Here is a 72,089-nt window from a genome sequence, read left to right as displayed (position 1 = left end):
AATACCACTGTGAAGTTAACCTTATGCCAATAAAATGATCTCCTAGTGGCATGTTCTTAAATAAGTAGCCCTTCCTATTTTGTTTTCTTTTAGAAAACATCTAAGCACCTTGTCCCTTGTCCAATCTGTATCCTCTCAGTACAGTCCCTGTGGAAGGCACTATATATTTACATGGTTTACATGGTGTGTTCAATAAAAACATGGAAACATTTAATTATTTCTGTGCTATTGTTGTGACTCTGATGAAGATCAGATCACAGTTGTGCAGAAATCCATATCATTCCAAAGGGTTCACTTACTTTTTCTTGCTACTGTGCTAATGTGGTTGCTTGCTATGTATACAGTATATATAGTATCATCATTGACATTTTTATTGAGAGTGAAGATTCATGGAAATTGATCATAGGTGCATTTATGAAGCGCAATTCTACACCTAGTGTAGATAAGAGATATCAGGAACTAATGTTCTTTTCCCAGGCTGTATTTGGTTGAAACCGTTAAATCTGACGTGACCAGTATTAATTGCTTCCGGATCTTTGCTATGTATAGCTATGTCCTTTTATACTTCGCTTATTAGAGATATGCATTGTTAACTTAACGCCTATGTTTGCAATCGCTGTGCTGCTCCCGTTTGTCTTCATCACAATCCCACCATTACATGATCAGTGAATGGAAGACAACTGTTCCCAAACCTGATTACAGGGCCTGTTATGAATAAAAGTCAGCGTCAACGAGACATCTGCTTTTATTCACAAAGTGAAAGTAGTAAGCAGTTACACTCACTAGTTCTCATCTACTGTTTATAGTGCTCAGAAAATTAGTGTAGCGCCAAAAAGTAAAATACACCCAAATACAATATTATACACTATAACAATAAAACAATAATTACATTTTTATTAATTTTTAACCCATTCCACCCCTACCCCATAGTTGCCAAAATAACACTTATAAAATTATATTCTTTAAAAAAAAAAAATAGCTATCGAAGGGACTTTTTTTTTTTTTTTAAATATATGCCAGGGTATTTTGTTATTTTTGTAAATAATGGCTTGTAATTATCTAAAACTGAAAAAATACACCTTTACTCCAAATAGAATATTATCTCCATACATTGTACTAGGGACACACTTTAAATGTTGTAATAACCAAGGAAGATCTACAATAGCACATTTTATTTTTAAACTATAATGGCAGAAAGCTGAGAAAAGACTTTTAAATTTGTTCTTCTTCTTTCCTGTAAAATGCATATACAATAAAATAATTCTTAACAAAAAGTACTGTACAATGAAAGCCTAGTTTGTCTCGCAAAAAAACTATATAGATAATTTCAGTGTGATAAATAGGGATAGAGTTATTGGCGAATGAATGGGAGGAGCATGATGTGAAAATTGCTCTGGTTTTGAAGGAGAAAAAACAAACAAACCTGTGGTTTCGAAGTGGTTAATAAACACAACTTAAACACACTAACCAAAAATGCTTATAATAGCACTTATGTCAACACTTGTCCTAAGTCAGAGTGTATCCAATAATTGTTTCCAGTTTGCTGGAAGGAAAGGAGCAGTATTAATTGTTTCAGTGTAACAGTAAACAGTTAAAATGGGAATTTCTTATATAACCTTCAGATTTTTTGATTTGTGCAGACGAGCCCTCATTAGGTTTATGGTTAAAAATTATAAGGAAGATCCTGCCAGTCTACAGCTTGTTATCAAGAATCGATCTTTGCAGAGAAAGGAGAAAGTGATCTATTTCAAGGTCACAAAACATCAAGCTTAATTAGCACAGCAAATTGGCAGTTTGCTGTACTGCTAAACCCTTACAATGAAATCTAAAAGTTCTTCATGGTATATAATTACACAAAAATTAAATTACTGTAAAGGCAAAAACAATTCCGTTTCTAAAGAATGGAATTCACATGGACACCAAATACTGACTTCTGTAAATTGTAAAGGTAGCCATATATCTAGCTATTCCGAATCAATAAAACGACTGACTTTTTTTAAGGATTGATCGAACGTCGATCAACTAGCGGCCTACACACTACAGGCGATATCCTATGCGATTCACCTTCACTAATTGATCTGACCGATGTTGTGTCTCCATGCCCTGAATGCAAAAATCGATTCAGAGTTCATTGAATGACATGTGAACAGTCACTTTTAATTTATTGGGCATACTAGAACATTCTCGATTCTGCAAAATGGTCAAATCAAATGGTCGACAGCACAGCCAAATTGCTAGATGTGTGGCTACCTTTAGAACCAACTTAAGCATCTCCGTAAAGAGTGAGTGTGCTTGTATGTCTTTTCCCCTTCTGATTATTTCTCATTGTTCTCTGTCTTCCTTGGAAATGTACGGTGTGTAGACAATTTCTAAGATTATATAAGAAAATGTTACTGCTGTCAGGCTTGCCTTAGGTGGAACATACTGGGAGAAATGTGTCATTAATGTAAATGATCATCACACAAACTTAACTTTGTGTGTAACTCAGATTTTACTCTCTGGACTTTTTAGTAACGTTGGAAAAATGTATCCAGTTAATTAATCTCTGCTAAGATAAATCCAGATGATCTGGTACTGCCTCATGGCTAGTAACATATAGATTGTCTGTCAAGAGTCTTCTGATTATGCCATTTATGCACTCTGATTGTAGTGTGAAGTCTTTCAGAATGTTAAATAATGCATCTCCTGTTTTAAGATAATACTGACCCTCTCGCAGTTGTAAGCCCTGTCCACTCTAATGTTCTCTGTCTTTCAAAGTAACAGTGCTCTTTGAATTAGTTGTGGATTTTCATAACTCAAATCAACCTAAATTTGCCCAAGTTTGTTTGTGCAACAAGAACATAAGTCTGACTTTTCCTATGCATCCGGGTATCATGCAGGCCTTCTATTAGTTAATGCATTGGGATTCATTCTTTGTGAATTTTAAAATCCTGGCCTAACAAAGGCATTTAATCAAGGTGCCAGTTGTTTTACTTCGCGCAGAGGCTTACTCTACACCAGGGGTCCCCAAACGTTTTGGGTCGAGGGCCGGGTCAACATACTTCAGACTGCTGGGGGGCCGGAGTATACATAAAATTTGTCTTTGCGGGCTAGACAGTGACGCATACCCAGGTGACAACCTGAATTCCAGTTGGACAGCAGTGTCACCTGATGTGGAATGTGATTGGAAACCAGCAAAATTACTGCTTTCTGGCTTCCATTTGGATGGGTGGTGCCAGCACTGCTATTCTATATGTGGACCGCCAATATTTAAAGATGTAGCTGACCGCATCTATAAGTAATACATTTTGTGTGTGGAGGCCGGTAAAAAAAGCCTCAGGGGGCCACATTCCGCCCGCAGGCCTTAGTTTGAGGACCACTGCTCTAGACACAGGTCCAACAGGTGCAAAACAAATGGCTACATAACATTACATGTTCCTTAACCACTTCAGGACTCAGCCTTTACTCCCCCTTAAGGACCAGCGCTGATTTCTAAGATCTGTGCTGGGTGGGCTCTACAGCCCCCAGCACCGATCAAATAACAGGCAGAGTGACCAGATCGCCCCCCCTTTTTCCCCACTAGGGGGATGATGTGCTGGGGGGTTTGATTGCTCCTGCATGCGTGTGGGTGGCGGGGGGGGAGGGGGCACCTCAAAGCCCCCTCCATGGCAGGATTCCCCTTCACCCTCTTCTCCCTCCCTGCCTCGGAGATCGGAGGCTGCACAGGAACGGAGCTGTCCTGTGCAGCCTCTAACAGGCTCCTGCCTGTCATGTGACAGCGATCCCTGGCCGCTGATTGGCCGGCTATCGCTGATCTAGTACAACGCTGCTACTGTTAGCAGCGTTGTAAAAATGTAAACAAAGCGGGGGGGCGTGTCCGCTGCACGACCATGCTGGACGCCTGATTCAGAGCTCCGTGCAGAATCTCCCATAAAGCGGCTTAAAAAGCAATAAAGCAGTGCTCTGTTTCCCATCACTGTCAGCAGGCATGTCGGAGGAGGGTATGGAGATCGAGGCAACAAAGAAGGGGACAAAAAGACAGCTCCGTCCTCAGAAACTGCCAGAGATGTTTGCCGGGATGCAAGCACGCAGCAGGGAAAAAGATGGCGCTGGACGGGGGAGGAAGACGAATGAGCTGACAGATACATTTAACCTCCCAGGTCAGCAGGCTCTCTCCCACAAGCCTACATCTGAAGAGGCATCCTTGGACAGCAGCTCTCCGGCATCAAGAAGCCCAGCTAAATCTAGGCAGAGACTCGGAGACACAGAAGATCAGGTAGGCCAAGAGGCCATTTTAACTCCTACAATGCTGGAGGAACAAATTTCCTTAGAGCAATTCCCTGCTACCGATCAAAGTATCACCCAATCCTATATGAAAGAACTTATGATGTCCCTAAAGACATCTTTTACCAATGATATCCTACAGATCACTAATCATTTACAACAATCTGTGAGCCTCCTAGGGGACAGAGTTGCCTCTGTAGAATCTAATGTGGCTGCTCTAACAACAGAATTTAATAAAACTGTGGACTGTGTGGAAGAAAATCATACTGACATTAACTGGCTCAAACAAAAGGCTGCAGATTTAGAAGACAGGAATCGCAGATCCAATTTAAAACTAAGGGGAGTTGCAGAAACTGTCACAACATCACAGTTAAAAGATTTCATAAAAAAGCTGGTGCATACAACCCTCCCCCACCTCTCTGAGATTGAGCTTAGCATAGAACGAGCCCACAGGCTCCCAAAGCCCTCTCATCTCTCTAATTCTATCCCAAGGGATGTTATTTGTAACTTTCAATTCTTCCATGTGAAAGAAGAATTAATGCATTATACAAAACAACATGGCTCTCTCCCTGATCTGTACAAAGAGGTGACACTATACTCAGATCTGTCGCAAGCCACCCTGGCCAAACGGAAATCTTTATGGCCTATAACTAAAACCCTGCGCGACCACAAGATCCCCTATAAATGGGGCTTTCCTACAAAATTGATTATTTCTAAAGAGGGAAAGACCTTCCTGATCTCAGCCACAGAGGATGGATTCAAGCTACTGACAACCTGGGGCCTACAAATCTCGCCATTACCAGCCAACCGCCCTCGTCCTCCGCAAGCCTCTAAAGTTAACCAGGACTGGCACTTAGCTTCTTAATAGGAGCAAGGGAGATCCTTGCACGAACTCTCTCACCATACATATGGTAGCTTATCTATGGTCCATGTTCTGGAGTCATGGTTTACCCCCCATGAAAGGTGAAAAGAATAACTACAACAGATCTCAGTTGTATTATTTGTTAGTTGTTGTGTCTTTGATAGTTACCTTTTTCACCCAAGCTTACAAATCAACCCCATTGAGGTTAAAAATACATCCATGTATCAGTATTTGGCACTTCGTCCTTCCCTTCCCCTTTTTTGAAGACAGGATCTTGAGACTTTTTCTATTAATGCAACTTCTAGATGTTCTTTTTCTAATCATTCCCTGGGATTACAATGCTTAAATTTACCTCTATTAATGTGAAGGGACTGAACATTCCAGTGAAAAGGCATGCTATGTGGAAAGAAGCACTTCGTCTGCAGACGGACATTTTATTTGCTCAAGAAACGCACTTTAAAGAAGGTTATGCACCCAAATGTGATCATCCGTGTTATCCCCATATCCTATTCAATAACTTTGAAAAAAAAAAGAGAGGCGTGTTAATTGCCTTACACAAGGATTTAGATGTTACAATTCATGCAGTAGAAAAAGATCCTCATGGTCATTACATTATAGTTCAGTGCACGATCAATAAATCAACCTATACCCTCCTCAATGTATATGCTCCAAACAGTGGCCAACTTAAGTTCCTGAAAAAACTCTTATCTAAAGTGAAAAACTTATCTCCCTCTAACTTAATAATTGGAGGTGATTTTAACATCATATATGATAGCCGTCTTGATTCTTCCAACCCCAGAGCAAAATCCTCCAAACAATTATCAAATCTATTAACTAAATTCGATTTGTACGATCCTTGGAGAGCGACTCATGGCGATGAAAAAGATTTTACATATTTTTCTTCTGTTCATGGTACCTACTCCCGAATAGATTTTTTTCTAGTAGACAGACACACACTACAAAAAACAAAGGATTCGCAAATACATTCAATCACATGGTCAGACCATGCACCCACTAGCCTTCTAATCCAGGACCATCCCCAATTTCGCAGTAGACCTATGTGGCGGCTAAATAATTCCCTATTACTCCCTGAAAAAAATAAACAATCCCTTAAAGAACAAATATTAGAATTTTTTGAACTTAACCCTGCTAAAGACACTACAGAAACTACGGTGTGGTTAACACATAAAGCAGTAATAAGAGGTCACCTCATAAAACTAGGAGCCCAAACCAAGAAAGCAAAATCAGCTGAAATTGACTCTATACTCTCTAAAATCCAGCTAGCAGAATCTACCCATAAATTATCACCATCCCTATCTAATCAGAGAACTCTATTTGATTTACGTCAAAAACTCAGAATCGCATTAACTTCGGAGCATGAATTTCGCATTTCCAAACTTAAATTATCGCATTACTATCAGAATAATAGAGCGAATCCTCTTTTAGCGAAAATTATACAAACTAGACAAGCTAAATCTAAAATATTAAAATTAACTCATCCCTTCAAAAAGACATTATTAACTAACCCTCAAAATATCGCTGATGCATTTAGCGATTTCTATAGTGCCCTATATAATTTGAGGGAGGACCCAAATACTTTTCAACCCACCCCGGCACTAATCTCCTCATTCTTAGCTAAACTTAAACTCCCATGTATCTCAGATGAACAGTTTAACCAGTTGAACACACCCATAGCTGTCTCGGAGGTTTTACATACCATCCAGAAATCTAAAACAAATAAAGCTCCTGGACCGGATGGCTTTAGTAATGAGTATTACAAGATATTTGCCCCAATTCTAGCCCCGAAATTGGTTAACATTTTTAACTCATTTATGACTACTGGAAACATTCCTCAAGAACTTACAAAAGCTGTAATTACAGTACTGCCCAAGCCTGGCAAAGACACCATGAGTCCCTCCAACTTTCGTCCAATATCGTTACTTAATTGTGACATTAAACTATATTCGAAAATTCTGGCAAACAGGTTATTTGATATCTTACCTAACCTGATCGCTTTAGACCAGGTAGGCTTTACTAAGGGTAGGCAGGCGGCAGATGGAACACGCAGAGTTCTTAACCTACTTCACATAATAGAGACCACTCGAAGGCCTTCTCTGCTCCTTGCCTTGGATGCAGAGAAGGCCTTCGATAGGGTACACTGGGGGTTCTTAGAGGCAGTATTACATAAATTTGGAATAAATGGCCACTTCTCTCAAGCAGTCTTAGCCTTGTACCAATTTCCATCCGCATGTGTTAATGTCTCAGGTTTTATTTCAAAAACGTTCAATATATCTAATGGAACGAGACAAGGGTGTCCCCTTTCACCACTCATTTTCGTTCTGATTATGGAAACGTTGGCAGAGTATATACGCAGCAATCCTCTTATTGAAGGGATTACCTACAAAAAACATACTTCAAAAATTAATCTTTTTGCGGACGATGTATTGCTTACAATCTCGAACCCAGCTAGATCTTTGTCGGCTGTTCACTCAGCGCTTTCTGATTTTTCAAAAGTTTCCCTGTACAAAATAAACGAACACAAATCCACACTAATGGGAATCTATATCACTGAATCATTGAAAACACAGATTTCTAAAGAATATCCATTTCCATGGGCTAAAACGGGTATTGACTATTTGGGGATAACTGTTCCGCCTTCAATCAGCAAAATATACTCTGCCAACTTTCCTAAACTATTACAATCAGTAAAATCGGATCTTGCAAAAATTAGTCCTTATGACTTTTCAATTTCTGGTAAAATTGCTGCATATAAGATGTCTGTTTTCCCTAAAATTTTATATTATTTTAGAACCATCCCAATAACACTACCTCAAAGATTTTTTACTGACCTTAACTCAATAATATCACAATATATATGGAAAAAGAAAAAACATAGAATTTCCCTCAAGACACTTTTCACCCCAAGCAAATTAGGAGGATTTGGGTTACCAAACCCGCAAAATTATCATAGAGCTTCTCTGTTAGATATGTCACAATATTGGATGGATAACTCTCCTTGTAAACTATGGGCCCAACTAGAAAGAGATCTTATTGGGTATCCACCTAGTAATATTTTGTATCTCAATTTTTTGAAGCTACCTATACACTCTCCTAATCATTCCATAGCTTCCGCCACTCACATGGCCTGGAACCATATCACCAAATCTAACCTCACAAACACAGATCTAACCGCATTGCATATTCCCATTGACGCCTTAAGACAAGCTATACCGCACTGGCATAGTGCTAACTGGTGTTCTTCCAATATTGTATGGTTAAATGAGGTATTTGAAGGAAATCGATTACATACTTTTGAATTTTTGAAATGGAAGTACAAACTCCTTGATACAGATAGTTATGGGTACCAACAACTAGCTCATCTAATTAAGAAAAACCCTATATGTATGCCACAAATACCCTCCTCTATATGGAACTTCCTATTCAAACCAAAACAAAGAAAAGGGGGCATCTCCTTTTGGTATAACCTTCTGTCAGAAATAGAAGGCCCTCTGTTAAGTAAATATATAAGGGTATGGGAATATGATTTAAATACCTCTTTCTCTGAAACAGAGATAGAAAAAGCTCTTCGAGACATCAAAAAATACTCCAAATGTGCCAACCATGTAGAACTAATCAAGAAAATATTATCTAAATGGTACTTTACCCCTCTCAAACTCTCCAGATTCTCTCCCAACACTTCAAAAGAATGTTGGAGAAAATGCTCACAAACTGGCACCCTACTTCATCTTTTATGGGAATGTGACACAATAAAACCCTTTTGGGTGGAGGTTAAACAGCTAATAATAAAAATAATAGGACATAGATTTGAGCTTTCTCCCAAATTAGCTCTCTTCTCCATTGGCCTAGATCAATTCCCAACTCAATATAGATTAATAATAACACACATAGGCTGTATTGCCCGATCATTAATTATTTCTAACTGGCAACAGGAGGAGAGACCGTATATCTCACAACTAATTCATATATTACAAACTAATCTACAAATGGAGAGACTCCTCAGGAGTCGTAATAATCAGAATATCCATTTATACGAATGGCAATATGACTGGAATGCTTTGACCCCAAAGTTCACATAAATTATAACAGATGCTAAAACAGAATTAGCCATTAAGATATCAAAATTTTCCACACCAAAGATCAGATCCTGTGTAAGCTTTCTCACTCTCATTCTCCCCCTCCCTGTACTCCCCTCTGATAGTTGTGCCACTTCTTAGGACCAGAGCTCTAGGGTTAAAAAAAATAAGTGTTCCTAGACTCCCTCTGGTCAACTTCTCATGAGGTTACTCACTCATTTGAATTGACTTGCTCAATTTGTGTTCTAAACTTTATGTTCTATGTTTAAGTTGTATGGCTCAGTTATGAGTCAGTTATCTGCAAAAATTCAAAAGATACATATAAGTATCTAATTGTTTTATATGGTTTACGTATGGTTGCAGTAACAATTTGTAGTCGCAGAGTCAATTAGATGTATGTCCAGTAGAATGGCCACACACAAGATGTACTGCAAGATTTAACGAAATACGTCCTTTATCAACATTTGTCTCCATTAAGTGTTAACATTTCAAACGTTATTGCAACATAAGTTGATTATTGTATTTGCATTTTAAAACTTCAATAAAAATTTATTGAGAAAAAAAAAAAAAAAAAAAAAATGTAAACAAAGCGAATTATTTCCGCTTGTGTTTACATTTAGCCTGCGAGCCGCGATCGGCAGCCCGCAGGCTATTCACGGAGCCCCCCGCTGTGAATTGACAGGAAGCAGCCGCTCGCGTGAGCGGCTGTTTCCTGATTAATTAGCCTGCAGCCGGCGACGCAGATGTGCGTCGCTGGTCCTGCAGCTACCACTTTGCCGACGCACGTTATGAGTGGGTGGTCGGCAAGTGGTTAAACCATAGCAGGGCTCTGGTTGCGCAGATAGGAGGTATTTGTGTATTCTTCCACGAAAGGGAAGTGATACTTGCTATTATGATGGTAAGGATTCCCAGCAAAAGGTTTCCAGCAAATGTTTTAGGTGTACTCGACTTGGGCATAGATGCTTGGACAGCCAGATCTCAAGCTAGTGATGTCAGACTAGGTGAGATATGTAATAGATAAACAAGCAGAGCACAATAATAAGAATAATAAGAATGGCTAAGATCAGTAAATAAATAAATGGTAGAGTGTGGTAAATTAGATAAGTGACATGACATCATGGCAAAAAGAGGTCAGACCAGGTCAAGGCAAGCTTGAAGAGAAAAAGTTGCAGCTCCCATCCACTCCTATAATAACAGGAGCTGAACAAAGATAGCTGGGAGACTCACTCACCTGCTAATAACAAAATTAATATAAAACTGTACTGCGCTAAGTCAATATAATTTATTTGTGATTTATTTGTTAGCACCCTCTATGCTGCTATATGATATATGCTATAGCAGCATAGATGGCGCTATTGTGGCCAGGAACGCGAAGAATCACTCGCGTCCCCAGCCTGTCAGCTCCTGTCACCGAAACAGGAAGTGGCTGCCGGTGGGGCCAGGAGGATCGGAGGGAGACGGCGAGGGCACCGGACAGCTGCAGGGGGCTATTGGAAGCCCCAGGTGAGTAAAACTCATTTTTTTTTTTGACTTAAGTGTCCCTTTAAATACTGAAACGTATAATAACGTTAAAAAAAAAAATTACTAAGTAACCCTCCCTGTACCTACCCCTAACCCCTAGACCCCCCTGTTGATGCCTAAACCTAAGACCCCCCCTGTTGGTGCCTAAGTAACCCTCCCTGTACCTACCCCTAACCCCTAGACCCCCCTGTTAGTGCCTAAACCTAAGACCCCCCTGTTGGTGCCTAAACCTAAGACCCCCCTGTTGGTGCCTAAACCTAAGACCCCCCTGTTGGTGCCTAAACCTAAGACCCCCCTGTTGGTGCCTAAACCTAAGACCCCCCTGTTGGTGCCTAAACCTAAGACCCCCCTTTTGGTGCCTAAACCTAAGACCCCCTGTTGGTGCCTAAACCTAAGACCCCCCCTGTTGGTGCCTAAACCTAAGACCCCCCTGTTGGTGCCTAAACCTAAGACCCCCCTGTTGGTTTTTTCGTTTAAAAATAATGTTAAAAAAAAAATGTACTGTTTTTCGTTTAAAAATAATGTTTGAAAAAAATATTGTACTGTTTTTCGTTTAAAAATATTTAAAAATGTATAAATCATTAAATAATGTGTAATCATGAGAAGCAGTAATAAAACATTAAGTCTCCGGGCGCCGCTTTTAAAACGTTATTTTTCACCGGCGCCCTTTTTTCCTATCGGGCGCCCATTAAACGATATTTATTATAGGAGTGAATGGCGGCGCCCGATTTGTCCACTAGCCTCAGGCGCCCGAATTTACTGTTTCCTCCTTTGTTGTCCACAACAATGTACTAATAAGAAATAAAACTGGGAAATAAATGTAAGATTTTGTTTACAATTTCACTCTAAAAATATGTACTATATAAGATGCAAATAAGTTATTAACAAAATGTAAAATAATCTGTATTTCTGATGTGTTATAATCATGTGTCATAATGTAAATAAAGAATTTAAGAAAAAGACAATACATATATTAGATTCCCTTCTGAAATTCAGAGATTTTTTATAAACGCATACAAAATATATATGCCCCGAAAAAACCCTTTTGCTATGTCTGAATTTATTTATTGTACTGCAAGTAAATTGCAATGGGATTCTGAAAATTACATATTTGCTGAGGCATATTAAAATGACCAGTGCTTTTATCTATTCTATAAATAGTAATGTGGTTACTGCATTTAAAAGTAAATGAATAAAAGATGATAGCTACACTCTTTTATGTGGTTGGAAAACTGTGCTTAGTTGTATGCACATTTATTCTCTTTACCTACGTTTTGATGTTTGCATATACATTGCTTTATAGTCATTTATGTTAAGCAAAGATTTTAGAAAGAATTAATATTCCACAGCAGGCCTGCTATGAGGATAATTTGTATGGTCCACAGCCAGGAGCAATATAACTGAGTCAAGGAAATAGATTTTTTTTTTAATTTCTCTTTCATTGTGAAATTGATACTATAATTAAAGAACAGAAGTCTATTAATTTTTAATAACGGATTTTAAATAATGTATGCTGGTACAAGTAATTTTTATTGCCAGTTTAATGCACTTTACACTGAATACCATCTAGTCTTAATGTCTGTAACAATTCATACATGTTTTTATTAATATGAAGTGGAATTGGCATTCTTGCCTACTTACCTTCCCCATTACCCCTCTGATGCCAACTTTCTCCAAAGATGAATGCCCACCAATGTGAAATGCCTTCCACAGTGCTCTAGACAAGCTGTATGCTGGCCAAACAAGTGTTACTCTAATGGAACCGAAAGCAGGAGGCATCAGGAGGTATGAAATGGTTAAAAACTGTTTAAAAGGAGGATAAGTGATGGGCAAAAAAACAGACCACTTCATGTCAGAAATTGAACTATTTTAGCAAAAATGTGTTTTGTTGACTTGTTGTGTACTTTCTCAGGTTAGTAAGAAGTATCAAGTCAATGTAGAGGCACAAGTGAAGGGCTTTCCATGCCTCCTGTGGTTAAAGAGTACCTGAACTCAGAACGTTCTTTCTGCTGTAAAAGATACACAACAGAATAATAACCGCTCGTCTCCACTAGTGCGGCATGTGTCTCGCAGACGCACGCCGCACTGAGCCGGTGGGCGGGAACGCAGGTGAATCCCATGAGCCGTGCCATGCACGGCTATGGGATTCGCAGCCTCCGCGGCGAATTCTGCGGGGGGTTCCGGGCGAATCACTCCCGCAAGTGATTCCGCCGCAGCGCCGTCATCCCCTATGGCAGAGTTTCCCCATGCGAATCAAGTGCGGGGAAACTCTGCAGAATCGCCGGCGAAACCGCCCTAGTGGAAACGGGCCCTTAAACAAAAAATATTTCTTTGTTACAACTGATACAAATCCTAAAATAAATCTGTACTGTTTCTACTTCCTGATTAATGGAAGAAGACATATTGTTAACATCCTGTGCTTTCAAATGAGCTTATCTGCCATCTCTGCCATGGCAGTCATGTGACACAGGGGACAGATCAAATTACAGCTTGGGATTAGACACAAATGATGGGGAATTAAGCAAGCTAAACTCTCTAAATACCTACAGTGTGCATTCCTTTGTTCTCCTTCTGTCATGTGCAAGAGTTCAGGTCCACTTTAAGCGTCTCCATCCAATCCCTTACCTTACTGTAATGTATTCAGGTGTGATGGTCCAAGGTACCGTTCATGCGTGGAGACAGGCTGGTAATCGCCATCCACTTGGAGTGTGGTGGCATTTTTGTAAATCCATAGTTGCAGCGTTGCTTGCGAATTTTCGCCAAAGTAATTTTCGCATCGAAAATCCCATTTTCGATTTTGCCGAATTTTCGCAAAAATAAGTACTATTTTCGTTTCAAAAGGCGAAATTTCGCCTGAATATTTTCGCACAAATTTTCGCCTAAAGTCCGTTTTATCACGTTAAAGATCTAAGCCCTTCTTACAAGCTAGAATCACCAAATTTGCAGGATATATTAAGGAGATATGTGGGTACAAGGGGAAAAAACATTTTTGCAAAAAGACCTTATAGTTTTTGAGAAAATCGATTTTAAAGTTTCAAAGGAAAATAGTTTACATTTAAATGTAGTAAATGACAGTTACTGTAGCAAACCTAGCGGTAGAGTAAATTTAGTAATATCAAAAGAAAGGGCCAAGTGCAAAGGGCCAAGTGCAAGTGCCATGGGCCAAGTGCAAACTGCCAAGTGCCAGCGCAAAGGGCCGAGTGCCAGCGCAAAGGGCCAAGTGCCAGCGCAAAGGGCCAAGTGCCAGCGCAAAGTGCAAGCGCAAAGTGCCAGCGTAAGCGCAAAGGGCCAAGTGCAAGCGCAAAGGGCCAAGTGCAAAGGGCCAAGTGCAAAGTGCCATGCAAAGTGCCAAGTGAAAATGCCAAGTGCAAAGGGCCAAGTGCAAAGGACCAAGTGCAAGTGCAAAGGGCCAAGTGCAAGCACAAAGGGTCAAGTGCAAAGGACCAAGTGCCAAGCGCAAAGGGCCAAGTGCAAAGGGCTAAGTGAAAAGGGCCAAGCAAAGTGCAAAGGACCATTTTGCAAAAAGACCTTATATTTTTTGAGAAAATCGATTTTAAAGTTTCAAAGGAAAAACGTTTACATTTAAATGCAGTAAATTACAGTTACTGTAGCAAACCTAGCGGTAGTGTAAATTTAGTAATATCAAAAGAAAGGGCCAAGTGCAAGTGCCATGGGCCAAGTGCAAACTGCCAAGTGCAAAGGGCCAAGTGCCAGCTGCCAGCGCAAAGGGCCAAGTGCCAGCTGCCAGCGCAAAGGGCCAAGTGCCAGCGCATAGGGCCAAGTGCAAGCGCAAAGGGCCAAGTGCCAGCGCAAAGTGCCAAGTGCCAGCGGAAAGGGCCAAGTGCCAGCGCCAAGCGCCAAGTGCAAGCGCAAAGGGCCAAGTGCAAGCGCAAAGGGCCAAGGGCCAAGTGCAAAGGGCCATGCAAAGTGCAAAATGCCCAGTGCAAAATTCCCAAGTGCAAGCGCAAAGGGCCAAGTGCAAGCGCAAAGGGCCAAGTGCCAAGCGCAAAGGGCCAAGTGCCAAGCGCAAGCGCAAAGGGCCAAGTGCAAGCGCCAAGTGCAAAGGGCTAAGTGCAAAGTGCCATGCAAAGTGCAAAGGGCCATGCAAAGTGCCAAGTGCAAAGTGCACTTGGCACTTTGCATTTAACACTTTGCACTTGGCACTTTGCATTTGACACTTGGCCCTTTCATTTGATATTAGTAAATTTACACTACCGCTAGGTTTGCTACAGTAACTGTCATTTACTGCATTTAAATGTATACTTTTTTCCTTTGAAACTTTAAAATCGATTTTCTCAAAAACTATAAGGTCTTTTTGCAAATATTTTTCCTCTTGTACCCACATATCTCCTTAATATACCCTGCAAATTTGGTGATTCTAGTTTGTAAGGGGGCTTAGATTTTAAACGCGAAAAAACGGACTTTAGGCAAAAAGTAATGCGAAAATATTTGGCGAATTTCGCCTTTCGAAAAGAAAATAGTACTTATTTTCGCGAAAATTCAGCGAAAAGAATATTTGCATTTTCGCTCATCACTGCATTGTTGTGAGTAAACTGGCCTACATTCATTATCTTACATCATACGTCACTGAGAAGATGCTGCTGGTGGGGATGAAGTTGGGAATGCATGAAACCACGGTCTAATGGAGGAGGGTGGTGAGTTGCTACACTGCCAAAAACATTGCAGGGGCTTCAAGAGGGATGTCCCTCTCCACATTCTGGCACTTCCTCCACGCCCACATACACATTACCACTACAATGACGTAGGCTTCCTCAGTGCGATACGCTGTGGATACTTGGAAGAGGCATTCCTAATCCCCTATTTTATATTTTCTTGCGCTGACAGTCTGTTTGTTAACTTTTGTCTTTCCTTCCATCTCAGTTCAATACCACCGCTTTCTATTGCAAGGAGATGCACAATATTTAGTTCCACAGTTCTTTCAGTGCTAAAAGCAGGTGATACAACATATTCTGGCAGACATTCTAGGCATCAGACTTATTATAGCAATCATCTTCAGTGCATAATGATATTGGGCCATATAATCTAGATGTTACACCTATTTATCTATCACACAATTTAAATCCACACACACAATTGTTACACCATTTTTTTCTAACTGATGCAATTACCTCTCCAACTTAGAGGGGTTTCTTGGGGATAGCTAGGAGGGGAAGGTAAAGAGAAGGTAATATTTTCAGGTGATATTTTCAAGGATTCTCCCTATTATTGCTCCTCTGTTTTACTTTTATTCCTTAGGGAAATGTACCAGTCCCAGGTCCATGTTTTGTCCTTCTGGACTTAAAGTTAGAGGAACTGTAACGACAAAACGGCCCCTGGGGGGTACTCACCTCGGGTGGGGGAAGCCTCAGGATCCTAATGAGGCTTCCCACGCCGTCCTGCGTCCCTCGGGGGTCTCGCTGTAGCCCTCCGTACAGCCGTGACGCAATATTTACCTTCCTGGCTCCTGCGCAGGCGCTCTGATGCCTCTCGGCGCCGAAGTAGGCGGAAATACCCGATCGCCGTCGGGTCTGCTCTACTGCGCAGGCGCAAGTTTCCGGCGCCTGCGCAGTAGAGCGGACCCGACGGAGATCGGGTATTTCCGTCTATTTCCGTGCCGAAAGTCGCCACAGCGCCCCCGCTGGAGCCAGCAAAGGCAAATATTGAACTGACAGTCGGCACAGTCGCCGGCTGTTCGGAGGGCTGCGGCGAGACCCCCGTGGGACAGAGGACGGCGTGGGAAGCCTCATTAGGATCCGGAGGCTTCCCCCACCCGAGGTGAGTACCCCCCAGGGGACGTTTTTGTTGTTACAGAGTCTCTTTAAAGTTCCCGAATTATAAATCCATCTACTCTCAATTTGATACAGGAGTTTCTCCCCCTCCTGTTTCTCTATGGCCTTAGTACTCCCTTATATTGCAGACAATTGGGATTGCTATAATGCAAGATTGCAAAATGGGCACCCAGGGGGACTCTTCTCATCAGCATCATTTATATTCCCTATATGTTCCCTAATGCATTTTTTAAGGCTCCGTTTGGTCTTCCCCACATATTTTAACCTACAGGGGCAAATGATCATGTAGATTACTCCTAGTACTGAATTACAATTAATAAACTCCTAATCTCATATTCTTTATTTTCTTTAGCATTTTTGAACATTTTAGTTTTCTTCACTAATTTACAATAAACACATGACCCACATGGGTACATCCCCAAGGGAGGGCTACCCAGTGGTGTAACTAAGGTTGGGGCCCCAGTGCGAGTTTTACATGGGGCCCCAAGCACTGTATTGATATGGAGCCCCAAAACCTAGCAAGGACAGCTGCAGTTCTAATCAGAGTAAGTAAACAATTTAAGGAGTACTACTATTCAATGCACATATAGAGGTGTTCATTACCAGCATAGCATCAATGCAAAGCTAATAAGATGGATGAAGGGCCCCTAGTTGACCCCTCTGGCCCAGGGGCCATGGTGCGGTCGCAATCTCTGCATCCCTTATTGCTACGTCACTGGGGTTACGTAAAAAAAAAATCTCAGTCGTTCCTGTGGCTTAAATGACCACTATTGCGAAAATTGTAAAATGTACTACTTATTTGTATACGTTTACATGTACTTTACATTTTCACAGAGTAAAATGTGCTATAAATTACTTTTCTCCTATGTTGCTGTGACTTACAGTAAGTAGCAGACTTAGCTCATCTACTCAGGAGGGGATTCCCAGTGAGAATTGAGATAATATACACCTTGCAGCAACACTAAAAAGATCGGACGATCTTTGTATGTGCAGATGGTGTGGATTGATTGTAGAATTGCTTGTATCTTGAGGAAGCACTCACAAAATATTTTGCTGGCATTGATTTTATAAAAATATTACTAATCCAAACATTTTCATTGCGCTTTTCTCCTGTTGTACTTAAAGCGCTGAAGAGCTGCAGCCACTGGGACATGCTCAAGAGGGAGTCTTGCCTTGTAGCGATGGGCTTCCGAGTAGGGATGCATTGCAAGACTCACTCCTTCTGGCTTGGAGGAAGTGTGGTAGCGAGTCTTGGAAGATGTCCCATAGGTCCCGTGTGAGTGAATTGAGACGCATAGAAGCCGATGGACTTCTAGGTAAGTAACCCCCCTGTCTCCTGTGCTCACACCTGAGGCAATGAAGCCTCATTTTAATTCTAAATTCGAATGACTTCCTACTCAGAAGCCCATCGCAAATGCCTTGATCTCCTTACTGATTAGGTACTGACCCTAGCCAGGATTCAAACCCTGGTCCCCATGTCAAAGGCAGAGCCCTTAACCAGTACACTATCCAGCCACTGCTGGATTAGATGTGTTGGTTTCTTTAAGATAATTTTAGATCTGTTGATAAAATGTTGATTGACGTGTTGATTAATAATTCGTGGAGATGCTGTGTTTGTATGCAATAGCATGAGCAATAATTCAAAATCCTTATCTTAATCATCCTCCTCCTTTTTTTTTTCTTTACCAAACTAAAAGAAGGGACTTTTTAAAAAAGTGTCTAGTCAAGGTTTGCTGAATCATTTCAATTCTCCTATGTTCTCCAGCCATAGTAAACCAACCCTACTGTGCCAGGACACTTGGCTTCTGTAATTTTATAGGCTTGTTATTACTCCAGTGAATCAAAACACTTTTCTGATTACATAACCTGTACGTCAAACCAGCAGGTGGGGAAGAGTAAAAATAATGAAACATTTATATATAACATTTGTAGCAGCTACAAGACTTCCAATTTCTGTAGTTCATAATCTTTGTAGCTGCACTAACAATGACTTGTAGCTGCTACAAAACTGCAGGTGTCACAGTTCTAAAGCTTGCTGTTCCTGTACAACATTAAACACTTTACTACAGTACAACCAGCTCAAAGCACTGGGCCTTTTTTCAGTTTTAATGATGTGAGTCACTACTGTATTTCTCTGATTCTACATAGATTACCCTACAAACACAATCTCTTTATATAATTGCCTAAAGACAGATAAAGATTACTTTTTGTGTAAAATATTTCACAGGATACATTTAAAAACCCTACAACATTTATTAATAGTGGTTTTGTTGTTCTTAAAATAATATTTCTTTTTTTATTTTTTTAATGGATGGGTATTTTTTTTTTCTTAACCACTACCCGCCCACTACCCACTGTTTTAAAATGTCCTGTTGGTCCCTGTTAACAGAACAATGGAAATTTTAAAATGTCCCCCCTCACCACTGCTGTTCATGATCGTGGGCCCCCCTGCAGCTCTCTACCGCCGAAACCCGCAGTGATGTGATTGGGGAAAGGGAAGAAGCCTTCCCTGAACTAATTAGAGTGCCTGTAAGCAAAGCTCATAGCTTCAACAAGAAGCCAACGAGATTTGCTCACACCCTCTTTGTCTCAAAGAGAGAGAGTGAGGACATCTAGTGGTCCCCCCAAAAATACATGTGAAAATAAAAGAAACACATTTTACACTACATTTTACATTTATTAAATTAAATAAAAATAAATGAATACCCCCACACCTCCTCCCTGAACTTACCTCCCCATAGTTACCAACATTTATATTGTATTTATATATTACATTGAATCCAGTGGGAATAAGTCTTCTCCTGTTTACACTTTTGGTTTGTATTCAGCTGAGACACTGCTAGCAATGTTTATATTATCTTGGTTGTTTTCTTATCAGCTACTATTGTAATCCCCTTCTCAAGTTTTGCAAAGACACTAAACTTCCTACTGAAGAAGAAAGTGATGTGTTTAACTGTTTGAATGCTGTTCTGCTACCCGTGTTTTTATGGTAGTATCTTTTTTGCTATAAATAATCTTTCAGAGAAAAAAAGAAGTGCTGAGTTTCATACCACTTTAATGACTTGGGTTTTTAGACATTTATTTGTCCAATTAGATCCCTTTCTGGGTTTTTGGACATCACATTAATGTTCAGGGTTAAAACCTGTCACACGCGTGTACGCACCTATTCAAAGAGAATGATGACTGCTTAAGTAAATAGCAGCAATAATTTATGAAAAGTTAGGAAAAATAAGTTGAACAATGTTGTTTAAGTTTATTAAAGTACCTGTCACAGTAACAATTGAAGTGTTTTTTTTTCTACAGTTAAGTGCTAATGCTTACCTAGAGTATACACCCCCTGTACTTGGCCAAAGTGTACCCAAACTCTTGCACAGGATGCTATAAAAAGTTTTCATTACACATATAAATTTACTGCTTTGCTTAGAAATCCACTTCTGGGCCCTTTTCCACTAGCACGTTTGCGCTGGCTGAAACGGAAAGTCTCAAACCGCTAGCGATTTTACAATCGCTACGGTTTGCTTTTTAACATAGGAATCGCGGTAGGTCATTTCCACTACCGCGATTTGTTTTTTTACAGGAACGCGATCGCGCGGTGGAATGATTATTGCCGCGATATTGCTATGCAGTACATAGCATAGCAAAATCGCGACCGCAAACGTCAGGAAATCGCCGCAAATTTTTGTACTTTTGCGATTCAGCTGACTGCTAGTGGAAAAGGGCCCTCTGCTGTTTTGTTTATTTAGTCTGATTAAGCTGCCTTTGTAGCTGTGAATACTCTGCCTGCTTTTTCCTCATACATTAACACTGAGGCTTAACCCTTGTAGTACCCACTGAAAAGTGAATCCTAGTGAAAGCTTCATTTTTTTTTTAAGGTCACCATAAATTGTAATCATAATTTATTCTATAAAGTGTATTACTCTATAGCTAATCCATTAGAGCAGAGAAGAAGTTCTGAGTTTTAGTTCCACTTTAATTTTGCACATTTTTACTGCCACCTGTAGCAATAGCAAGTGATTTAGGGCCCCAATGCTGTACAGATTGATTGATGTACCACTGCCTAGCAATGCATCTGTACAGCATCAAGGCCCCCGAACTGTCACCATATCAATTGCATCCAATTACTACAGATGAGCAGGCTGAGGATAATTGTCTGCTACATCCCCAACTAGTAATGCAATAAGGTATATGTGATGCCATTGTAACTGAGGGGGACCAAAGAATATATTTTGAAATGTTTAATTACTGTGACACTTGTCTTGTACAAATTATGAAGGGTGATGCATAGGAAATGTTTGTTTTCTGCATTTTTGCCTGTTATTTCCCTGTAAAATGCCTATAAAATAAACGTATTACCCAGAGAAAGCCTAAATGTTCTGAACAAAGAAAATATGTAAATCACTTAGATGGCCTAAGTAATGAAAAAGTTATTGCTGTATCAATAGGGACACAGCTGAAATGCCAAAGTTGTCAGGAACCTTCAGAAAAAAAAAAACCCCTGCAACCTAAAGTGGTTAAGAAGAGACATACAGGCTGTTGCTAGCAATTGGTACTCCTAACCATAATACCAATGATTATGTAACTTGCAGAGCGCCAATCGCTTGCGCTAGGTGTGAGGCTGATCAGTGGTGGGGGTGAGTGAGAGAGGTGCAGCAGCACTCCCAGCACTAGAGTTCCTCTATATCAGCATTTATGGAAATGTAAAAGTGTGTTTAAAGGGAAACTTAAGTCAAGTATAAAAAATGAGATTAACTCACCTGGGGCTTCCCTCAGCCCCCAGCAGCCGATCGGTGCTCTCGCAGCCCCGCTCTGACGCTCCAGGACACGCCGGCGAACACTTCCGGTTTGGCCGTCACCGGCCGACAGGCATGGGAACACGAGTGATTCTTCGCGTTCCCAGCCTGTATATCGCCCCCTATGCTGCTATTGCGGCCAGCTGGTCGCAATAGCAGCATAGGGGGCGATATACAGGCTGGGAACGAGAAGAATCACTCGCGTTCCCATGCCTGTCGGCCGGTGACGGCCAAACCGGAAGTGTTCGCCGGCGGGTCCTGGAGCGTCAGAGCGGGGCTGTGAGGGCACCGATCGGCTGCTGGGGGCTGAGGGAAGCCCCAGGTGAGTTAATCTCATTTTTTATACTTGACTTAAGTTCCCCTTTAAGAAAATTGTACACAGATTTACATTGACAAAATCTAAATCTCCACCTTGTGACCAATCTCAGGCTCCCTGCACACTGCATGCGATTCCGATTTTTAATCCGTTTTTACATCCGATTCCGATTTTTAATCGTTACTGCATGCTGCGTTATTGCCTCTGTTTTTCTGTTTATTGAATTCAAGGAAAATCGGAATTGAAAATCGGATTCGGAAACTGAATCGGAATCGCAAAATGGATTTGCAGTGTGAAGTAGTGTTGGGCGAACAGTGTTCGCCACTGTTCGGGTTCTGCAGAACATCACCCTGTTCGGGTGATGTTCGGGTTCGGCCGAACACCTGATGGTGTTAGGCCAAACTGTTCGGCCATATGGCCGAACTAAGAGCGCATGGCCGAACGTTACCCGAACGTTCGGCTAGCGCTGTGATTGGCCGAACGGGTCACGTGTAGTGTTGGGCGAACATCTAGATGTTCGGGTTCGGGCCGAACATGGCCGAACTCCGAACATAATGGAAGTCAATGGGGACCCGAACTTTCGTGCTTTGTAAAGCCTCCTTACATGCTACATACCCCAAATTTACAGGGTATGTGCACCTTGGGAGTGGGTACAAGAGGAAAAATTTTTTTTGCAAAAAGAGCTTATAGTTTTTGAGAAAATCGATTTTAAAGTTTCAAAGGGAAAACTGTCTTTTAAATGCGGGAAATGTCTGTTTTCTTTGCACAGGTAACATGTTTTTTTTGGCATGCAGTCATAAATGTAATACATATAAGAGGTTCCAGGAAAAGGGACCGGTAACGCTAACCCAGCAGCAGCACACGTGATGGAACAAGAGGAGGGTGGCGCAGGAGGAGAAGGCCACGCTTTGAGACACAACAACCCAGGCCTTGCATGAGGACAAGAAGCGTGCGGATAGCAATTTGCATTTTGTCGCCATGCAGTCATAAATGTAATACAGATGAGAGGTTCAATAAACAGGGACCGGAAACGCTAACCCATCACAGATGTTCATTGTTCATGTTACTTGGTTGGGGTCCGGGAGTGTTGCGTAGTCGTTTCCAATCCAGGATTGATTCATTTTAATTTGAGTCAGACGGTCTGCATTTTCTGTGGAGAGGCGGATACGCCGCCGATCTGTGACGATGCCTCCGGCAGCACTGAAACAGCGTTCCGACATAACGCTGGCTGCCGGGCAAGCCAGCACCTCTATTGCGTACATTGCCAGTTTGTGCCAGGTGTCTAGCTTCGATACCCAATAGTTGAAGGGTGCAGATGGATTGTTCAACACAGCTACGCCATCTGACATGTAGTCCTTGACCATCTTCTCCAGGCGATCGGTGTTGGAGGTGGATCTGCACGCTTGCTGTTCTGTGTGCTGCTGCATGGGTGTCAGAAAATTTTCCCACTCCAAGGACACTGCCGATACCATTCCCTTTTGGGCACTAGCTGCGGCTTGTGTTGTTTGCTGCCCTCCTGGTCGTCCTGGGTTTGCGGAAGTCAGTCTGTCGGCGTACAACTGGCTAGAGGAGGGGGAGGATGTCAATCTCCTCTCTAAAGTCTCCACAAGGGCCTGCTGGTATTCTTCCATTTTGACCTGTCTGGCTCTTTCTTCAAGCAGTTTTGGAACATTGTGTTTGTACCGTGGATCCAGAAGGGTATAAACCCAGTAATTGGTGTTGTCCAGAATGCGCACAATGCGTGGGTCGCGTTCAATGCAGTCCTAGGCCGAAGAGGTCATAGCCTAGGGTCACAAAACCTGTTTATTGGGCAATTTCAATGGTGGCGAGTCTGACGTACATAAATCGCAGCAATGGCCGTTAGCAACGTCTGAATCTCACGAAATGTCTCATGCAGGTAGAAGACATATTGTTAGACTTGGGCTCCAAAGATGGGTTCCCTACATCTCTGCAAACCAGAGTTACAGGGCTCCAAATTTGGTAAAATCCCCCATAGGCTTTCATTGGGCCTCCTATTTACAGTTCCAAAATCTCACATCTTTTCAAAGGGCAATTACTCAGCAGTGGCAAATGTTCTAGCATTGTAGGGACCCTTAGGGGGAACATGACTGGTGAGTTTCGGGCCCCTAGGCCGAAGAGGTCATAGCCTAGGGTCACAAAAACCTGTTTATTGGGGCTATTTCAATGGTAGTGATGGTGACGTACATAAATCGCAGCAATGGACGTTAGCAAAGTCTGAATCTCACGAAATGTCTCATGCAGGTAGAAGACATATTGTTAGACTTGGATTCCAAAGATGGGGTCCCTACATCTCTGCAAACCAGAGTTACAGGGGTCCAAAATTGGTAAAATCCCCCATAGGATTTCATTGCCTCCCTATTTCACTTTCCAAAATCTCACATCTTTTCAAAGGGCAATGGCTCAGCAGTACCAAATTTTCTAGCATTGTAGGGACCCTTAGGGGGAACATGACTGGTGAGTTTCGGGCCCCTAGGCCGAAGAGGTCATAGCCTAGGGTCACAAAAACCTGTTTATTGGGGCTATTTCAATGGTAGTGATGGTGACGTACATAAATCGCAGCAATGGCCGTTAGCAAAGTCTGAATCTCACGAAATGTCTCATGCAGGTAGAAGACATATTGTTAGACTTGGATTCCAAAGATGGGGTCCCTACATCTCTGCAAACCAGAGTTACAGGGGTCCAAAATTGGTAAAATCCCCCATAGGATTTCATTGGCTCCCTATTTCACTTTCCAAAATCTCACATCTTTTCAAAGGGCAATGGCTCAGCAGTACCAAATTTTCTAGCATTGTAGGGACCCTTAGGAGGAACATGACTGGTGAGTTTTGCCACTGCTGAGCCATTGCCCTTTGAAATGGTGTGAGATTTTGGAACGGTAAATAGGAGGCCCAATGAAAGCCTATGGGGGATTTTACCAAATTTGGACCCCTGTAACTCTGGTTTGCAGAGATGTAGGGACCCCATCTTTGGAATCTAAGTCTAACAATATGTCTTCTACCTGCATGAGACATTTCGTGAGATTCAGACGTTGCTAACGGCCATGGCTGAGATTTATGTACGCCACCATCACTACCATTGAAATAGCCCAAATAAACAGGTTTTTGTGACCCTAGGCTATGACCTCTTCGGCCTAGGGGCTCGCCAGTCATGTTCCCCCTAAGGGTCCCTACAATGCTAGAAAATTTGGTACTGCTGAGCCATTGCCCTTTGAAAAGATGTGAGATTTTGGAAAGTGAAATAGGGAGGCAATGAAATCCTATGGGGGATTTTACCAATTTTGGACCCCTGTAACTCTGGTTTGCAGAGATGTAGGGACCCCATCTTTGGAATCCAAGTCTAACAATATGTCTTCTACCTGCATGAGACATTTCGTGAGATTCAGACTTTGCTAACGTCCATTGCTGCGATTTATGTACGTCACCATCACTACCATTGAAATAGCCCCAATAAACAGGTTTTTGTGACCCTAGGCTATGACCTCTTCGGCCTAGGGGCCCGAAACTCACCAGTCATGTTCCCCCTAAGGGTCCCTACAATGCTAGAAAATTTGGTACTGCTGAGCCATTGCCCTTTGAAAAGATGTGAGATTTTGGAAAGTGAAATAGGGAGCCAATTAAATCCTATGGGGGATTTTACCAATTTTGGACCCCTGTAACTCTGGTTTGCAGAGATGTAGGGACCCCATCTTTGGAATCCAAGTCTAACAATATGTCTTCTACCTGCATGAGACATTTCGTGAGATTCAGACTTTGCTAACGGCCATTGCTGCGATTTATGTACGTCACCATCACTACCATTGAAATAGCCCCAATAAACAGGTTTTTGTGACCCTAGGCTATGACCTCTTCGGCCTAGGGGCCCGAAACTCACCAGTCATGTTCCCCCTAAGGGTCCCTACAATGCTAGAAAATTTGGTACTGCTGAGCCATTGCCCTTTGAAAAGATGTGAGATTTTGGAAAGTGAAATAGGGAGCCAATGAAATCCTATGGGGGATTTTACCAATTTTGGACCCCTGTAACTCTGGTTTGCAGAGATGTAGGGACCCCATCTTTGGAATCCAAGTCTAACAATATGTCTTCTACCTGCATGAGACATTTCGTGAGATTCAGACTTTGCTAACGGCCATTGCTGCGATTTATGTACGTCACCATCACTACCATTGAAATAGCCCCAATAAACAGGTTTTTGTGACCCTAGGCTATGACCTCTTCGGCCTAGGGGCCCGGAACTCACCAGTCATGTTCCCCCTAAGGGTCCCTACAATGCTAGAAAATTTGGTACTGCTGAGCCATTGCCCTTTGAAAAGATGTGAGATTTTGGAAAGTGAAATAGGGAGGCAATGAAATCCTATGGGGGATTTTACCAATTTTGGACCCCTGTAACTCTGGTTTGCAGAGATGTAGGGACCCCATCTTTGGAATCCAAGTCTAACAATATGTCTTCTACCTGCATGAGACATTTCGTGAGATTCAGACTTTGCTAACGGCCATTGCTGCGATTTATGTACGTCACCATCACTACCATTGAAATAGCCCCAATAAACAGGTTTTTGTGACCCTAGGCTATGACCTCTTCGGCCTAGGGGCCCGAAACTCACCAGTCATGTTCCCCCTAAGGGTCCCTACAATGCTAGAAAATTTGGTACTGCTGAGCCATTGCCCTTTGAAAAGATGTGAGATTTTGGAAAGTGAAATAGGGAGCCAATGAAATCCTATGGGGGATTTTACCAATTTTGGACCCCTGTAACTCTGGTTTGCAGAGATGTAGGGACCCCATCTTTGGAATCCAAGTCTAACAATATGTCTTCTACCTGCATGAGACATTTCGTGAGATTCAGACTTTGCTAACGGCCATTGCTGCGATTTATGTACGTCACCATCACTACCATTGAAATAGCCCCAATAAACAGGTTTTTGTGACCCTAGGCTATGACCTCTTCGGCCTAGGGGCCCGAAACTCACCAGTCATGTTCCCCCTAAGGGTCCCTACAATGCTAGAAAATTTGCCACTGCTGAGTAATTGCCCTTTGAAAAGATGTGAGATTTTGGAACTGTAAATAGGAGGCCCAATGAAAGCCTATGGGGGATTTTACCAAATTTGGAGCCCTGTAACTCTGGTTTGCAGAGATGTAGGGAACCCATCTTTGGAGCCCAAGTCTAACAATATGTCTTCTACCTGCATGAGACATTTCGTGAGATTCAGACGTTGCTAACGGCCATTGCTGCGATTTATGTACGTCAGACTCGCCACCATTGAAATTGCCCAATAAACAGGTTTTGTGACCCTAGGCTATGACCTCTTCGGCCTAGGACTGCATTGAACGCGACCCACGCATTGTGCGCATTCTGGACAACACCAATTACTGGGTTTATACCCTTCTGGATCCACGGTACAAACACAATGTTCCAAAACTGCTTGAAGAAAGAGCCAGACAGGTCAAAATGGAAGAATACCAGCAGGCCCTTGTGGAGACTTTAGAGAGGAGATTGACATCCTCCCCCTCCTCTAGCCAGTTGTACGCCGACAGACTGACTTCCGCAAACCCAGGACGACCAGGAGGGCAGCAAACAACACAAGCCGCAGCTAGTGCCCAAAAGGGAATGGTATCGGCAGTGTCCTTGGAGTGGGAAAATTTTCTGACACCCATGCAGCAGCACACAGAACAGCAAGCGTGCAGATCCACCTCCAACACCGATCGCCTGGAGAAGATGGTCAAGGACTACATGTCAGATGGCGTAGCTGTGTTGAACAATCCATCTGCACCCTTCAAAATTGGGTATCGAAGCTAGACACCTGGCACAAACTGGCAATGTACGCAATAGAGGTGCTGGCTTGCCCGGCAGCCAGCGTTATGTCGGAACGCTGTTTCAGTGCTGCTGGAGGCATCGTCACAGATCGGCGGCGTATCCGCCTCTCCACAGAAAATGCAGACCGTCTGACTCAAATTAAAATGAATCAATCCTGGATTGGAAACGACTACGCAACACTCCCGGACCCCAACCAAGTAGCATGAACAATGAACATCTGTGATGGGTTAGCGTTTCCGGTCCCTGTTTATTGAACCTCTCATCTGTATTACATTTATGACTGCATGGCGACAAAATGCAAATTGCTATCCGCACGCTTCTTGTCCTCATGCAAGGCCTGGGTTGTTGTGTCTCAAAGCGTGGCCTTCTCCTCCTGCGCCACCCTCCTCTTGTTCCATCACGTGTGCTGCTGCTGGGTTAGCGTTACCGGTCCCTTTTCCTGGAACCTCTTATATGTATTACATTTATGACTGCATGCCGACAAAAAGCATGTTACCTGTGCAAAGAAAACAGACATTTCCCGCATTTAAAAGACAGTTTTCCCTTTGAAACTTTAAAATCGATTTTCTCAAAAACTATAAGCTCTTTTTGCTAAATTTTTTTTCCTCTTGTACCCACTCCCAAGGTGCACATACCCTGTAAATTTGGGGTATGTAGCATGTAAGGAGGCTTTACAAAGCACAAAAGTTCGGGTCCCCATTGACTTCCATTATGTTCGGAGTTCGGGTCGAACACCCGAACATCGCGGCCATGTTCGGCCTGTTCGGCCCGAACCCGAACATCTAGATGTTCGCCCAACACTAGTGTGAAGGGAGCCCAAGGGCCCTTTTTCACTAGCAATCGCTAGCGTACACCCTAAATGCTAGCGATTGCGATTCAGCAAAGTCCAAAATTTCCCGGCGATTTCCTGGCGATTGCAATCGCGATTTTGCAATGCACTGCACAGCAAAATCGTGGCAAAAAATCGCTCCATGGCGTGATCACGCTTGAGTAAAAAACGAATCAGGGCAGTGGAAACTACCTACCGCGATTCCTATGTTAAAAAGCAAACTGTAGCGATTTAAAAATCACTAGCAATTTGTGATTCAGCATCGCAATCGCCGCTAGTGGAAAAGGGCCCTAAGAGATACTGTAGTTTTACCATCTTCTTATATCTATTGCATTTCCTGAATTTAGTGCTTATAACTGAATTCCTCTTCATTTCTGTATCAATAACTGTCAGCTAGGTACACTTTTTGATAATTTTCCATGTAAAACTGGCTGATACATTTTTAATGTATTATTTCTATAACATTTTCTTAACAATTACAGGTTATCGGGAACATACATATACAGTTGGATGAAAACATCATGACAGGGTACTCAGTTCAGACATACTTGTTATGAGATCATTAGCATACATACGCAAACTTCAGGTTACTAGTCTCATAACATTTGGTAATTAGTAAAAGGGGGAAAATATACAGATTTTGTGCAAGAAGTATAAAATGGATTCCCAGAGTAACTTCCCCAGAGATCACCAAGATACAAAATATAAATCGGTCAAACAATTTGGGGCATCAATTGATATCATAAGTAGAAAATAATCTTTATTGACAAATCTAGACAATACAATAAAAACAACCCCGTGACGGGAATGACCAGGCAGTCACCTGGTAGGCAGGTACATGCAGTAGTGTAACATCTAATCTCAGCTGCAAAAGTGCAGTGGGCAGGGGTACATACAAAAAAGTGTGGAATAAATTATATAAAATCACCATGCATACATAAGCATTAATAGCTAAACTGTGGAGACATCTGTTTAGGTAGAAGCATATACAAGGTGCTTGTAACTGCACTGAAGTGTAATATGCATAGTAAATCACTGAGATGCAAGACAATAAGGTGCAATGAGGAGGCTGGAGAAGATATGCAATGTTCTAACAGCTGTCACTGATTCCTGTAAGCTTTACAAGAGCATCTGACCTCTTTACATCTTTTCAGCGGCATAAATTGTAAGCTGTAAGAGGGAAAGAGTCAGAAGAGAAATTAAGCAGCAGGGCAATAAGGAGTATTGTTGAAAGTGGGTCGTTCATGTGTCTCCACCACGGCTGAGACCCCCCACATCAAAGAGCCATCGCAGTTCACAGCTACTCTACTTCCTCAGTTACCTGGCTGGTCTGCTGATCCTCTCCCTTTTAGTCATAGGCTCTGAACAAGCATGCAGATCAAGTGGTTGACTAAAGTTTGACTAGATTTGCCGCATGCTTTTTCAGTTTTGTGTTTCAGACACTACTGATGCATGAAAGATCTGTAGGATGTGCTTGTTCGGATTTCGCGGAAATTTAATTTCCGCATATCTGATGAGAAAATTGCATTTCCGCATCGGAATTCAGAAATCGTTAATACCAGTGCGGTAGGCGGATTTTCTCGGAAATCGTGGAAATTTTCGCCGCCAAATTTAACATTGATTTTCTCAAAAACTACAAAGTTTTTTTTGAAATATTTTTTCCCCTCTTTTTCCCACTCTTTTGCTTAACATATCCTGAAAATTTGGTGTTTCTAGCACCTATGGGGGCTTTGCTATTAACCTCTAAAGTCGGCAGCTTTAGACCATGTAGTATTTGTGAAAATCGATGTTAAAGTCGGTGCAAATTACCGTCAAAATCCACATTGAATTGCGGAAATCGGCAATGGCGGAAAGCGGATTTTCCATGGAAGCAGAAATTGGCAGTTCCCTAGTCAGGCAATTAGTACTGTTGGAAAGAAAATAAATATCCCCCTCAGTTCCGTTGTCCTTTAAGTTTCATTAGCAATCTCCTAAGAGATAAGGAGATTTCAGGAGATTGTCTTGACCAGGACCACACCCCTAAATGCACAATAGCGGACTCGTGCAGTATACTATAATGCAATGTGTGCACTGTGAACAGCACATTGATTTTTCAGTGCTTTGAGTTGGGCTGCGTTACAGGCTGCTGTATCGTGAGCATGTAACGTCCCACTGTGAAAGCAGCCTTAGGGCGGGATAGGGAAATGAAGGGGAGGACCAGGGAGTGCAGTGGAGAGAAAAAAAAACAGCATTCTCTGCACCTTCTGTTATGCGGCCTGTGGCCTCCTTAGCAGCCTGGGGATAAAGAGGATTGCTATTCAGCCAACAAAAAAGTAAGATATCTTTTTAACTTCAGTATTGCCTTGTTGGCTTCCTTCCAAACTGTTTAACACAGGAGAATAGAGATTTAAATTAGCTTTTCTTGCCTAACAGTTAGTCTTTAAAGTGTCAGAAGCAGTTTATTTACATTGGAATGGAGAACTAGATTAGAATCTCAACTTCTTATGACAGTAAGGGAGTTGTTTGTAGACATCTTAAAAGGAAAAAAGAACCCAGACATCAACCACCAGGCAACCTGTAATAGGAAAAATGAGGGAGAACATTATTTTAGTTCCTGCCAGAGAGACAGCAAGAGACAGCTAGAATTGGCCCTAGGTAGGCTTTTTGATAATGCTGAATACCTGGATAACTCTGCATAATGCTCTACACAGATTCTCAGGATTTTGGTGTGAACATCTGTGCACACATGTGCGAAATGTTAAACTCATAAATCAGCATGTAAACAAGACACAGAACATTTATATTGCACTTTTCTCCTGGCAAACTTAAAGCGCTTCAGGGTTGCAGCCACTTAGGGCATGTTCCACAGGCAACCAGGATCATTGGGAGTCTTGCCCAAAGACTTACTGTTTATCTGCTGGCTTGAGCCAGGATTTGAACCCTGGTCAAGGGCTCAAATCCTACAAAGGTAATAGCTTTACCAGTACACTATCCACCTGATGCAGGAATAATGTACACTCACCTACAGGATTATTAGGAACACCTGTTCGATTTCTCATTAATGCAATTATCTAATCAACCAATCACATGGCAGTTGCTTCAATGCATTTAGGGGTGTGGTCCTGGTCAAGACAATCTCCTGAACTCCAAACTGAATGTCAGAATAGGAAAAAAAGGTGATTTAAGCAATTTTGAGCATGGCATGGCTGTTGGTGCCAGACGGGCCAGTCTGAGTATTTCACAATCTGCTCAGTTACTGGGATTTTCACGCACAACCATTTCTAGGGTTTACAAAGATTGGTGTGAAAAGGGAAAAACACCCAGGATGCGGCAGTCCGGTGGATGAAAATGCCTTGTTGATGATAGAGGTCAGAGGAGAATGGGCTGACTGATTCAGGCTGATAGAAGAGCAACATTGACTGAAATAATGTAACCTCGTTACAACTGAGGTATGCAGCAAAGCATTTGTGAAGCCACAAGACGCACAACCTTGAGGTGGATGGGCTACAACAGCAGAAAACCCCACCGGGTACCACTCATCTCCACTACAAATAGGAAAAAGAGGCTACAATTTGCACAAGCTCACCAAAATTGACAAAGACAAGACAAATAACATTTATATCGCCCTTTTCTCCTGGCGGACTCAAAGCACCAGAGCTGCAGCCACTAGGGCGCGCTCTACAGGCAGTAGCAGTGTTAGGGAAACTTGCCTAAGGTCTCCTACTGAATAGGTGCTGGCTTACTGAACAGGCAGAGCCGAGATTCGAACCCTGGTCTCCTGTGTCAGAGGCAGAGCCCTTAACCGTTACACCTTCCAGCCATTGGACAGTTGAAGACTGGAAAAATGTTGCCTGGTCTGATGAGTCTCGATAGAGTCAGAATTTGGCATAAACAGAATGAGAACATGGATCCATCATGCCTTGTTACCACTGTGCAGGCTGGTGGTGGTGATGTAATGGTGTGGGGGATGTTTTCTTGGCACACTTTAGGCCCCTTAGTGCCAATTGGGCATCGTTTATATGCCACGGACTACCTGAGCATTGTTTCTGACCATATCGATCCCTTCATGACCACTATGTACCCATCCTCTGATGGCTACTTCCAGCAGGATAATGCACCATGTCACAAAGCTCGAATAATTTAAAATTGGTTCCTTGAACATGACAATGAGTTCACTGTACTAAAATGGCCCCCACAGTCACCAGATCTCAACCCAATAGAGCATCTTTGGGATGTGAGGAACGGGAGCTTCGTGCCCTGGATGTGCATCCCACAAATCTCCATCAACTGCAAGATGCTATCCTATGAATATGGGCTAACATTTGTAAAGAATGCTTTCAGCACCTTGTTGAATCAATGCCACTTAGAATTAAGGAAGTTCTGAAGGCGAAAGGGGGTCAAACACCGTATTAGTATGGTGTTCCTAATAATCTTTTAGGTGAGTGTATGGCAGCAGGGTGGTGGCCCATCAAACCTTGATGGACAGTCTGGTGAAGACCAGTAGTCATAGACTCTACTCCCTGATAGAGTCCACACCAAGCAACACAGCTAGGCACAGCAAAGTTACTAAACTGCAACACTCAGGCGCATGCATTCACACACACAAGTATTGGTTTGGTATGCATGAGCCTTGATGGCAACTGTCTTTAGTGACAAACCATTTCTATTAAACTATTAAGTACTGATTATGTTGAATTGTTGTAATAAGTACATAACGCACTGCAGTGCTTGTTAAAACGCATATGTGATTTCCATAGCATTAACAATAACTATGTAATGTGTGCATTTTTGCACATATTAGACAATGCCATCCATTACAATGCAGAACTATGAACAAGCCCATACGGGCACGGCGTTCACATGCTGCAACACAGCCTCACTGAGCCTCATTGGGTCTGAACAAAAACAAGGTTAAAATACATTTCCCTCAAATTCAGTAAACTGTGTTTAGTAAATAACTTTATTACTTAAAACTCCTATTGTTTTCTATAGTAGACTCAATATCGTGTGCCCCTGCTCAAATGGATATTTCAAACACAGAGCACTAACCTCCATGCCCTACTCTCAGTCTCTTCCCATTAATGACTCACACTGTATTGTGCAAGCTCTGGATTGTAATGGCCCCATCCATGAACAATGGAAGCCTGTGATTTAATTAGCTCTTTGTGCAAATAGGTGCACTGAGCTTCACTATTTCCTATATATTCTAATTTAATCATATACTGCTAACTGATGTAGTTTGGCATTCCCTTCCACTTGGCTGGCTCACACTGTGCTATTCAATATTTACATTACTAGAACAATACAATTATGAGCCCCATACTGCTTTAATAAAGTAATCTGGCCTACAGCCCAGTGAAACAGATGGCTTTGCAGATTACAGCTGACTGCCAAGGGAAGCCACAACACGCTCTGTATGTGTTCACTGCAAGAGCTACAGAAGAAGGAGGCTCTTCCTCATTTCTTGGGATTTTATTCCTCTGTGGGCAAAACCAAAACCCTCATTGGTATTCCAGCAACAAATTAAAACAGCATTGCCGGCTAAACGGTGTTAACCTCTACAGTAATTATCAACGTATTATCATAATCCATGGTGTAACTGAATGCCAAGAAGCGCGATCTTCAATGTAAAACATGTGGTCTGGGACTCTACCAAGAAAAGTATCTCCGGAAGTATGGATGGATGTCTGTAAATCTCAATCTCATTAGTCCATATTTTCTTCTCACTATTCATTTTAGAGGCTGAAGGTGAAACTAAACTTTCCAAATTTAAGTTGTTCACCAGATAAACAAACCCTCATATCAGTAAACTTTAAAAAGTAAATTATACTAGCAAGCTTTGCTGCAGAATCACACTCAAATGAGTAAATTACATCCTGTATAAGAAGATTGCAATGTAAACGCCTAGGTGAGGGAAAAGTCACTGAGTGACACTGAAGCAAAAATAAATTATGATATAACGAATTGGTTGTGTAGTACGGATAATTAATAAAACATTATAGCAATGAAAATAGTCTCATATTTCTATTTCAGTTACATAGTTTGTTTGTTTTTATAACATTGCATCATTCTCTGTTTGCAATTTACACACTAAACTCAGCATTCTAATGATTTCACAGAGCAGGCTAATGACCTTTTGAAGTTTCTTCTGCAGAAAAAATACAACATAGTGACAGACACTTGAGATAATAAGCTTCAGAAGACAGAACTTTCTGTGACTTTGAAAGTCGGAGAGATCAGTGAAGCTCTTTTGCATAGATAACAACTGGAGCTTCTCAACCCTTCCTGTACTGGAAACAATATTAGGCTTATATCTCTGCTGCTAAGGTTTTATTTCACTTCAGATTTCCTTTAAAGGAATATAAAAAACACAAAATCCAGGCTCCTCGCCTCGAGCTAGGACATTTAAACACTTGCAGATTTAATAGGGAGGTGCTGGAAGGGGCGTGGCAAGCAAAACAGCAAAGTCAAAATGACCTTCCGCACACTCATGTAAATCCTCATGTGAATCCATTCACAAAACTCATGCAGTAATCAATGCTGTCCCTACAGCTAAGTTAAAAGCTGGGATCTTTGTTACAAGAATAAAGTCTCTTGCATAGTCGCATACACTGCATAGAGGTAGTCCAGTGTCCTAAATCTGGTTCTGTGATTTCTGCCGTTAAAACGCTGCTTCGCGTCAAATCTGTAATTTTCCCTGGGACTTTCGGCGTCTATCCCACTCATCCATGCAAAAACTCAGATGTTAGACCCCTTGAAACATTTTTTCCATCACTTTTGTGGCCAGTATAAGTGTTTCTAGTTTTCAAAGTTCGCCTCCCCATTGAAGTCTATTGCGGTTCGCAAAAGTTTGCGCAAACCGAACTTTTGCAGAAGTTCGCGTTCGCAGTTCGCGCACCGAAAATCAGAGGTTCGGGCCATCTCTACTACCTACTGAAAGTGACAACAACATAGGAGAAAAGTAATTTATGGCTCATTTTACTCTGGAAAAAACATACTTCTTATTTCTCTGTTTGAACATATTTTAAATTTTAACATTTTTTGCCATAGTGCCCCTTTAAATGCAGACTTTTTTTTAAAGGAACCAGTGATTGCCAATGAGGAATTGCATGCAGTATACAAAAGAATAAGTACAAACTGCATTGCCGAATCGGTGGTGCTTCTTGAAATCATGGGAGACTCATGTAAGTGTAAGTTGCAGGACTTTGTGAGGTTTTGGATGTGGGAAGTGAAGGAGAGTGCCGAGTCCAGGGTGACACCCAGACAGCGGGCTTGAGAGGTAGGGCGAATGGTAGTGTGGTTAACAGTGACATTATGCAGGAGAACAGAGGCGCCAAAAGGATAAAAGGAAGCTAAATGAGCTTAAAAACCAAATTCTTGGTAAATAGAGGAGGTAGTGGTGGACTTACCTCCTCCAAGTAGACACACAACGACTGTAGTAAACACAGTCAATATATTTTATTTATGAACTCCAAATATGCAACGCGTTTCGCAGGTTTGATCCCGCTTCATCAGGCAATAACAACGGAGCAATAGCATATGTGGTCAGTACCTTAGAGGTGCCTGGCTCTTCTACTGACCACATATGCTATTGCTCCGTTGTTATTGCCTGATGAAGCTGGATCAAACTTGCGAAACGCGTTGCATATTTGGAGTTCATAAATAAAATATATTGACTGTGTTTACTACAGTCATTGTGTGTCTACTTGGAGGAGGTAAGTCCACCACTACCTCCTCTATTTACCAAGAATTTGGTTTTTAAGCTCATTTAGCTTCCTTTTATCCTTTTGGCGCCTCTGTTCTCCTGCATAATATTGAGTCCACCCTGGGTGGAGGGTTGAACCCCCTTTTTCTCATCTACAGAGAGCGACTTCTTATTCCCGAGTGGGGTCAGGAAAATCTCCCCACCTGCCTTTACAGTGGTTGCCTAATGGTAACCCTGGTTTGTGAGTATTAATATTTACTCTATCTAGTAACCATTTACCAGTACATATTACACTATTGGGGCTCTTTGTGTTCCTTGTTTTTAACAGTGACATGCACATCTGGGAGGTTCGTGGATGGCCGGGGTGGGAAGATCATAAATTCTGTTTTGTCTAGATTTAGTTTCAGGAACCTAACTGACATCCAGGAGGAGATGGCTGATAGGCAGGAGGAGACCTTGTCCATGGTAGTGGTGGATATGTCAGGGGTGTGGAGGTAGATCTGGGTGTCATCTGCATACATATTTAGCTACTGATATGTGTTTTTTTCTCTGAGACCTTATACCAACAGCTCATCTTTAATGCAAAAACAAAGAAAAGTAATCCTTTGGTTTTCTATATAGTAGTTTACAATACAATACAATACAATACAATAACATTTGTAAAGCTCTTTTCTCCCATAGGACTCAAAGCGCATAGTTGTGTCTCAGATTAATACAGGGTTGCAGGCTGGGTTGTGTTACAGAGGAGATAGTCAGCTGTTCATGAATGCCAGACTGAAGAGGTAGGTTTTCAGTTTAGACTCAAATGCTTCCAGGGATGGAGCTGTCCTGATTGGAAGTGGCAGGGAGTTTCAAAGTGTAGGGGCAGCATGACAAAAGGCTCTGTCTCCAAATGTTTTGTGGTGGACTCTGGGGGTGACCAAGGTGTTACGTCCCTTTGATCTAAGATTGTGGGGGGTGTGATGCAGTTGCAACAAGTCCTTCAGGTATCCAGGGCCCAGATTGTGCAAGGATTTGAATGTCAGTAAGCCAATCTTAAACAGAATTCTCCATTTTATCGGTAGCCAGTGGAGTGAGCACAGGGTTGGTTGTTATGTGGCAATGGCAGGGTTGGCTCGTTAACAGCCTAGTTTAACATGAAGACTACAATTATCTTGGCTTGGCAGTTTTATCAGGCACCAGGATTGCGGGCCGATCTTTGATTCCAGTACAAGGGCACAGAGGCACATTGTCCTGGTTACCTGTTCTTTTAAACAGCCTGTTCATGCAATATTTGTACCAAAAGCGGTACCATTTTTTTTGGTGGACCACTTGCAAGTTGCAGTCTTGCAAGCTGTCCGCAAGTATGTGTACAATATTAAAAAAAACACTTTTTTTTTAGCTTTTTATTTAAAAAAAATAAATATTTTTTTTACTTTATTATTTGCTGCTGTTGGCAGTAGTGCTGCCCATAGCATTTTTTTTTGTACTTTTTTACATTGAATCCTATGATCCAACAGATGTTTGTATTGAATCCAATACAAAAAATTGGAATTTGCAGCCTGATGTGATGACGCTGCTTGCACCTGACACAAGGGGGGCATGCCGAGAGACGTGACTGCTTGAGGATAGGAAGCAGATGGGGGAAGAAGAGATCACTGGCGAGTATTGCCGCAAAGAAGATGGGAACATGCGTGCAGGAAAGCCGCAAGGTGCCCTGCATGCCAGCGACACCGGCGATGAGTGGCTTATCCTTAATGACTGGGGAGTTAATAGTTGCTTTTTTTCCCACAGGTGTGTGGAGATCTGCTTTAACATTAACCATATTGTTGCACCAAGTTTACTAACTAATATGCCAATACTATTGTGCCTACTGTTACACAAACAAATTCATAGGACGCATGCATGCAGCATTTAAAGTGATTAATTTTGCCAAAAACCTGCAAATCTGTGTATATAAAAGATGTGCAGATGTTACTCCTTCATTATAGAACTGTAACATAAGGCCCCATTTACACTATAAATCACTAAACGCTAAGGAAAACGCTGAGCTTTTTTCTGGCGTCTTCCAGCATTTTCCTCCATAGGTTTTTCAGCATTTTTTCACAGTATGAGCTAGTGTTTTTCAGCGTTTTTCAGCGATTTGCGTTTAGCTCTCCCATACAGGAAATGTACGCTAGACAGTAAACAGAGGTGTTTGGTGCTGGAAAAACGCTGAGGATTGTGAACAGCCCAGCGTTTTTTGGGGTGATTTTGAAGCACTCCTATCTTTAACATTGAAGCGCTAATCGCTCAAAATCACTTAGAAATGGTGCAGGCTATGAGTTTGTGTTTCAGCTACTCGCTGAAAAACGCAAAATGCTTAAATGAGAACAGCCGCATAGACTTAACAAGCGCTTTTCAAAACGTTAGCGATTTCCAGCGATGCAGAAATCACCTGAAAAGCGCTCTAGTGTGAATGTGCTAACGGTTGAAGAAAGCTAAAGATAGCTTCAACTTCAGATAATGTTCTCTTGAAATGTGATCTTAAAAAGGGAATAATAAAATGAATATGCTTTCTATGTCCAACACTCAACCACATGTAGATCATTTTCTTGCACTTCACTTTTTCATTTGTTAAGCTCTCCTTGAATAGAACAGGATGTAATAAACTACAGGCATTGTACAGAGACACCAAAAGTTGCCAACTGAACAAAAAAAAAAGATAGTTGAGAGGAAATAAGGATGAAATAAGAGTGGTCATTGATGGACAGTTATAGTATTAGAGATGAAAGTGTCAGTACTAAAATAAATCCCCATGGCTGCAGTCTCAAAGATCCTTTTCGTCATTGTGCAGAAAGTGGGCTAACAGCTATTTTTGCTGAACAAAATGTGCATGAAAACTGTAAATGATGTGGTCATCTAAGAGCATAGCTTCATAAGGAGACACAGGTTTACAATGTTCCCTGGTAAAATTAAGAGCAGATACTATTATCATAGAAACCTTCACTTGCCGTGCTGAGGGCATAGGCGGACTGGCCTGGGGGGACGGGTGGCAATTTCCCCCCGGGCCGCCTCTTCATTAATCAATTAGGGCCGAAGTCGGGTTACTGTAGTAACTAAGGGAACTCAGCCACGCCCACAGCTCACTGTTACCAGCCCAGGCTGTCCTGTTGGTGCACCTTAGGCCAGAGACTGCAGGGCTTTGTATTGGCTCCCTTTTCTCTTGTCCTTCTCCTCCATTGGCTGCAGTGCTGATGACGCACTTGTTAAACTCCACCCTGCAACTTTCCAGAGCCGAGGATCAGCCGAATCAGAGACTGCAGACCACGAGGAGAAGCTCCCTGAATGTGTGCGATGAGCCCAGGTCAGCCCTCTCAAAGTCATGGAAGAAGTGTGTGTGTTTGTATATCACAGGGTGCCTGGGCTGCTGCAGGAAGCCTACATGGATGTGACAGGCAAGATGCAGAGCAATGTCCGTCTTGCACAGCAGAAGACTGTTCTGTGTGTCTCTGCATGAACTGCTGATCCTGCCTGCACCATGCTTCCACTCCTGCTGGGCTCCCTCCCCCGGACAAAGGTCTGGTCACTGGCACCTGGCAAGGCTGCATGTGAGGAGACAAGAGGGCTGGAGGTGATGTGCTGACCACAAGGGAAATGATCACCCCACCTCTAAATCTGATTGCCAGGAGGACACCAGTAACAGCCAGCAGAGAAAATCTATAGAAGCCAGGAGCAGCTAGTCCTGAAGTAATAATGAAAACTATGGGAGTTTTTTTTTTTAGTGTGAGGGGAGCTGCCAGGGCCAAGTGACAGACAGATGCAAACTCTTGTGGCTGAATCAGGCTAAAGAAAAAATAAATAAAATATAGCTTTACTAATCCGGGGCTTCCTCCAGCCCCTGGCAGCCGTCCTGTGTCCTAGCTGCAGCTACAGGTCTACTCCCAGGTCCAGGTCTTCTCACACGTGGTCTCTAGTGTTCTGCGCAGGCACAGAGCTGCTATGCCTGCGCAGAACACTAGAGACCACGTGTGAGTGATTGACAGCGGTGCTCACGCAGGCGCAGTGGATGCCGACCTAGCAAGGTTAGCATCTGCACCGGAGGGGACCTGGAGCTGCAGCAAGGGCACAGGATGGCTGCCAGGGGCTGGAGGAAGCCCCGGATTAGTAAAGCTTTTTTTTTTTTTTGTAGCCTGATGATTCCTTTTACACATATAGATGAAGTACTGATGCAGCAGTCAGTTATTATTTATATAGTGCTAATATCTTCTGCAGCGCTGTACAGAGTATATTGTCTTTTCACTTAACTGTTCCTCAGAGGAGCTCACAATCTAATCCTACCATAGTCATAGTGTATGTCTGTGTATATCGTGTAGTGTATGTATCGTAGTCTAGGGCCAATTTAGGAGGAAGCTAATTAACTTATATGTATATTTTTGGGGTGAGGGGGGAAACTGGAGTGCCCGGAGGAAACCCACACAGACACGAAGAGAATATACAAACTCCATGCAGATAGTGCCCTGGCTAGGATTCAAACCGGGGCACAGGCGAGAGAGCTGACCACTACGCCACCATGCTGCCTGGTTGCAATGTAAAGCAAGTGAAGTGAAGAGGGGTGGTTCAGGGCAGAAGCGGCGGTAGGTCTACAGCCTAAAGTGCTGCACTATATAAAATACTGTAGTATAATGCTGCAGTTTATTGAAAATGTATGTGCTTTGTGTGGTAGGTATTAACCTACCACACAAAGCACATACTTTTTCAATAAACTGCAGCATTATACTACCGTATTTTATATAGTGCAGCACTTTAGGCTGTAGAACTACCGCCGCTTCTGCCCTGCCCCCAATCAACCTAGATTTTCCATCCTGTCTGATTGACACTTTCAATTTCATCCCCCCAGATCAGTCCGCGCCTGCGTGCGATAACCACGAATTATAGACAAGACGGAAACCCCGGCCGTTGTCCCTCAAAATGTATTGTGCCCCCCTGATGCCTGTACTTTACCTGTCACACTGTTCACAGAGTGTCCTTGCTGTATTTCCGCATTGGCACGCCACGTGATTACTGGCATATACACATGGGGTGAATGTGTGACATAATTTGGGCTGAGGCTGCCATGATAACGGGCCTCTAGTCTGTGTTTCCCCCCAGGCCAAAAGGTCCCAGTCCTCCTGGTTGAAAGAAACTCACAGGTGAAAAACTGCAATACATACAGGTCCCTATGCAATTAACTTTTCTACCAGTTTTCTGCCAGGAGATAATTTTTCATCTTACAACATAAAAAATAATTTTTTATCACCTAACAATTGAACAAAATACTAAAAAGTAGATAGAAAAGTATTTCCAAACTAGTTTTGAGTATTTCCATGTTTTCTGGAGCTTAAGGCTGCTTTCACAGTGGGACGTTAAAGTCCCACGTTACAGCAGCCTCTAACGCAGCCCAACTCACAGCAATGAAAAATCAATGTGCTGTTCACAATGCACACGCTGCGTTGGAGTATAACGCTGCACGTTCAATGAAAGTGCAGCATGCTGTGCGTTATACTGGGCTTTAGCTGCGATAGACTGCTTGCACATGCTCAGTGACTAGCCACATGGCTAATTAATATTCACTGCACTGTGGTGACGTAACCTGGACTCGTAGTGTTGTCAGGATCATGAATGAATCGTTCATTTGATCCGGATCTTTTTTGTGAGTTGAATCATCCGGATCATCACAATGAATGATTCAGTTCACAGTGGATGTCTGTCTGGAAGAAACAGGAACATACAGAATGTACAGTGCAGGGAAAGTCGTGTCCTGTTAGTCATTTCACCCCCAGTCTGCTTCCCTAGTAAAATGATTCAAATGATTCGGTTCAAAGATCCGGATCTTTTCAATGATCCGATTTGAATCATCCGAATCCTTGAAAAGATCCGGACTTCCCATCACTATCCTGGAGCGGCTGTTCTATCCGTATAGATAGAACGAAAACAGCGCACCAAGAGCTAACACGGCTCAATCGGACGTCCAACTTCAACACCACCATGCGTTGCGTTAGGGGCACAGTATGTGACCTTAACGTCCCCTAAAACGCAACATCCTGATGTGAAAGCAGCCTTAAAGGACACCTGTAACTTTAAAAGAAAAAAAAAAGTTAAATACTTACCCCAGTAGGGGGAAGCCTCTGGATAGTCCAGACACTTCTCCGATCTTCCTTTGCTTCTCTCTTTCTCTGCTGGGATCCTCTAAACAATCTTCAACTTTAATGTCAAAGATTGCTTGAGCCACTTATGCATATTTTTTTTTGTCCCTCCATGTATGAGCGGCTCCATGCTAGCTACTGTTCAGGTGCAAACCCACAGTGTCTGCACAGTGCGGCTGTAACTTTACATGGAGGAGAACACGGCCACCAAGATGAAGAGTGTCCCAGCCAGTAGTGGAGTGGTTGCAGTGGCTTGGGGAAGCTTCTGGAGCATCCTACTGATGTATGGAACTTTTTTTCTACAGGGGGTATTTGAATAAGGTGTGAAAATCTCTCCGGGGAGAAAAGTTATTTGAATAGGGGCCAAAGACTTTCATGGTGAAGCCAGACTTCTTTAGTATCTCATTTAAAATATCTACTGCTTATCTTATACAAAAATCGTATAACATTTTTTTTTAGAATTGCCTGATGATTATATTAATAATAATAATAATAATAATAATAATGAAAAATAGTCAAAATAAATCTGTTTTAATTTTGAAGCTCCTGTAATAAACACATTTAAAAACAGTATAGAATCCTTCTAGAGGCTTCACATATCCTTTACATTATTCTGTCACATCTGCCAATATTAAAACTCTGTTTACAGCATTACTGAGGCTTGTAACTCTCAAAAAGAATATGTAAATCGCAGAATTTTAATGTAGTTTATTCATTTCTTGCAGTTTAGATTTGTAACATTTCTCTATTGGCATTTAAAATGTTTTATAGATCTTAAAGCTTGTGAGATGTGAGCCATGTCTCAAGGAGGCAGTTATCAGTTTCCGTTCATGGACAGAGAATATATTCTTTTATTGCCTGTTCTATTTATTACACAAGTAGAAAGTGTATGAACTGGATATCAGCTTTTTAGGGATAGTGTTCAGAGAATTGTGTTGTATTTTTATGTGATTTCTACATTTGGAGGCATTTGATTCTAGTAACACCTTCTTTCATTTAAAGAGACACTGAAGCGAAAAAAACATTATTATATTATGATTTGTATGTGTAGTACAGCTAAGAAATAAAACATTAAGATCAGATACATCAGTCTAATTGTTTCCAGTACAGGAAGAGTTGAGAAACTCCAGTTGTTATCTCTATGCAAAAAAGCAATTAAGCTCTACGACTTTCAAAGCTGTGGAGAGGGCTGTTATCTGACTTTTATTATCTCAAGTGTTATTGAACTATTTACTTTTTCTCTGCCAGAGGAGAGGTCATTAGCTTACAGACTGCTCTGAAAGAATCATTTTGAATGCTGAGTGTTGTGTAATCTGCACATATTAGAGAATGATGCATTGTTAGAAAACACACTATATACCTGAAAATAAAAATATGAGAATGTTTTCTTTGCTGCTAATCTTCTAGTAATTATTCACAACCAATTCATTATATCATATTTTTTTTTCGCTTCAGTGTCTCTTTAAGGGAATGTACTGTAATTGTTTTATTCATTTTATTTTTTGTGTTTATTACTAGATGTGATTTTTTTTACATTTTAAATAAAAATGAATAATTTAATATTTTAAATACTATGGGAAATTCCAATTTTTTATTTTATTTTCTGGGGGGACATTCAGATGATGGTTTGCTCTTAAAGTTTGGTTTAGAAATATTTCCCATTTTACTGCAGTGTAAAAAACATTCTTATACACATGTATGAGGATGGTTATCCACAGGGATCGAGACTCAATCCCTCAGACAACTACCCCCTGAATTCTGACTGCTCTCTCTCCTCCATGCTTACCTCCTACACACACACACACACACACACACACACACGCACACGCGCACACACACACGCATACATGATCGCAAACTCTGATTGCAAACACTGCTGTTAATGCTCTAATGACTTGCCAATCCCCGCAATCGGCAAGCACAGCTTAAATGCCACAGCATCACCCACTGTGTGAAGACTGTGTGAAGCAATCTTTAGTTATGACCACCTCCCCTTCATCCTTACTTTCCTCTCCCTGGCTGACTTCTTCATTCTGGTTGACCTTGACTATCCTTTTCATTCAGACTGCCCCCACCACCTGGACTTTTCCATCCACCCTGTCTAACCATCCCTAAGCTAGATGACCTCTCCATCATAGCCTACTCTCTCTCTGCCACACTTCATCTGCCTGACCTTCAACAAGTGACAAACTAATGCATTAAGAATTTTATATTACAGTGCCCCACAACACCACTCTCTCATGTGTTCCTTGCCTTCCTCCCCCCCCCCCTCCATAGAACAGTACATGCTGCTCAGCTACACCAGGGCAGCATGTCTGCACAGTACTTGTTCCCTGCAGTTTCACCTTAAAGAGCAATCGGTGATTGTTAAAGGGAAGCTTAAGTGACATGTGACATGGTGATAGACATTTGTATGTACAGTACCAAGCACGCAAATAAATATGTTGTGTTGCTTTTCTTTCTCTGCCTGAAAGAGATAATACAGTATATAAAATATAATATCTACGGAACTGACCGTTTTTCTCAAGTCTGGACCCAGTCGGACTATAGCCTCTTTCACTGATAGGAAATTGCTGCTTTCCTGACAAAGACACTGAGCTTCTGAGAGTAGAGGATAGATAAAAAAAGTAGCACTCAGAGATAAGGGACAGACTGGTAACTGCGGTGGCTAAATCTAGTATGAGACTTTTGGCATTTACGCATGAAAAAAAAGGCTCTATGTAAAATACATATTTTTTTTCTGAATATTTTGCCTACGATCCCCTCTGCCATGCCATTGTTGGAAGTTTGGTACATTTTGTACACCTTTTTTAGAGAAATTGTGGCTGCGGAGATGCCCTGGAGGTTTCAGAAGTACTCAGTCCAATAAAGACAGTGGTGCTCACCGCCAATGATTGGTCGCGAATGTTGGTTTTAAAATTCTAGAGTGCATTCTAGAACACCAAGTCACGATGTTCAGCCACGCCTAATTGTTGCATTATATCATAATTGAGTAAAGCATATGAAACTCTAATTGCAAACCATTTAAACTACAATCCATTTAACCTCTTCAGGACCACAGGCTTTACCCCCCCCCCCCCCCTTAAAGACCAGGCCATTTTTGTGAAATAGGCCACTGCAGCTTTAAGGCCAAGCTGCAGGGCTGCACAACACAGCGCACAAGTGATTTCCCCCCCCCCTTTTTTCCCCCCACCAACTGAGCTCTCTGTTGGTAGGGTCAGAACGCCCCCCAGATGTTTGTTTATAAATGTTTGTGTTTATTTTTAGTAAATGTTACCCCCTCCCTCCCCCCGCCAGCCAATCCCTGTGATCAGCTGTCATAGGCTTCAGCCTATGACCACCGTTCACCGCCGAGACTCAGGAGGGGACAGCCATGTACACGGTATGTAGACAGTGGTTTCGTCGTCTAACGGGAGCCTGAAGGCAGAGCTCGGCTCCGCCTACCAAACAGGCGATGCGATCGCAGCCTGCAAACTGAAGCTCCAGGACTTTACGCCGATTGCCGATAGGCAGTCCTGGAGCTGTCGGGAAGCAGTTAAACTGACATTAATCTAAGAGCAGTTAAAACATGTGATATTGCATGTACATAAAAAGTGGCACCACTCTTCACACGTGGTATTTGGCGTTCTGCTGGCAGGCACTGACCCACAAACACAGAAAATTACTGAGCATGCTCATAGCTGGTATGGGGCAAGCCCCTCAGGATAAATTTACTATAAACCTGTATCAGTAATATTTAAATACACAAACTCTGTGAATAAAACCAAAGAGTCTAATTAGAAACTGCCCATCAGCAAATGTAAGACCTAGTGGCGTAGCTATAGGGGTTGCAGAGGTCTCAACCACACCAGGGCCCTTGGGCCAGAGGGGCCCCTGTAGGGCCCTCCTTCAGCCGCAGTATTAGCTCATTATTGGTTCTGTGCTTGTAATGATCACTTCTATAAATGCTCTGAATGATAATAATGATTAACAAACTGTCCCCCATCCCCTTCTTTCACCTCTGACACTGTGTTGTCCTTGGCAGGTTTTGGTGCACCGCATCAACTGTTATGTATCGGGGCCCATAGCTCTTTAGCTCCACCACTGGTAAGACCATAAATCACAGACAAAGCTGTCCACTGTGACACTGTATCTGTAGCATCTTCCAGTCTTTTAGCTTTGACCAGTTATTAATGGAAACTACCTTTTAAAAAGGGGTGAAAATTGTATCTCATTGTCATTTGCATCATATTGTGTGCTGCCAGATATTAGGCTCTTCTATATATGCAGTTAATATTTTATGCACATGACACCTTATGTAATTTATATAAATCAATGGAATTATTTATATTTGTAGGCATTATTGAATATTTGTATGCACTTATTTAACCTGTGGGTCTGGACCCGGTGGGTTGGAACGTTTAACCGAGTCAGAGCACACAGTATTTTTTTCATTGATCTATGCTTTTACATTAGTAATGTGATATTTGCTGTTTCTTCTGATTGGATTTTTTCATTATTTTTCACAGTATCTGTCTATATATCAATGATAAAGTAAACAATGTTAACAATCAACAGCGCTGAATTGCAATGCCAGTCACTACCAATAGTAGAAAAACATGGCTGTGTAAATACTAGCAATTTCAGGAATGCCAGGTTCGCAAATGTCACATTTCTCAAGCTATCTACTCTTTTTGTATATGTTCAACTGAAGATATGTACAATATCTAAAAACGTATATGTACAAATCATCATCATCATCATTTGAACATTTGTATAGCGCTTTTTTCCTGTCAGACTCAAAGCACTCAAGAGCTGCAGTCACTGGGAGGCGCTCAAGATGCCACTTTGCAGTGTTAGGGAGTCTTGCCTGAACTCCGTACTGAATAAATACTGACCATAGCCAGGATTCGAACCCTTGTCTCCCATGTCAAAGGCAGTGTTAACAGTGTTGCTTGCAAATTTTCACCAAAGTCATTTTTGCATCATTGCATTTTCGCAATATGGGCAAAGCAATATTTTTTTTCTTTCCGAAAAAAAATATTTTACAGTGAAAATAGTTTATTTTTATTGCAAATATGCAAAAAATCACAAACTTATTACAAAATGATTTTCAATGACATTTTCGCTCAAAAGTAGTGTTGGGCGAACAGTGTTCGCCACTGTTCGGGTTCTGCAGAACATCACCCTGTTCGGGTGATGTTCGGGTTCGGCCGAACACCTGATGGTGTTCGGCCAAACTGTTCAGCCATATGGCCGAACTAAGAGCGCATGGCCGAACGTTACCTGAACGTTCGGCTAGCGCTGTGATTGGCCGAACGGGTCACGTGTAGTGTTGGGCGAACATCTAGATGTTCGGGTTCGGGCCGAACATGGCCGAACTCCGAACATAATGGAAGTCAATGGGGACCCGAACTTTCGTGCTTTGTAAAGCCTCCTTATATGCTACATACCCCAAATTTACAGGGTATGTGCACCTTGGGAGTGGGTACAAGAGGGAAAAATTTTTTAGCAAAAAGAGCTTATAGTTTTTGAGAAAATCGATTTTAAAGTTTCAAAGGGAAAACTGTCTTTTAAATGCGGGAAATGTCTGTTTTCTTTGCACAGGTAACATGCTTTTTGTCGGCATGCAGTCATAAATGTAATACATATAAGAGGTTCCAGGAAAAGGGACCGGTAACGCTAACCCAGCAGCAGCACACGTGATGGAACAGGAGGAGGGTGGCGCAGGAGGAGAAGGCCACGCTTTGAGACACAACAACCCAGGCCTTGCATGAGGACAAGAAGCGTGCGGATAGCAATTTGCGTTTTGTCGCCATGCAGTCATAAATGTAATACAGATGAGAGGTTCAATAAACAGGGACCGGAAACGCTAACCCATCACAGATGTTCATTGTTCATGTTACTTGGTTGGGGTCCGGGAGTGTTGCGTAGTCGTTTCCAATCCAGGATTGATTCATTTTAATTTGAGTCAGACGGTCTGCATTTTCTGTGGAGAGGCGGATACGCCGCCGATCTGTGACGATGCCTCCGGCAGCACTGAAACAGCGTTCCGACATAACGCTGGCTGCCGGGCAAGCCAGCACCTCTATTGCGTACATTGCCAGTTTGTGCCAGGTGTCTAGCTTCGATACCCAATAGTTGAAGGGTGCAGATGGATTGTTCAACACAGCTACGCCATCTGACATGTAGTCCTTGACCATCTTCTCCAGGCGATCGGTGTTGGAGGTGGATCTGCATGCTTGCTGTTCTGTGTGCTGCTGCATGGGTGTCAGAAAATTTTCCCACTCCAAGGACACTGCCGATACCATTCCCTTTTGGGCACTAGCTGCGGCTTGTGTTGTTTGCTGCCCTCCTGGTCGTCCTGGGTTTGCGGAAGTCAGTCTGTCGGCGTACAACTGGCTAGAGGAGGGGGAGGATGTCAATCTCCTCTCTAAAGTCTCCACAAGGGCCTGCTGGTATTCTTCCATTTTGACCTGTCTGGCTCTTTCTTCAAGCAGTTTTGGAACATTGTGTTTGTACCGTGGATCCAGAAGGGTATAAACCCAGTAATTGGTGTTGTCCAGAATGCGCACAATGCGTGGGTCGCGTTCAATGCAGTCCTAGGCCGAAGAGGTCATAGCCTAGGGTCACAAAACCTGTTTATTTGGGCAATTTCAATGGTGGCGAGTCTGACGTACATAAATCGCAGCAATGGCCGTTAGCAACGTCTGAATCTCACGAAATGTCTCATGCAGGTAGAAGACATATTGTTAGACTTGGGCTCCAAAGATGGGTTCCCTACATCTCTGCAAATTTTCTAGCATTGTAGGGACCCTTAGGGGGATCATGACTGGTGAGTTTTGCCACTGCTGAGCCATTGCCCTTTGAAATGGCGTGAGATTTTGGAACGGTAAATAGGAGGCCCAATGAAAGCCTATGGGGGATTTTACCAATTTTGGACCCCTGTAACTCTGGTTTGCAGAGATGTAGGGACCCCATCTTTGGAATCCAAGTCTAACAATATGTCTTCTAAATGCATGAGACATTTCGTGAGATTCAGACGTTGCTAACGGCCATTGCTGCGATTTATGTACGCCACCATCACTACCATTGAAATAGCCAAAATAAACAGGTTTTTGTGACCTTAGGCTACGACCTCTACGCCCTAGGGGCCCGAAACTCACCAGTCATGTTCCCCCTAAGGGTCCCTACAATGCTAGAAAATTTGGTACTGCTGAGCCATTGCCCTTTGAAAAGATGTGAGATTTTGGAAAGTGAAATAGGGAGGCAATGAAATCCTATGGTGGATTTTACCAATTTTGGACCCCTGTAACTCTGGTTTGCAGAGATGTAGGGACCCCATCTTTGGAATCCAAGTCTAACAATATGTCTTCTACCTGCATGAGACATTTCGTGAGATTCAGACGTTGCTAACGGCCATGGCTGAGATTTATGTACGCCACCATCACTACCATTGAAATAGCCCAAATAAACAGGTTTTTGTGACCCTAGGCTATGACCTCTTCGGCCTAGGGGCCCGAAACTCACCAGTCATGTTCCCCCTAAGTGTCCCTACAATGCTAGAAAATTTGGTACTGCTGAGCCATTGCCCTTTGAAAAGATGTGAGATTTTGGAAAGTGAAATAGGGAGGCAATGAAATCCTATGGGGGATTTTACCAATTTTGGACCCCTGTAACTCTGGTTTGCAGAGATGTAGGGACCCCATCTTTGGAATCCAAGTCTAACAATATGTCTTCTACCTGCATGAGACATTTCGTGAGATTCAGACTTTGCTAACGGCCATTGCTGCGATTTATGTACGTCAGACTCGCCACCATTGAAATTGCCCAAATAAACAGGTTTTGTGACCCTAGGCTATGACCTCTTCGGCCTAGGACTGCATTGAACGCGACCCACGCATTGTGCGCATTCTGGACAACACCAATTACTGGGTTTATACCCTTCTGGATCCACGGTACAAACACAATGTTCCAAAACTGCTTGAAGAAAGAGCCAGACAGGTCAAAATGGAAGAATACCAGCAGGCCCTTGTGGAGACTTTAGAGAGGAGATTGACATCCTCCCCCTCCTCTAGCCAGTTGTACGCCGACAGACTGACTTCCGCAAACCCAGGACGACCAGGAGGGCAGCAAACAACACAAGCCGCAGCTAGTGCCCAAAAGGGAATGGTATCGGCAGTGTCCTTGGAGTGGGAAAATTTTCTGACACCCATGCAGCAGCACACAGAACAGCAAGCGTGAACATCTGTGATGGGTTAGCGTTTCCGGTCCCTGTTTATTGAACCTCTCATCTGTATTACATTTATGACTGCATGGCGACAAAATGCAAATTGCTATCCGCACGCTTCTTGTCCTCATGCAAGGCCTGGGTTGTTGTGTCTCAAAGCGTGGCCTTCTCCTCCTGCGCCACCCTCCTCCTGTTCCATCACGTGTGCTGCTGCTGGGTTAGCGTTACCGGTCCCTTTTCCTGGAACCTCTTATATGTATTACATTTATGACTGCATGCCGACAAAAAGCATGTTACCTGTGCAAAGAAAACAGACATTTCCTGCATTTAAAAGACAGTTTTCCCTTTGAAACTTTAAAATCGATTTTCTCAAAAACTATAAGCTCTTTTTGCTAAAAATTTTTTTCCTCTTGTACCCACTCCCAAGGTGCACATACCCTGTAAATTTGGGGTATGTAGCATGTAAGGAGGCTTTACAAAGCACAAAAGTTCGGGTCCCCATTGACTTCCATTATGTTCGGAGTTCGGGTCGAACACCCGAACATCGCGTCCATGTTCGGCCTGTTCGGCCCGAACCCGAACATCTAGATGTTCGCCCAACACTACTCAAAAGTAGAATTGTAAATTATTTTCATGAAAATGAATGCAAAAAAAATACTGGCATCACTCATCACTATTTCTTAAAGTGGACCCAAATTAAAAATACAAGATTTCAGAAATAAAATCTATTTTCTAATTTACAATAATAAATAGCAGCCTTTTTTCAGCTTCATGATGACAAATATAAAATATTTTACATTTATTGGAGAACCCCCTCCCTTCCTTTCATATTGCCGGGACAGAATCCAGCACACTGGTGGAGTAGATGGTGTCCAGCAAAGGAGGAATTGCTAATGGATGCCACCTGTATAACCCTAGTTATGAAAAGAGAAGTGTGAAAAGCATTCACTGAAATGCTCATAGGCTTGAATGAGTGTTTATTTATTTTTGTATGTGTCAGAATAGTGCAACTAAATATTTTGAATTAAAAAAAGTTTGGTTTGGGTCCGCTTTAAGACTCCAGGGTTTATGCAATTAACTTTTTCTCATGAGTTATCTCCTAGGAGATAATTTTCATATTTTCTTTACAATAATGTTTAAGCAATTTACAATGGAAATCGTACCTAAAAACTGGTGAAAAAGTACTATCAAAATTATTTTGAGTAGTTTCTTGCTTGCTAGTTGTTTAAAAGGCATTTTATGACAACGTGTAAATATCACCTAGTAAAAAACTCAGAAGAAAAAGTTAATTGCATATGGGCCCAAGGCCCATATACAATTAACTTTTTCTCCTGAATTATCTCCTAGGAGATAATTTTCATATCATTATAACTTTTAAGCATTTTACAAATGAAAAAATTCCCAAAAGTTGGTTAAAAGTACTATCAACATTATTTTGAGTATTTTCTTGCTTGGTGGTTTAAAAAAGCATTTTATGACAAGGTGTGAAAATATTTATCCTACGTTTTCTTCTAAGTGGAAATTTTCAACTTATCAATAAAATGCCTTTTATACCACTATCGAGCACAAAAATACTCAAAATTGTGATTTGTGAAAATTACTTTCTCCTACTTTAACTAGTTTTTCCATAGCAAATTGCTGAAATCTTTTACTAAATTGAAAATGAAAAATGATCTCCTAGAAGAAACTTAGAATCCAGGCTAGCATCCAGAACTGCTGGTGTATAGCAAGCCTATGGCTTTAGATTTTACAAAGCCACATCAACCCCACATGTAAGACAGACCGAAAAAGGCCTCCTACTAAAAAGCTATGCTTGGTGTGATTTGCCTTCTTGAAACAGAAGGAAACTTGCAATAATTCAGCTTTAAGTGAAAATCTGTGGTTACCCACAATGCACCACTACTGAATATGCAAACTACCGTATCTCTTTTTGCCCCTGTAGCCAGGCTAGCATCCAGAACCGCTGGTGTATAGCAAATGTATAGCTTTACATTTTTCACAGCCACATCAACCCCACATGTAGACAGCCTTTTTCAGACTTTTGGTCCTCCTCAGTACATGGCAGGCATTGCTTTTTAGCAGGAGGACTTTTTGGTCTCTTTTAGCCCCCTATACTTTCCTAGTTGTTTGGGTCATGCCGAGCTGCATGGTTACTCTGTTAAAGGATACCCAAAGTGACGGGTGACATGATGAGATAGACATAGGTATGTACAGTGCCAAGCACACTAATAACTATGCTGTGTTCTTTTTTTTTCTTTCTCTTCCTGAAAGAAGTAAATATCAGGTATGTAAGTGGCTGACTCAGTCCTGACTCAGACGGGAAGTGACTATGGTGTGACCCTCACTGATAAGAAATTCCAACTATAAAACACTTTCCTAGCAGAAAATGGCTTCTGAGAGCAGGAAAGAGATAAAAATGGTGAATAGTTCATAGATTTTAGCACTGGCATACTTCAATGAATGTGTCATTGAGCAAAAACGATAAAACAGTTAAAACTTAAAAAGTAGATTTAATCACTTTACCCCCGCCCGTACGGATTTCTCCGTCCCTTTTTCCATCCTTTAACCCCCAGGGACGGAGAAATCCGTACTTTCCGCGTTCCCGACGCTGTCCGCGCTCCCGCATGTAAACACGCCGCCCGCCGCTAGTAAACACGCCGCCGCCCGCTCGCCCGGAGATCAATGAACGGGAAAATCCATTCCCGTTCGTTGATCTAAGCCCCACAATGATCCGCTGCTCTCCTATGGGCAGCGCGATCATTGTGAGAAAAAACTCACGTGTCCAGCCTCCTTATACTTCCTCCAAGCTTCCGGAAGGACGCTTGGAGGTCGCATTAAAACAAAAAGTTACTGTGGCCATCTTGTGGCCAAATAGTAAACTACACCCTACACATTTTTCACATACAAATAAATGACTTTTACACAAAAAATTAACTCATTACCTCCCACACTCCCCATTTTTTTTTTTTGTAATTAAAAAAAATTCAAAAATTTACAATTAAAAAAAATACATAAATAGTTACCTTAGGGACTGAACTTTTTAAATATTTATGTCAAGAGGGCCAAACATTGTGATAGGGACATAATTTAAATGGTTTTTTAACCGGGACAAAAGGGCAAATACATTTCATGGGTTTTAATTACAGTAGCATGTATTATTTAAAAACTATAATGGCCGAAAACTGAAAAATAATTATTTTTTTCCCCACATTTTTCCTATTTTCCCATTAAAACACATTTAGAAAAAAATAATTCTTGGCATAATGTCCCACCTAAAGAAAGCCTAATTGGTGGCGGAAAAAACAAGATATAGTTCATTTCATTGCGATAAGTAATGATAAAGTTATAGACGAATGAATGGAAGGAGTGCTGAAAGGTGAAAATTGCTCTGGTACTCAGGGGGTAAAACCCCTCAGTGGTGAAGTGGTTAAACATAAAATAAAACCGTGGAATATCTTAAAAAGTCATTTTAGGAGAAGGAAGATAAAGACAATCATTTATTTCATTAGTTTATTTTTGCTTCGGGTGTCCTTTAAACTGGTCCAAGCCCTATCTCATACAGCCATATCATTCCCTGCCATGTACTGAGGAGGACCGAAAGTAGGAAACAGGCTGCCCATGTGTGGGGTTGATGTGGATGTGTAAAATGTAAAGCTATAGGCTTGCTGTATCCAGTGGTTCTGGATGCTAGCCTGGCGACAGGGGCAAAAAGATAATTTGCATATTCAGTAGTGGTGCATTGTGGGTAACTACAGATGTTAACTAAGGCCTGGTGCACACCAGAGGAGTTTTTCTGAGCTTTTTGAGTTTTTAAATCTGCTGCTAATGTTATCCTATGTGTCTGTGCACACTGGAGCAATGAGGTTTTGTAAAAAACCCCATAGCATTACATTGGGAAGAGCTTTTGAAACCTCTAAAAGCTCTTCCCAATGTAATGCTATGGGTTTTTTTACAAAACCTCATTGCTCCAGTGTGCACAGACACATAGGATAACATTAGCAGCAGATTTAAAAACTCAAAACGCTCAGGAAAACTCCTCTGGTGTGCACCAGGCCTTAAAGCTGAATTTTTGCAAGTTTTCTTCTGTTATAACCTCCCTAGTGTTCAATTTCTGCAGGATTTCTGTGCAAAAAGTGGTTCAATTAATTTTCATGAAATGTTTGCTTGCAACTTACTAAAATCCATCAAGCGAGGGTCTAGTATCCATTTTGAGTATAATAAAAGTTTCAAAACAAAATCATGTCAAAAAAATTAATTAAAATTTCTAATATAAAGTTTTTATTCACAAATAGAAAAATTCTCCTCAAATATGGATGAAGAAATAAATCTACAAATGCAGAAATAAATACCGTACAGTGTTTACCTAAAACATCTCTCTTGTCTGGTAACTAAGGGCCAGTTCACACGCACACTTGCACGTCATTTTCTGCCGTTTATGCAAAATTTTGATCTTTATTTTTTCCACTGTATGGAAGCAGCAGGGTCTGGTTGTTATGGAGTCCATTTGCGCCGCACTCCTGTCTCCCCATGCGGGATGAAAAATGACAATCACTGGGAATCGCCACTGAAAGTCGACAAATGCTTTTCTGCACACTTGCAAAAAAGCATTTGGAAGAGACTCTGGGCAGGTGATTGAGACATCAGCCTGAACCAGCCCTAAAGGTCCATACACACTCTGGTCTTAACTCTGAGTGGTGCACCATAATGACTGCCATGGCGGGGGGAGGTCATTATGGTCAGACCAGCATCTACAGCAGGCGCACAAAGATTGCATGAAGATCCGGCGGATTAGATTTTTAGCAATGCCCAAGCACAATATTACTATTATTTTATTATTATTTAGTGTTTATATAGTGGCGACATATTCCGCAGCGCTGTACAGAGTATATATAGTCTTGTCACGAACTGTTCCTCGGAGGAACTCACAATCTAGTCGCTACCATAGTCATATGTCTATATTGTGTAGTGTATGTATTGTAGTCTAGGGCCAATTTAGGAGGAAATCTGTATGGTTTTGGGATGTGGGAGGAAACCGGAGTGCCCGGGGGAAACCCACACAGACACGGAGAGAACATACAAACTCCTTGCAGATGTTGACCTGGCTGGGATTCGAACCAGGGACCTAGCGATGCAAGGCGAGAGCGCTAACCACTACACTGCTCCCACCACCAGAAACTTCTCCATTACACACGCTCATCGTTTCTCCACTCTCCCCTGCATACCAAAAGACCTATCGTGTGCAAAGTCTGATAACCCTTCTGTACAGTGTTGTTAGTGCACTGTCGCCTTTGGCTGATGATGCCTCTGTTGTGATGCGCGGGGGATGAAGGGACGACAAGCTCATCTGACTTAGCGGCTTCCAGCGGGTGGGGACGTGCCAAGAACAATGCCGTTGGGTCATGCTTAAGGCCCATACACACGTCGGATTTTTCCGAATGACAGGTCGTTTGAACGCCCCGTCGTTCAGTCGTCCGCACGCCAAATCGGGCGTGTGCACAGACTGTCATTCGGGTGATAAGACTGATTTCAAGCGATCCGACCAGTATTATCACCCGAACGACAGTCTGTACACACGCCCGATTTGGCGTGCAGACGACGGGACGTTCGAACGACACGTCGTTCGGAAAAATCCGACGTGTGTATGGGCCTTTAGGCATAGCTAAAGGTCCGAACATGCCAGATCTTTAGGAATAGTCATTGGGCCACTGTACACACTGTACACACTCTGGTCTGCTGCACAACTCTTAGCCATGGTGGTCGTTATAGTCCGACCTGGCCGAGTTCAGACCAGTGTGGCAATAAGTGTCATTTTCTGTACAATATACAGTATGGTATTAGATTCCAGAAGTCTCTTTCCAGGCCAGTTTTCAGCGTGGATGAAGTTAACTTGTCTATATCGTCTGTAGCAAGGTTTTTAACAATGAGTCAGCCTCGTCCTTACCACCAGGGATGTTAAGTAGGCAAATCACACCAAGCATTTTAATTGCAAAGTACTGAAAACTTATTTTAAAGAGGAGAAAAAGTGAGTTAAGTGTTAGTGTTAAAGTATAACCGATATGAAAACTCATAATTGCTTATGGGTCCAGGGCCCATATACAGTTAACTTTTTCCTGAGTTTTCTCCTAGGTGATACATCTTCATTTTCACTTTAAAATAACTTTTCAGCATTTCGTAATTAACAAAAGTACCAATAGTAGTAGAGAAAGTACTATTATAATTATGGTTTGTATTTTTGTGCTTTTCTTCTATGCAGACATAGAAGAAAACTAGGAGAAACAGTTGATTGCATATGGGTTCTTAGTTTGTCCTAGGTGATATATTCAAAATTGTCAATAAAATGCATTTTAAACCACTTACAAACAAGAATATACTCAAAATAATACGAATAGTCCTTTTTGACCTACTTTATGGGACTTTTTCCATTGTAAAGTGCTTAAAAGTTATTTTAAAGATGAAAAATAATTTTGACAGTACTTTTTCACCAAGTTTTTTTTTTTATTTATTTTAAAATGCTTAAAATTTATTCTTATCTCCTAGGCAGTAAGTTAGGAGATAGTCCAGGTCCCATATGTAATTTACTTTTTCTTCCAAGTTTTCTCCTAATTTAAGTACCTCCTGTGTTCTACATGTGTCTTTCTGTGTCCCTATGTGTTCTCCTGTGTCCCCATGTGTCCTCCTGTGTCCCCAATGTGTCCTCTGTCCCACTTGTGTCTTCCTCAGGGCCCCAGTTTGTTCTCCTGTGTCCTAGTTGGTCACTTTGTGTCCTTGTTTGTCCTCTTGTGTCTTCCTCTGTCCCTATTTGTGCCCTATTTGTCACCTTCCATGTCCCCCTGCATCCTCCTCCACTTCCCCGTGCCCCCCTCTGCTTCTCGTATATAGTTTATAAGCAGTAGCAACACATCTCTTACCTCATCCATCAGCTCCAGCAGTAATCGGATACCTCTTCTCTCTCTCTCTCACTGTTCCCCTAGTGCCAGCTTCTGCTGATCGCATCATTACACGTGGCCAGCGCTAAGGGAACAGTAAGAGAGGAGAGGATTGCTGCTGGAGCCATTGGATGAGGTGAGAGATGCTGCTACTTATAACTATACAAGGGGGACATGCAGAACCAGATTTGTACTCTTTACCGCCCAAGGCCACTGTCCATAGCTGTCCCCCTTCAGTGTAGGTAACCAGATGTCCCCTCTCCCCCCTGGGCCCCCCTGCAGCTGCATCCCTTGCAGGGTCTATTGTTACGCCACGGAGGACAGGTAATGTATAACGCAGTTGGCAACAGTGGTGGGGGGCACATTTAACATTAGGGGGACAGTGCTGGGCTGGCAAGGCGGCTGATGCTGTGTCATAAGGCTGATTTTGGATCAATTCCAGCCTGAAATTGATCGAGAACCGGCCTTGGGTTTATGGGCAGCTGACAGATCAGATTTGTCACTTAGTCGAATCTGCCTATCATCACTTGATGTATGGCTATCTTTTAGATGTTGCTGCCTGTAATAAATTTCAGAATGTAAATCGGAGTAGGGAAATATTTTACAATGGGCAAACACAGGCTAAAAAATACAGATCAGCTGAATTTGGCACGCGGCTCTGAGAGCCGAGCGCTGAAACTGGGCGACGTCATGAAAAGAAAGATCCGCACCACCTTTAGAAAAGCTTAGTCTGTTTTATTGGAAAAAGACATACAAATTTAAAAAGAACTTTAAGGCAGGACAGTCCACTGTTTCGGGCTCCTGCCCACCTTCATGCTGCCTAGTTCTGAAGTAACATACAAAAACACCAACATATATACATATATATAAAATGTTACTTTTTGGATTTTTTCTTTTTTCTGCTAATCAGCATATTCCACCCTGGCGTTTTGGCTGATATTTTGCCAATACATCTTAGAGGTATGCCTGATCTTTTATTCAGCAATTATTGATTGTTATTTTTTGAATGTCTGGATCTTGCTCAGATCCACCAATGGTGGAGTTGGAGGTGTGACTAGATATGTAAATAGGCTGTTTCCCATCAGGTCCTCTAATTAGTATATACTCAGTGATTGGTTGTTTCTCTGTATATATGTTGGTGTTTTTGGGTGTTTTTGTATGTTACTTCAGAACTAGGCAGCATGAAGATGGGCAGGAGCCCGAAACAGTGGACTGTCCTGCCTTAAAGTTATTTTTAAATTTGTATGTCTTTTTCCAATAAAACAGACTAAGCTTTTCTAAAGGTGGTGCGGATCTTTCTTTTCATTTGCTACAGTTTGAGTCCCATGGTGTCCGGGACTATTGGATCTGAAATTGATGAAAGCCAAGCAAGTGCGACTCCACACTCAAAATTACTGGGCGGCATCATAGCAGCAATGCTATGCTGTGCGGGGCGCGTAGCAGTAATTCGGGGCTCTGGCGGCTGCCTGACCCCGAATTACATCTCCCTTTGAGTTGCGACAACTCAGAGGGGGAATAGTATTTAACGCTGCCTCGGAGTTTAGCGACAGCGGTGAGAGCCGTCATTCGCCTCTCACCGCGCCGAACTGAGCGGCGCCGATTCAATATGCACCTAAAAAAATATAAAGTAACATTGTGAAAAATAAGCAGTTGTATTCATTATGTTCTTTTCAGTCAAGTCCCTCTTTGGCTATATTAATTTGCATAACAATAAAGACTTAACATAAAGAGAAGAGAATATGGTATTTTGTTTTGCCTGCTAAAATAATAGCTGTCATAATGTAATAAAATTACTTCTGGACAGTCATGAAATGCTATGGTTTTTCTTTTTCTTTTTTTTTCTTTAACATGGATGATCCATTGTTAGATGACTGTCAGTTAATCTCCATGGAGTGCCTGTAAATGGTATTAAAAGATTGGTAATCCCATGGATAATGCAGGAGAACTGCTATGGCTTTTGCAAGCAAACAATGCCATAGCCGACACTCTTCATGCAATTAGGCTACATATAACATTCATTTTTTGTGAGTGCCACATTATGTGTATAGCTATATTTGTCGCTGAAAGTTTGCAGCATGAGATCAGCTTGAAAAGTGACACATGTGATATGAAAATCTTCCTCTATTTTGAGTAATTTACCTTTGACAGATAAGGTGCTTTAACGAGGCTTCTGGGATATGATCAAGTCACTACCATGTACAATACAATAGACCTTTCAAAAAAATCATCTTCTCTGATGGATTGCTTTTCTTGAAGGTAGCACATAAAACTCAAAGTTAAGAAAAACATTTCTAACAATAGCCCTTCAGTTCTCATGTCTTATTAACAATAGAGTTACTTTCTTTTTGAGCACATATAATTTGATGTAACAACAAAAGGTGAAACTAGTTTAAAAAAAGAGGTAATGTGAAATGATGAAGCACAGAGCATGCACCTGATTTTCAAACAATGCCTTCTCTCTAGCTACACGTGAACCATAATGCGCAAGGTCAAATAATAGCATATGCTGGGAAAGATTTCTAACTCAGCTTATTGCTGTATTCAAACCAAATATACAAAAATATTGAAACAGAAAGATGCATGTAAATGTCTACATCCTTTAGTCTTCATTCATGAATTCAGTTCACATTATGGGTTTATTGTATAATTTACTAGCTGAAGACTGGGTATGTATTTGGTTTTTGTTGGGTCTTCGCCACTTTTTCTAACGTGACACACAGTCAGTCAATGACCAAGTTTGTGAGCTTTGGGGTCGTTGGCATCAATATCCCACTGCTCTATTCACTGTACATGAATAACTGCATCTCCACAGATCCATTTGTTAAGGTTCTGAAGTTTGCAGATGACACAACAATAGTCTCGTACAAAATGGGGACAAGTCTCCAAACAGGCATGTGGTGGGACAACTCTCCTCCTGGTGCAGCAGCAACAACTTGGAACTAAATGCTCTTGAGACCATGGAGATAATAGACTTTAGGAGATCTTCACCCCCCCCCCAGCTCCTCCCCATAACCATAAATAGATCTACAGTAACCCGAGTAGAGTCATTCAAGTTTCTTGGGGCGTAAACAACATAAATGGGGCAATAATACTGTCACTATCATCAAGAAAGTGCAACAGAGGATGTACCACCTACAGCAGCTGAAAAAGTTTGGCCTCCAAAAATTAATAGTGCAGTTCTACACTGCGATTATTGAATCTGTCATGACATCATCTAAGACTGTATGGTTCAGCTCATGTTTAGTACTAGAAAAGATGAGACTGCATCATCTGAACAGCGGCTAGGATAATTTGCTGTAGCTTACCTTCTCTGCAGGATCTTTACGCTAGCAGGTGCAGAAAGGGAATGACCAAGATTGCCTCTGACCCCTCTCACCCTGCTCACTCCATCTTTCAGCTTATGCCTTCAGGAGTAAGATTCTGGTCAGTTGCAACTGAAACATCTAGGCACAGGAACAGCTTATTCACTCAGACGGCAGCAATGCTTAATGCAGAACCTGCTAGGACTTGAAAGCATTACAACATAGAACTGAAAATGAAAACTTCTCACCCTAATTACTGCCGCTATAGCTTACATACTGTCCTTGACTTGTAATACAGATACTGTCTGTCCTTGTATTGTTTGTCTGTTAAGCAACTGCCTAGTCAAATCCCTTGTAAGTGTAGACTTATTTGACCAAATAAATTGATTCTGATAAATTGATTCTGATGTATGACAGGATATTTTTTATGCAGTTAAATGACAGGTAATGTATCCTTACCCATAGTTATTGCATCTTTACATATATCCCTGGCAAAATCAGTGGATTTGCTGTTGGGTGTTCCTGCTGGGTCAGTACGTTACTGCCTGCACAACATTGCCACACACCGCATATTTTCCCCACACTTCTAGAATAATTCTCCACATGTCACATCTTTTACTACACTGTGCACATCCTTTCCCACACTTGTTACATCCTTTCTAACAATCTGTGCATCCTTCCTCACACTCTGCACATCCTTCCTCACACACTGTGTATCGTTTCCCACCCTATACACATCCTTCCTCACACTCTATGCATCCTTTCCCACACTCTGCACATCCTTCCTCACACTCTGCACATCCTTCCCCACTTTCTGCACATCCTTCCCCACATTCTGCACATCCTTCCCCACATTCTGCACATCCTTCCCCACATTCTGCACATCCTTCCCCACATTCTGCACATCCTTCCCCACATTCTGCACATCCTTCCTCACACTCTGTGCATCCTTTCCCACACTCTGCACATTCTTCCTCACACTCTGTGCATCCTTTCCCACACGCTGCACATCCTTTCCCACATTCTGCACATCCTTCCCCACACTCTGCACATCCTTCCCCACATTCTGCACATACTTCACCACATTCTGCACATCCTTCCCCACATTCTGCACATCCTTTCCCACATTCTGCACATCCTTCCCCACACTCTGCACATCCTTCCCCACATTCTGCACATACTTCACCACATTCTGCACATCCTTCCCCACATTCTGCACATCCTTCCTCACACTCTGTGCATCCTTTCCCACACTCTGCACATTCTTCCGAACATTCTGTGCATCCTTTCCCCCACACTGCACGTTCTTCCTCACACTCTGTGCATCCTTTCCCACATGCTGCACATCCTTTCCCATATTCTGCACATCCTTTCCCATATTCTGCACATCCTTCCTCACACTCTGTGCATCCTTTCCCTCACTCTGCACATTCTTCCTCACACTCTGTGCATCCTTTCCCACATGCTGCACATCCTTTCCCACATTCTGCACATCCTTCCTCACACTCTGCACATCCTTTCCCACACACTCTGCACATCCTTTCCCACACACTCTGCACATCCTTTCCCACACACTCTGCACATCCTTTCTTACACTCTGCACTTTCCACACTCTGAATATTTAAGGGGACCTCAGCTCAAACTCAAATTAAGCCGGTGCATAGATATAACCGCTCAGGAAAACAGATACGTTTTCCACATATCTACAGCTTACTGTGATGTTTGGGGTCCTTGGCTCTATTGGCGATTTCAGGTAAGTCAACTCTCAGACTTTTTATCCAGTTAGGTATATGTCCAATCATGGGTATGCCTATTATATGTTTTGGATGAGATTGTGCCCGCTGTTAGCATAGGGACTTGTGAATAACATTGTTTCATTTGTCTGTTGATACATAGAGCTAGATAGGAGAGCCACCACAAAGGATGGCCAGTTCACACACAGCTATTAGCTGTGTGTGAACTGGCCATCCTTTGTGGTGGCTAACGGTGGCTCTGTAGAAGTAATGAAGATAGAGGCAGGTCCCGGCTGTAAGATAGCACACCATGTAAAGGCTAGAGACAAAGATGAAGGTGTGCAGCCAGATAGGAGAGGTTGTAAGTAATGGCTGGCATATAAAAGTGACCAACCGCTATTGAATAAAAGGGACACAACACATTTCATGAAGGTTCCCCTCCCAACTCCTCAGACAGAAAAGTGCGATTTAACCAAAATGGAAAGGTCATTAACAGCAAGAAAAGAAGAAAAAAAGGGAATAAAAATGCACTGTGAGTTATTATGAACAGTGGGAGAATGTAGAATAGTATATTAAATTATTTCAGGACAGCTGAGGAAAACAAGATAACACTAAATACATGGTGGCATAGTGGATAGCACTCCTACCTTGCAGTGCTGGGTCTGGTTTAATCCCAGACAGGGCCCTATCTGTATGGAGTTTGTATGTTCTCTCCGTATCTGTGTTGGTTTCCTCCAGGCACTTTTGTTTCCTCCCACATCCAAAAACATATAGATGAGTTCATTTACTTTCTCCTAAGCAATTAGCCCTAGATTATGATGGACATATGACTATGGTGGGGATTCAAATGTGTGTCCCTTCTTTAGGTCAATGTACCAAATACAGTGCTGTGGAACATGTTGGGGCTATATAAATACAAAGTAATAACAATTACAGGTGAAAATATTTAGGAAGAAATAGATTAATTTAGCATGAAAACGTTGATCTTGTTAACAAGCATAATCATTTCATTTCAATTTTTAGTTGAATTCCTGTCTAATTTTAGTTAACTTGTTTAACAATGGGGTACTTTAAATATGCATTATTATGCATCAAATCTAATAAGCATTATTAGATTATATATGAAGTATTTAACCTTGAGAGTTTTAAAGATATTTCCTTTATTTAGAACTATAGATGATGTTTGTACTTTTTTGTTGAAACTACTAGCTGATGCAAAACAGTACAGACAGTTTAGTACTTCTTTAGAAATTACAATTCAGAAATAGGATCATGTTTAATTTATAAGGATACATATTTATTCTTAATGGGTAACCCCTGTTCTTTAGAAAACCTGTGCATCTGCCTATTCATCTGTGTTCAACAACATACAGCTAGATAGATATAGAAGACACAGATATGCAAATGTATTCTTTGACCTTTATCTACCCTAGAAATAGTTGAACTTCCATGTTCCCAAAATAGCTTTAGGTGCATATTTTTAAATGCTTTATTTTATCATATAACTAAGGCATTGTAAAATGCTTGTCTCTATGCAAGAACAAAATGTACCTGCCAACCTTTAGGGATAAATAAGGTATTGTGTAATTCTGCTTATTGATACTCTACTATTATTATCACTAGTGACCTTAGCCCATTTAAAAACGAGCAAGGTCTGTCTCCGCGCGCCTGCAACGGCTGCACGCCCGCGCACACCCGCTGCACGCCCGGCCGCCCGCTCGCACGCCCGCCTGGCTGCGTCCCTCTTGTCCTCCCTGTGTGAGGCTGGGTCCGTGCTGCGCACAAGCGCAGTAGCAAAAAGCACGGACCCAGCTACACTCAGACAACTGTCCCTGCTCCGCAGGGACAGTTGCCTATTATTATAGAGGATTATTCATTACTATTTATATAACGCCAACATTTTCCATAGCACTGTACATAATTCAAAAGCATACAGTGTGGATATCTAGTGTCTAGGACAAATAAATACAATTGAGGTGTAGTTTAACCACTTGCCGACCGCGCACTCATACCGCGCGTCGGCAAAGTGGCAGCTGCAGGACCAGCGACGCAAGTTAATTAATCAGGAAGCAGCCGCTCGCGCGAGCGGCTGCTTCCTGTCAATTCACGGCGGGGGGCTCCGTGAATAGCCTGCGGGCCGCCGATTGCGGCTCGCAGGCTAAATGTAAACACAAGCGGAAATAATCCGCTTTGTTTCCATCCGTACAACGCTGCTAACAGTAGCAGCATTGTACCAGATCAGCGATCCCCGGCCAATCAGCGGCCGGGGATCGCTGTCACATGACAGGCAGGAGCCTGTTAGAGGCTGCACAGGACAGATCCATTCCTGTGCAGCCTCTGATCTCCGGCGAAGGGAGGGAGGAGAGGGAGGGGGGGAATTTCGCCGCGGAGGGGGGCTTTGAGGTGCCCCCCCCCGCAACACCCAGGCAGGCAGGAGCGATCATACCCCCCCAGCACATCAAAAAGGGGGGCGATCTGGTCGCTCTGCCTGCACCCTGATCTGTGCTGGGGGCTGTAGAGCCCACCGAGCACAGATCAGCTAAAACAGCGCTGGTCCTTAAGGGGGGGTAAAGGGTGGGTCCTCAAGTGGTTAAAGACATCACCATTACTGGTACATGGTCATTTGATAAAATACTCAGAAACAGGAAACACAAGGGGGAGGTCCCTGCCCCTGTTAGCTTACAGACTAGATCCAATCTCACAATGTTAGCTTTGTAATGCTGCTTCATCTGTGAATTTGGTGATTGTCCTATCAGTCACCTGAAGTTAACTAGTCCCCTTATCTCTAAATCTCATTCTTTAAATCAATCCATGTGGACGGATCCATCTTCTGTGTCCCTGTCCTGCTGGTTGAAATTCATGCGAAGACTTCCTGTGTCTCCAGCTGCCACAGTGGGGACACAAAAAGTCACAGCGTGAATTTCAACCTGCGGCACAGTGTACATAGGATGAAGGCTTCCATATGCATGGGGAGGTGAAGCAGTCCCCCATAGGTAAGTAAATGCACGCTAACTAAGCTCCTGCCTTGGTTACTGCTACTCCTTTTTAGTCTGTTCATATTGTTTCACTTCTCTGACAATTTTTCAAACTTAACCTTTTTTTTTAACCTCCCTGGCGGTATGATTATTTCCGGATTTTAGGATCTAAAAGTGATGCAATTTTCAGCATGCTTTCAGATGCTAAGATTTGGAAATAATAATACTGCACAGATATCTGCAGCAACCCAGCATTTACTCACCTTCCTGGGATCCAGCGCTGCATTTCTCTCTCCATCCTCCCAGTGGCGCTGAAACCCTGTAGTGATATTGCCGTCTGTGTCATGACCAATTGAAAGGAGAGTCACCACTGGGAAACTGGAAGTGAACCTGCCACATATCAGCACACCCTGTGGGGATAAGTGCTACAATTGTATTACTAGCATTTGAGACACCATTAAGCGAAGCATTCAATGTTAATTGTGGCTATAATGCGCCAGAGGTGTTTAATTTTGGCGGGACTCAGTGTGCTACGGTAGTAATGAATAGGTAAGCAATGGTGCTATGGCTGTAAGAATTGACAAATAGGAGAAATGGTGAGGGACACACAATCAATAGGTATAGTGTTAGGTGTAGTGGAAGGTTACTAATGGGTGTAGTGACAGTGAAGTTAGTGTGATGTTACAGCAGTGAGGTTAGTGTTAGGTGAGCAGTGGCAGTGACATACAGTGCTGCCCATAATTATTCATACCCCAGGCATGCTGAAATGTCAATAGATGGAATGGTAGTAAGGTTAGTGTTAGCAGGAGAGAGGTTACGTGTATCAGCTGTAGGAGGGCTAGTGTTATGTGTAGCAGTAGAAGGAAGATTAGTATGAGAGGAGGTATTATGGAAAGATTTTGACACGACTATAACTTTTGAAATAGTATAATATTTGTTATAAAAAATTAGATATTAATACTATTGACTGTTGCTCACCCCAAACTCTCAAACATAGAAGCGAAATGTAGGCCTGGTATTGTATATACCAAAGACAAGTTAACATCAGCTCTCAATCCAATCCATGTGGTTGCAATCCCATGGGATTGCCTTCCCTATAGAGCATAACAGTTGATGGCCTCATTTCACTAAGATCATGCTGGAGATAAGGCAAGAGAAAACTTACCTCACACATTGATCTTGCTTTATGAAGGCGTAGAGGTAAGTTTTCAGTCCTTAAAGTATTGGTCCAAGCAAATAAAAAAAAATAAAGATCCACTTGCCTGTGCAGTAATTGACGTCAGCGAGACCATGTGACAAAAAATAAAAACTTCTATAAACTCACCATACTACTAACGGAATACCTTGGGGTGTCTTCTTTCTAAAATGGGGTCACTTGTGGGGTTCCTACACTGCCCTGGCATTTTAGGGGCCCTAAACCGTGAGGAGTAGTCTGGAAAGCAAATGGCTAAAAATGACCTGTGAATAGGACGTTGGGCCCCTTAGCGCACCTAGACTGCAAAAAAGTGTCACACGTGGTATCGCCGTACTCAGGAAAAGTAGTATAATGTGTTTTGGGGTGTATTTTTACACATACCCATGCTAGGTGGGAGAAATATCTCTGTAAATGGACAATTGTGTGTAAAAAAAATCAAAAAATTGTCATTTACAGAGATATTTCTCCCACCCAGCATGGGTAGGTGTAAAAATACACCCCAAAACACATTATACTACTTCTCCTGAGTACGGCGATACCACATGTGTGACACTTTTTTGCAGCCTAGGTGCGCTAAGGGGCCCAACGTCCTATTCACAGGCCATTTTGAGGCATTTGCTTTCCAGACTACTCCTCATGGTTTAGGGCCCCTAAAAATCCAGGGCAGTGAAGGAACCCCACAAGTGACCCCATTTTAGAAAGAAGACACCCCAAGGTATTCCGTTAGTGGTATGGTGAGTTCATAGAAGTTTTTTTTTCTGTCACAAGTTAGTGGAAAATGACACTTTGTGGAAAAAAAAATCAATTTCCGCTAACTTGTGACAAAAAATAAAATCTTCTATGAACTCGTCATACACCTAACGGAATACCTTGGGGTGTCTTTTTTTCTAAAATGGGGTCACTTGTGGGGTTCCTATACTGCCCTGGCATTTTAGGGGCCCCAAACCATAAGGAGTAGTCTGGAAACCAAATGCCCCAAAATGACTGTTCAGGGGTATAAGCATCTGCAAATTTTGATGACAGGTGGTCTATGAGGGGGCGAATTTTGTGGAACCGGTCATAAGCAGGGTGGCCTCTTAGATGACAGGTTGTATTGGGCCTGATCTGATGGATAGGAGTGCTAGGGGGGTGACAGGAGGTGATTGATGGGTGTCTCAGGGGGTGATTAGAGGGGAAAATAGATGCAATCAATGCACTGGGAGGTGATCGGAAGGGGGTCTGAGGGGGATCTGAGGGTTTGGCCGAGTGATCAGGAGCCCACACGGGGCAAATTAGGGCCTGATCTGATGAGTAGGTGTGGTAGGGGGTGACAGGTGGTGACAGGAGGTGGTTGATGGATGTCTCAAGGTGTGATTAGAGGGGGGAATACATGCAAGCAATGCACTGGTGAGGTGATCAGGGCTGGGGACTGAGGGCGTTCTGAGGATGTGGGCGGGTGATTGGGTGCCCTAGGGGCAGATAGGGGTCTGATCTGATGGGTAGCAGTGACAGGGGGTGATTGATGGGTAATTAGTGGGTGTTTAGAGGAGAGAACAGATGTAAACAATGCACTTGGGAGGTGATCTGACGGCGGATTTGCGGGCGATCTGATGGTGTGGGTGGGTGATCAGATTGCCCGCAAGGGGCAGGTTAGGGGCTGGTTGATGGGTGGCAGTGACAGGGGGTGATTGACAGGTGATCAGTGGGTTATTACAGGGAAGAACAGATGTAAATAATGCCCTGGCGAATTGATAAGGGGGGGTCTGAGGGCAATCAAAGAGCATGGGCGGTTGATTGGGTGCCCGCAAGGGGCAGATTAGGGTCTGATCTGATAGGTAACAGTGACAGGTGGTGATAGGTGGTGATTGATGGGTAATTAGTGGGTGTTTAGAGGAGAGTACAGATGTAAACAATGCACTTGGGAGGTGATCTGACGGCGGGTCTGTGGGCGATCTGATGGTGTGGGTGGGTGATCAGATTGCCCGCAAGGGGCAGTTTAGGGGCTGATTGATGGGTGATTGACAGGTGATCAGGGGGGATAGATGCATACAGTACACAGGGGGGGGGGGTCTGGGGAGAATCTGAGGGGTGGGGGAGTGATCAGGAGTCCCCAGGGGGCAGTTTAGTTGCCGGGGGAAGCGTGCGTCACCAGTGACGTGATCGCTCCCCCGGCATGCCAAAAGGACGCAACGCCCATGGGCGTATTGCAGTCCTTTCAGCGTCCACTTTGCCGCCGCCCATCGGCTGTGGGCGGTCGGCAAGTGGTTAAGGTTTCTTACACCACACTTGAAACATATTTTGTTGTCATTTCAATCAAGGCCAGATTTCCAGGTTTTCTTCCTCAAGGAAATCAAAAGTTTGCTTTCTTAAAACAGAGAGAATTTGCGATAATTCAGGTTGGAGTGAGCTTGAGATGTCTCCCAGTGCATCACTGCTGAATATATGCAAATGAACCATTGTCCTCAAGAACAGCTTTCTTATGCCCTCCCTTCCCCTCATATCCACCTCTCTTGTGTATATAGCTACTGCTGCTTCTTTTTACAGCAACCCCCTGTCTATTCCATGTGCTCTAACCTCTTCCTCTTATTTATTAACCACCTTAGCGGTATGGACGAGCTCAGCTCGTCCATTACCGCCAGAGGGTGCCGCTCAGGCCCTGCTGGGCCGATTTTGGTAAAATAAAAAGTAGCACACGCAGCCGGCACTTTGCCAGCCACGTGTGCTGCCTGATCGCCGCCGCTCTGCGGCGATCCGCCGCGAGCAACGGCGAAAGAGGGTCCCCCCAGCCGCCCGAGCCCTGCGCAGCTGGAACAAATAGTTCCGGCCAGCGCTAAGGGTTGGATCGGAGGCGGCTGACGTCAGGACGTTGGCTGACTTCCATGATGTCACTCCGCTCGTCGCCATGGCGACGAGGAAAGCCAAACAAGGAAGGCTGCTCATTGCAGCCTTCCTTGTTACTTCTGATTGCCGGAGGCGATCAGAAGAACAGATTCGGAGCGCCCTCTAGTGGGCTTTCAGTTGGCTGCATGAAATAGTTTTTTTTTAATAAAAAAAAAACCCTCCCGCAGCAGCCCTGGCGATCTCAATAGAACGCCAGAGTGGTTAAAGCGGAATATAACCCAGTATTTCAACTTTGCTCTAAAACATTATTTACATTTTTTACAGCATATTATATGCAACCAGCATTTTTTTTTACTAGATCAGCATTGGAAGGGTTACACACAGAGCTTTAAAGTTCTTTGGAGAGAAATGCTGCCGCAGCTGAAGTTTAGTTACATACATTTAAAGTGGACCCAAATTAAAAATACAAGATTTCAGAAATAAAATCTATTTTCTAAATTATAATAATAAATAGCAGCCTTTTTTCAGCTGCATGATGACAAATCTAAAATATTTTAAATTTTTTGGAGGAACCCCTCCCTTCCTTTCAAATTGCCGGGATTTTTCCGGCAAACTGGTGGAGTAGATAGTGTCCGGCAATGGAGGAATTGTTAATGGCTGCCCCCAGTATAACCCTAGCTATGAAAAGAGAAGGGTGAAAAGCATGCACTGAAATGCTCATAGGCTTGAAGGAGTGTTTATTTATCTTTGTATGTGTCAGAGTGGTGCAACTAAATATTTTTAATTTAAAAATTGTTTGGTTTGGGTCCGCTTTAAGTAAACACAATGTAACAAGTGAGGAATGTTACACACTCTCTGGCTGTGCAGGAGCTTCCGGACACAGAAGTGAGTGAGTCACATTCCATACTTGTTACATTGTGTTTACTTAAATTTATCTATCTAAACTTCGGATGCATCTGCATTTCTCTCCAAGGAACTTTAAAGCTCTGTGTGTAACCCTTCCAATGCTGGTCTAGTAAAAAAAAAATGCTGGTTGCATATAATATGCTGTAAATAATGTTTTAGAGCAAAGTTGAAATGCTGGGTTATATTCCGCTTCAAGTTTAACCTCTGCAAGCTTAAATTCTGAGCTGCTAACTATCTTCACCCCTCTTGTTTAGGTTAACACAAGGGCTATCATTCATAATGGTGCAGTCGGTAGTGCGGGAAAACACCGTTCTTCTCCACAAGCGGTACTTTAGACATCTGAGTGGTCATTCATAAAAAAGTTGCCTGTTGCGATACAAGTGCGGAGGTTTTCTGGAGGAAGCTGGCGGTAGCATGGCGTGGCGGAAGACATGCGGAAACAAAAAAGCTGCCCGATTCCCTCCGTGCGCTGCTCTGTCCGATGCTGCTTGGGAGGTCCGTCCCATTCATTTGCAAGTAATCCGCCCGCCTATCGCTACTGTCGAGCAAGCGGTATTTTCCTTCCGCATACCGCTTGCTCTAATCTTTATGAATGGACGTGTTTGTAACCTTTTCTAGATAAATCTAGAAAAACTCCGCACAAGGTGGAAATGTTTCGCTCTGCACCGGAATGTAAGCTTTTCATGCGGAAAGAGCCTTTATGAATGGGGATTTTGCTGAGTGTACGGTAAAGTCAGCGGTATTAAGCATTTCTGCATGCGGAAATGCTTTATAAATGATAGCCAAAGTGTGTTTCTTCCTTGTGCTTTTTATATCCCACACAAAGTCCTGGTGCACACCAAAAACCGCTAGCAGATCCGCAAAATGCTAGCAGATTTTGAAACGCTTTCTCTTATTTTTCTGCAGCGTTTCAGCTAGCGTTTTGCGGTTTTGTGAAGCGTTTTTGGTGTAGTAGATTTCATGTATTGTTACAGTAAAGCTGTTACTGAACAGCTACTGTAACAAAAAACACCTGGCAAACCGCTCTGAAGTGCCGTTTTTCAGAGCGGTTTGCGTTTTTCCTATACTTAACATTGAGGCAGAAACGCATCCGCAATCCAAAATCTGCAGCAGCCCGGGAGTATGCGTTTCTGCAAAACGCCTCCCGCTCTGGTGTTCACCAGCCCATTGAAATACATTACCCTAGTGGATCCGCACCCGCAAGCAGATCGCAAACCGCAGCCGAACCGCTCTGGTGTGCACTAGGCCAAAGAGCACAAACTCTTCTAGTTCACTAATTATTCAATAATCCTTTTTATTTTCTGGTATGATTCAGATGCGGTTTGGATTCTTTTGTCACTTAATAGCAGTCATTAAAAACAGAAAAACAGTCAAGGTTTACTGCATTACATTCGTTATCCAGTGTCTTACTCAGTTCTCTACTCTTAACCACTTAACGACTGCCTAACACCGATAGGCGTCGGCAGGTCGCAAGTGGTTTCCCATGGAGCGGCCGTTCCATGTCAGTTCACGAAGGGTGTCTCCGTGAACAGCCTTCGAGCCTCCGATCGCAGCTCGCAGGCTAAATGTAAACACGCAGGGAAGAAATCCCAGCTGTTTACATCATACAGCGCTGCTGCGCAGCAGCGCCGTAAAGGAGATCGGCGATCCCCGGCTTCTGATTGGCCGGGGATTGCCGGTATCTGATAGGCTGAAGCCTATACTAGGCGGATCGCCGTCCTGTGCCTCCCACAGCATGAGGGAGAGGGAGGGCGGAAATCGCTGCAGAGGGGGGCTTTGATGAGCCCCCCCGCAAAGCACAGATAGCCGGCGGCGATCCGACCCCCCCCCAGCAGGACATCCCCCTAGTGGGGAAAAATGGGGGGGGGGGGGGGAGTCTGGTCGCCCTGGCTGAAACCTGATC

This window comes from Hyperolius riggenbachi, chromosome 3 (genome assembly GCF_040937935.1).
Source record: "Hyperolius riggenbachi isolate aHypRig1 chromosome 3, aHypRig1.pri, whole genome shotgun sequence".
Classification (NCBI taxonomy): domain Eukaryota; kingdom Metazoa; phylum Chordata; class Amphibia; order Anura; family Hyperoliidae; genus Hyperolius; species Hyperolius riggenbachi.
Note: the sequence above shows the minus strand (reverse complement) of the source record.